The sequence below is a fragment of the Rhinopithecus roxellana genome, chromosome 2, assembly GCF_007565055.1.
Source record: "Rhinopithecus roxellana isolate Shanxi Qingling chromosome 2, ASM756505v1, whole genome shotgun sequence".
Lineage (NCBI taxonomy): Eukaryota > Metazoa > Chordata > Mammalia > Primates > Cercopithecidae > Rhinopithecus > Rhinopithecus roxellana.
The window spans coordinates 194716049-194788137 of record NC_044550.1 but is presented as its reverse complement, the minus strand read 5'-3'; positions in this window follow the sequence as shown (position 1 = coordinate 194788137).

Genomic DNA, 72089 nt, shown 5'->3' with positions numbered 1-72089 from the left:
AAATCCTTGTTCTGTATCACCAAAGTCGCAAGTATCTTTCCTGTGAAACTCTCAGTGTTCTGTCAATAAATTCTACATCTGGGTGGTCTTAGTTTCTTTTCCTTGAAACAACAGACCCTTAACTAAACTTTTCTTAACTAATCTTTTCTACTCCTGTTGCTCAAAGATAGTTACTGAAAGAGTAACCAAATAATAGATAGCAACTTTAAAACCAAACAAAACAGACACGTAGCAAGTTTACAAGACTCTTATATATAACACATTTGTATCCAGTTAGGTAGAGGAAGTAGAATGCTAAGAGAATATTTGGGTTATGTTCCTCGTTCTGTCACTTATCAGCTAAATGGCTTTAAGTAATAATTTAAATACATTTAAATATGTTAATACATTTTCTTCTATACACTGATGAAAACTCTCATTCATATTACTGAGTGCTATGGTTTTGGCTATGTCCCCACCTCAAGTAGGCCACTGGGGCTTACTTGAGGGTGGAGGTTGAGAGGAGAGTGTAAAGGAAAAAACTACCTATTAAGAACTAAGCTTTTTACCTGAGTGACGAAAGAATCTGTACATCAAATCCCCGTGGCACACAACTTACCAATATAACAAACATGCACATGTATCCCTGAACCTAAAATAAAAGTTAGAAAAAATGCCTTGGGAAGGCCTATGATTGGCAGCCTTGGAAGGGCCTTTGATTGGCAGCCTTAGAAAGGCCTTTGATTGGCAGCCTTTGGCAGCCCATGAATCCTGGGCCCATCATTTTTGGACTCAGGTGGATTTAGGATTCTGAGGGAGGAGTTGCTATATCTAGAAAAATAAAGGAGAGGGTGATGTTTTCCGGGAAAACAATAGATTTCTGTTTAGGAACAGTATCCAAAATATTTAACAGCTGGTAATTCGTGGGCATCAGTCAATCAGAACAGAGGTGTGATGAAACTGCTGGAGAAAATTTTGGAGGCTCCCTCCTGGACAGACTCATTAGTTGCAGGCTGACTCCATTCCTTTCCTCAGGTTTTATTAAAATATCAATTTCCCCCCAGTCCTTCTTTGACCACCCTTGTCTCCATAGTAACCTACATATAATATACTTAAACAATTAAATGTTATTATATGTGTATTCCAACCAGAATGTATCTTCATGGGGTCAAATATTTGGGTCTTTAATGCTGTGTCTTTGAAATCCAGATGAGTACAATCAATGATAGACAATCAATGATAGACAATCAATAAATACTTATTAAATGGGTTGATTATATTCTTTGTTTAGAATATTGTTGAAATTATTCTCCTTTATTACTATTGGCCTCTCACAAGAAAAGGACGTTATACAGATGGCTTCATTCATGAAAGTCAGAATTAGGTATTAAGAAAATATCTAATTTCCATAGAAAGTTGGAAAACATAGCATAAGCTAAGCGATTTACTTCTGTGTGGAGAAATTTGTGATCTTTGTAAATTAAAATAAAAGTTTAAATAAGGTTGTATTCTGAAATTCAGAGATATATATTATATATATATATCATATATTTTTGCATTAGTCAAGGTTCTCTAGAGGAGCAAAACTAACCGGACATACGTATATATGAAGAGGAGTTTATTAAGGAGAATTGACTTACATGATCACAAGGTGAAGTCCCACAATAGGCCATCTGCAAGCTGAGGAGCAAGGAAGCCAGTAGTGGCTCAGTGCAAGTCCCAAAACCTCAAAAGTAGAGAAGCTGACAGTGCAGCCTTCAGCCTGTGGCCAAAGGCCCAAGAGCCACTGATGTAAGTCCAAGAGTCCAAAAGCTGAGAAACTTGGAGTCTGATGTTCAAGGGCAGGAAGCATCCAGAATGGGAGAAGGATGAAGGCCACAAGACTCAGCAGGTCAGCTTCTCCCACCTTCTTATGCCTGCTTTATTCTAGTTGCACTGGCAGCTGATTAGATGGTGCACATCCACACTGAGGGTGGGTCTGCCTCTGCCAGTCCACTGACTCAAATGTTAATCTCCTTTGGCAACACCCTCATTGGCACATCCAGGATCAATACTTGGCATTCTTCAATACAATCAAGTTGACACTTAATATTAACCATCACCATATTATATATATAAAAAACATATTTATATATTTTATATATCATATATAACATATTTATATATTGTACATATATTAATATGTTTTATATATCATACATTAACATATTTTATATATCATACATTAATATATTTTATATATCATATATTAATATATTTTATATATCATATGTTAATATATTTTATGTGTCATATATTATATATTTTATGTTATATAAAATATATAGCATATAAAATAATATATTTTATATCACATATATGTATGCTTCTCCCTTTGTCTTTATGTCAGAATTCTAATCTATTACAGGAATCTCCATTAAATGCAAGCAAAACCACCTTCATGCTTGCATCAAATGGGATAATGATTTTGATTATAGTCTCATATCAAATGGGATAAAATGACATGGACACATGTGGAATGGTTTTAAGGAGCGGAGAGGTTAATAGGCAAGTAAGAAGGAAGAAGCTCCCCTGTACAGAGGGAGCAGGCATCCAAAGTTGAGAGAGGAAACCCTGTGTGCAGCGAAAAACTGGCTGCTTATATAAGGAGACTGGAGGAGGTAGTGTCTGATTTGCATAGGGCTCAGGGGACTGGTTTGACCAGGTGTAACCATTCATGTAACCTGCCCTTCCCACCCTAACCTTTTAATATGTAAATGCAGGGAGCTAAGATGCTCTCTACACACTTGGGGAAATGTGGGAGCAGCCATGTTGCCAGGCACATGTGAAGGCAAGGACAAGAGGAGGAGGGTGGGAATCATCATGTTTGGGTGGACCCAGTTTCTAATGGCTTGCATTTGCATGTCAAAGATTGCCAGCTCTAAGAGCTGGGGCTTTCCTGCTAGACAGGAAACATTTCTGGAGCTGCTTCAAAAGAAAAGTTACCAAGGACACTTTTTACTCTCTGTCTAAAATAATTTCTTAATAACTCCTATAACACTTGCTGCCTAATAGTCTAGAACCGTATTCAGGATCTGACGCCTTTTGGCTGAATCCTTAACACACAACTAGTTCTTAATTATGGGAGTCAGCTACGTTAAAACAAAACATAACAAAAACTTTCCTGGAGTGAACCTTTTGTGTACATTGCTACTGAGTCTTCCATCTAAACCGAAATTTCCTTACTTCTAATCTGCCTTATATGGCTATTGACAGATTTGGGTCTTTTCCAAATGCCACACTCAAGTACAACTGCATGAACTGAAGTTTTAAAAAGCTATGCAATTTAACTCAAGGGACAATTGTTAAGCCTACTGTTATTATAAACAACATAAAGAAAGTCAAAAATGACCAGGTATAAATCTAGTAAGAAAATCATAAAATGGGCATGGTAATATATAATATATACATAGTAAAATACGTTTAAAACATAGTTTGAAAATAAGAAAGTAACAGCAAAATGCAAAATGAGCAAAAGGCATGACTGAAGATTCTCCTGAAAACAAAATAGGAATGTTAGCTCCTAAATTCATAAAATGAAAATTAGCATTACTTACAAAATTAAAAAGAATAGCAAATTAAAACTACATTAAAAAATTCATATCAAGTCATCAAAATAAGCTTAATAATATTTTGTTTTCAGTGGTGGTAAAACCCTATCTCAAATTTAATTTTTGGATATTGTCAATATATTTTCTTTAGCAGGCCATTTGAAAATATCAAACTTATAAAGGCAAATCTATTTTGAACAAGAAATTTCAATTATAGAATATATTTTATGAAATTACTCATGTGTCTACACATATAAATACCTGTGAATATGGGGATATTGACTATAGTATTGTTTGATTTCAAAGGTGGGGAACAACGAAAATGGACAGACCTGCTATTTTAAAACATAGTATATAATATGTATTAATCAAAAATTATAAGATACACTACAGAAATACATGTTAAGATATGTGGTTAAGTAAAAAAAATAAGATTAACAACTGTGTGATTTGTCTTTTATGTAAATAAATCAAAATGATGTATGCATATATGTTTACATATAATTACATTATCACTGGGGAGATAAATTGGTAAGAAATATGGACCAGGATAAGGATAAGATGTACTTTTCATTGAAAACATTTTTTTTTTTTTTTTTTTTTGAGACAGAGTCTCGCTCTGTCGCCCAGGCTGGAGTGCAGTGGCCGGATCTCAGCTCACTGCAAGCTCCGCCTCCCGGGTTCACGCCATTCTCCTGCCTCAGCCTCCCGAGTAGCTGGGACTACAGGCACCCGCCACCTCGCCCGGCTAGTTTTTTGTATTTTTTAGTAGAGACGGGATTTCACTGTATTAGCCAGGATGGTCTCGATCTCCTGACCTCGTGATCCGCCCGTCTCGGCCTCCCAAAGTGCTGGGATTACAGACTTGAGCCACCGCGCCCGGCCTGAAAACATTTTTATACTTTTTGACTTTATAGAAAAAATATGAGCATAGAATGTGTATTCAAATAAATAAAATTTACAAATTTTATTTAAATCAATATACCAATTAAAAATTAGTTTAAAAATTTCTTTTATTTTCTTTTTGAGACGGAGTTTTGTTTTACTCTTATTGCCAAAGCTGGAGTGCAATGGCGCGATCTCTGCTCACTGCAACCTCCACCTCCCGGGTTTAAGCTGTTCTCCTGCCTCAGTCTCCGGAGTAGCTGGGATTACAGGCGTGCGTCACCACAACCAGCTAATTTTGTATGTTTACTAGAGATGGGGTTTCACCCTATTGGTCAAGCTGGTCTCAAACTCCTAACCTCAGGTGATCCGCCTGCCTCAGCCTCCCAAAGTGCTGGGATTACAGGCGTGAGTCACCATGCCCAACCTAAAAATATCTTCTTTTGGGTGAGTAGAGAGCACAGGCTTTGGAGTCAGAAACACTTGTATTAAATTTCTGGCTTCAAACTAATTTATAAACTATATTGATGTGGCTAATGTTCTCAGTCTTTATGAGTTCATTTTTAGCTGAATATTGTGTCAACAAAACTATTTCTGAATTTTTGAGAGGGTTTTATTGATAAGGCAGATAATTAGTCTAGCCTTCTCTCTCTCTCTCTCTCTCTCTCTCTCTCCTTCCTTCCTTCCTTCCTTCCTTCCTTCCTTCCTTCCTTCCTTCCTTCCTTCCTTCCTTCCTTCCTTCCTTCCTTCCTTCTTCTTTCTTTCTTTCCTTTCTTTCTTTCTTTCTTTCTTTCTTTCTTTCTTTCTTTCTTTCTTTCTTTCTTTCTTTCTTTCTTTCTTTCTTTCTTTCTTTCTTTCTTTCTTTCTTTCTTTTTTCCTTCTTTCCTTCTTTTTCTTTCTTTCTTTTAAATAAAAAACAACCACACCCTTTTCATTCCATAATAATACGATCTTCTACTGGGAGACCTGTTAAATCAGCGATAGGTTTGGAAATTGGAGATTTATTTTGTCTCTGGAAAAATAAAGTTCTTATGTCCTTAATACGCTTTGCATTTTCTTCTAATAAGTAAAATTATTCACATCAATAATAACAGTATAATTTGATATTTCCACATTAAAAAAATAAGAACATCATTTAATTTTTGTTGTAGCATTTAATTTTTACCCATCTTCTAATTTACAGAAAGATTGTATAAGAATTCAAAGAACTCCCATATACACGTTACCTAGACTGACCAAATGTTCACATTTGCCCAACACATTTTTCTCTTTTCATGTATACACACACACACACATACACACACACACACACACACGAGTTTTATGTATACATGTATTTTTTTCTAAAAATTTTGAGAGCAAGTTGAAGATATTCCACCTATTTACCCTTTAAATCCTTTGTGTATATTTCCTCAGAATTAGGACATTGTTTTATATATTGTAATTATAGCATTTTGAAAAGCAGAAAATTTTACATTTACACAATGATATTACCTAATCTACAACTGAAATTCAAATTTCATTAACTGTGCAAATAGCTATTTTTATAATAACTTCTATAGCATTTTTCCTGCAGTTCCAAGATCCAATTCAAGATCCTACTTTGCATTACCTTTTCCAGTTTGGAATGGTTTTTCCCTTCCCTCCCCTCCCCTCCCCTACCCTACTCTCCTCTCCCCTCTCCTCTCCCCTCCCCTCCCCTTCCCTGCCTTCTTTCTTCCTGCTTTCTTTCCTTTTATTACCTTGACATATTTGAGGGGTGCATGTTATTTATTTTTTTGAGTATTCCTCAACTTAAGTTTGTCTGAAATTATAATTTATTTATAATGAGTCTGAAATACGACACACTTGATATATTGTTATTTTTAGTCTATCATTACCAGAAAATATGTGGTGTCAATTTGGCCAAATAGCAGATGTTAACTTTTTAAAATTTTATTATCGTGGTGTCTGGCACATTTCTCCACCATAAAGTTATTTTTTTCATTTTACTGAATATTTTATTTTTGTGAAGATACCTTGAGACATTGTAAATATCTTGTTTCTGATTGTCCTTTAAGAAATTAGGTTTAGAATCCATTAATGATTTTGTAGCTACATCATTCTATTGAGCACATCTGTAAGATATGACTCCTCCTCTTTGTCATTTGTTTATTATTTCTTTTATATATATTTCTACCCACTTTTAGTAATTTTCCCTTTGAAATTTTAATGTATTTCATTTAAAAGATTTTTTTAGTCGTTTCCTTGAATTTACAGTGTATACTTACATCTAATGGCAAGTCCTCTTTCAAATAACACTATACCACTCCACAAGTAGTACAAGTGCCCATAATAAAGTATCCCCAGTTACTTCTACCCATCCTTTATAACATTGTTGTCTTTTATTTTATTTATTCATAGGCTGTAATCACTGAAGGCATTGCTGCTATTATTATTTGGAACTAAGTATTATCTGTCTCAAGAATAATGAAATATTTTATTTTGCCTTTATTCTTCTCTAAGGCTCATTTTGTTATGTAAATCCCAGTTTCTAATCTATACTGTTTTTCTTCTTTATGAAAAATCATTTTATTTCTTGCATGAGAAGTCTACTGACAACAAAATTCCCTTAACAACTGTTCACCTGAGAATGTTTTTCTCTTTCACCACAAAGTGATTGTATCATGTTATACCCCATCAACAAGTTGCTACAGCATTCTCACTATCATTTGGTCTTAGGAATCATTTTAGTTTTACCATTCTAGTGGATGTGTAGTGGCACATTCTTGTGATTTGAATGTGTACTTCCATGATGAATAGTGATATTGGGCAATTTTTAATATACTAATTGATCATTCAAAAAATTTCTACTTGAAATGACTTTCATTTTAAAAAAATTTTAAACTGACACAATATAATCATACATATTTATGGGATGCATAGTGACATTTCAATACATGTAATGCATAAATATCAGGTAAGTATAATTATCATACCTGTCTTCTCAACCTTATTTTTTTTTTGTATTGAGAACATTCAATATACTCTTTCTATTAATAGCTATTTGAAACTATATATTACATATATATTTATATATTAGTAATATATTGTTGTTAACAATAGTAATCCTATATTGGTATAAAACACTGGAGTATATTCATTGTATTTAGCTGAAATTTCATATCTTTTAATAAATCTTTTCCTATCCACCTCCAACCTTGCTTCTTGCTACTCTTTCCAGCTTCTAGTATTCTCTGTTCTACTTTGTACTTCTATGAGATCGACTTATTTTAGCTTTCACGCATAAGTGACAACATGCAATCCTTAACTTTCTGTTCCTGGCTTATTTCTTTATTGGGATGTTTGTATTTTAATTATTAATTGTAAACACTTGTGTGTGTATATGTGTGTGTGTTTGATCAATATACAAATCTTTTCTCAGCTATTTTCTCCTAGTCTAATTGGTTAATTTCATAATTTTCTTAACATTGTCATTTGACAAAGCTTCATTGATCATACGTTTTTCTTGAATGGTTATTTATTTATGTGTTCTCTTTAAAATATTTGCCTACGGCCTAGCGCGGTGGCTCAAGCCTGTAATCCCAGCACTTTGGGAGGCCGAGATGGGCGGATCACGAGGTCAGGAGATCGAGACCATCCTGGCTAACATGGTGAAACCCCGTCTCTACTAAAAATACAAAAAACTAGCCGGGCGAGGTGGCGGCGCCTGTAGTCCCAGCTACTCGGGACGCTGGGGCAGGAGAATGGCATGAACCCGGGAGGCGGAGCTTGCAGTGAGCTGAGATCCAGCCACTGCACTGCGGCCCCGGCGACAGAGTGAGACTCCGTCTCAAAAAAATAAAAAAAAAAATATTTGCCTAATCTCAAAATATAAAAATGTACTCATTTTCTTCTAGAAATGTTATCAGTTCTTTTATGTATAGTTTTATGAACCATCACAAAATATTGGTTTATTTTTGTTGTGAGGTATGAGAAGTTCATTTTTTAGTAATTAGATATACAGTTGTTTCAGTGTAATTTCTTGAAAGACTTATGTTGTTTAATTGCTTTGAAGTCTCTGTCGAAAGTCAATATGCCTTGTAAATCTGGGTCTGTTTCTGAATTCTTTATTTTTTCTATTGATCTGTTTAACTTATTATCATGCCAACATAGTGATAATTACCTTAGGTGGGTAGTTTATGGAAAGCCTTGAAGTGAGTTTTTTGTTGTTGCTCTTTGCCCAGTCTCACTCTTTCCGCAGGCTGGAGTGCAGTGGCTCTATCTCGGCTCACGGTAACCTCTGCCTCCTGGGTTCAAGCGATTTTCCTGTAACAGCCTCCTGAGTAGCTGGGATTACAGGTGTGTGCCACCACGCCTGTCTAATTTCTGTATTTTTAGTGGAGACAGCATTTCACCATGTTGGCCAGGCTGGTCTCGAACTCCTGTCCTCAAGTGATCCGCCTGCCTCAGCCTCCCAAAGTGCTGGGATTAAGGTGTGACCCACTGCACCTGGCTGGAAGTGAGATATTTTAAGTCTTCCAAATTTAATTTTCAAGATTGTTTGGCTATTGTAGATCTTTTACATTTCCATACATGTGTTAGAATGAATTGCAGAAAAACTTGTCATTTTCCATAAAAAATTCTTCTAACAAAATTGAAACTTTTAACAAACTTGAGATTTCTAACATGGGAATACATTTATTTATCCACTTATTAAAGTATTTATTACCTTTTCTTGGTAATCTCTTGTAGTTTTCAATGTATAGGAATGTGTTTTGAATTATTTGACAGATGAATTTTTGCCATTTATTTTTTCATGTTATTGAGAATTGGATTTTTAAATTTCATTTTTCAATATTTTTACTGTCATATTTAAGTGTAATTGAATTTTATATAAGATGACAAATCTTTCAACCTTGCTGATTTTTAAAATTATTATTTAAAAAAATTTAGAGCAGTTTTAGGTAAACAGTAAAATTAAGAGGAAGGTATAGAGATTTCCCCTATATCTCCCCCCCACACACATGCACATGCATAGCCTTTCTCATTATCAGCATCCCCCAAGGGGATGGGGTGAAATGTGTTACCAGAGTCGTACATTTTTACCATTGGTTAACCTACACTGACACATTATTATCACCGAAAGTCTGTGGTTCACACGAGCATTCACTCTTGGTGTTTGTTGGACATTCTGTGGGTTTGGACAATGTATAATGACTTTTATCCATCATTTTGTATCATACAAAGTATTTTCACTACCCCACGGATTCTTTGTACTTTGCCTATTTATCCTCCACCTTCTAACCCTTGGCCTGACAGTTTTAATGTCTCTATTGATTTTTTTTCCCCAAAATTCATATATTTGGAATCACACAATGTATCACCTATTCAGATTGTCTACTTTCACTTAGTATTAGAAATGTAAGTTGCCCCTGTGGCTTCCATAACTTGATAGGTCATTTATTTTTAGCACTGAATAATATTCTATTATCTGAATGTTTCATAGTTTATCTGTTCACCTACTGAAGGACATCTTGTTGCTTCTAAATTTGGGTGATTATAAATAAAGCTGCTTTAAACATCTATGTTCAGGTTTGTTGTTTGGACATAAGTTTTCATTTTATTCCAATAAATACCAAGGAGTGCACTTGATGGATCTTATGGTAACAACATGTTTAGTTTTGTAAAAAGCTGCCAATCTGTCTTCCAAAGTGGCTGTACCATTTTGTGTTTCCCTCACTAGTGAATGAGATCCTGATGCTCTGTATCGTCACCAATGTTGCGGTGGTCCGTGTTCCAGATTTTGGCTGTTCAAGGCCTCATTTCAAAGCTTTCCATAAACTACACACCTAAGGTAAACATCACTGTGTTAGCATGGCAATAAGTTAAATAGATCAATAGAAAAAATAAATAATATAGTGCAGTGGTATCTCCTTGTTATTTCAATTTGCATTTCCCTGATTTCACATAATGTGGAACATCTTCCATGTTGAACACTTGAATCATTAATTCTATAATTGTAGATATTTTAGAATTTTCTATGTAAACAATCTTGTGTCTGTAAATAGTCGTTTTACATATTTCTTTCTAACTTTTACGTTTTTAATTTTAGTATTAGTTTCTCTAGTTTTTATGTATTTTTCATATTTCTTGATTTATTTTATTTATTTTTTGGGCTAGGACTTCCAAACAATGTTAAATAGAAGTAGAAAGAGCAGGTGATCATGACTTCCCCCCAAATTAAAGGGAAAACTATTAATATTGTATCAATATGGTTGATGTTCCTCATAGATTGTCACACCCATCCTTCTGATTGTGGACAATGTATACCATATTCACAGTTACTGAGTGTTTTATTATGGAATGGATGTTGAATTACATCTATTGAAATGATCATATATGAGTTTTCTCTTTATTTTGTTAATATGGTGAAACACTGTGGGGAAAAGAAAGAGAGATCAGCCTGTTACTGTGTCTATATAGAAAGAAGTAGACATAAGAGACTCCATTTTGTTCTGTATTTGAGATGCTGTTAATCTGTGACCCTACCCCCAACCTGGTCCTTGCAAGAGACATGTGCTGTGGTAATCAAGGTTTAATGGATTTTGGGCTGTGCAGGATGTGAAATCTGGGCATCTTGAAAAAAGATCAGGATAACAGCAGTGTTCAGGGAACAAGGGAGGTAACCTTGAACTGGCCGCCGGTGAGCTGGATGGAACAGAGCCATATTTCTTCTCTTTTACATGCAAATAGGAGAAATATCGCTGAATTCTTTTTCTCAGCAAGGAATATCCCTGAGAAAGAGAATGCGCTCTGAGGGTAGGCCTATAAAGGACCCCCTTGGAAGCATGCCACCTTTCACGGTTGAAGCCGAAGGGATGAAATAAGCCCCAGTCTCCTGTAGTGCTCCCAGGCTTATTAGGATGAGGAAATTCCCACCTAATAAATTTTGGTCAGTCAGGTTGTCTGCTCTCAAACCCTGTTTCCTGATGAGATGTTATCAATAACAATGTGTGCCCAAAATTTCATTAGCAATTTTAATTTTAATTTTAACACCATCGTGTGATCTCATCCTGCCTCCACTTGCTTTGTGATATTTTATTACTTTGTGAAGTATGTAATCTCGGTGTCATGATGACAATGGTGGTTTTGTTGAAAAGAAAAGGGGGAAATGTAGGGAAAAGAAAGAGAGATCAGCCTGTTACTGTGTCTATATAGAAGGAAGCAGACATAAGAGACTCCATTTCGTTCTGTATTTGAGATGCTGTTAATCTGTGACCCTACCCCCAACCTTGTCCTTGCAAGAGACATGTGCTGTGGTGACTTAAGGTTTAAAGGATTTTGGGCTGTGCAGGATGTGCTTTGTTAAACAAGTACCTGAAGGCAGCTTGCTGGTTAAAAAGTCATCACCATTCTCTTAATCTCAACTACCCAGGGACACGTACACAGCCAAAGGTCGCAGGGACCTCTGCCTAGGAAAGCTAGGTATTGTCCAAGGTTTCTTCTCATGTGATAGTCTGGAACAATGCTGCTAAAAGGTTTATGGAGATGTTTGCGTATGCATATCAAGGCACAACATTTTCCTTTGAACTTATTCATGTCACAGAGATCTTTATCCATATATCTTACTGCTAATTTTCACCTACAATGATACTATTATCCTGCCACTTCCTTTTCTTTAAGATGGTAAAGATAATTATCAATAAATACTGAGGGAACTCAGAGACCGGTGCCGGCGTGGGTCCTCTGTAAGCTGAGTGCTGGTTCCCTGGGCCCACTTTTTCTTTCTCTATACTTTGTCTCTGTGTCTCATTTCTTTTCTCAAGTCTCACGTTCCATGTAACGAGAAATGCCCACAGGTGTGGAGGGGTAGGCCACCCCTTCAAAACACATTGATACATTTTTAAATATTAAGACAGCCTTGTATTACTGGGGTAAGTCTTATTTTGGCAAGATAATTCTGTTTCATTTTGCATATTGCTGCATTTGATTCACTAACATTTTATAATTGATTTTTGTGTATATGTTCATTAGGGCTATTGCTGTAATTTTTCCAGCAATATTAGCTGTAATATTAGAATTTTACTCACTTTATAAGTAATGCTTGTTTGGATGAACAGAGGCAAGATGGCGCACTTCCGGGTTCTTCATCCCCCCAACTTTTCCCGCGCGCGCGAAAATCCAGCCAGCAACCCGGGAATGTGCAGACCAACTAGGCATGCGCCAGGTGATGTCAATCTGAAGAGACCAAGATTTACCTGGTCGCACCTGTGGAACGCCCCCTGACACGCCCGTGCCCCGCCTATTGCCCTCCCACTCCTAGAAAAGCCGCTCCGGAGGCACGCCACGCGCGGCCTTCCTCAGTCCTCCACTCCTGTCGGGATGTCAGGACTGTGGGAACTCCGTCCGAGAGCTGTACGGGTGACTCTGGGGGCCCCTTTTGTCAGGGGGCCAACAGACCTCTCCCTACCCACCTTCTTCCCTTGAAGCTAGGTGACCAAAATAAACTTGCAGTTTTGCTCCTACCCTTGCCTAGTCGCTGGTTCTTTTGTACCCGCTCTGGTGGTCTTAGAAAAACAAAACAATGCTATAATGTGTTATTATTTACATGCTTAATAAAATTCACAAGTAGATCATATAGGCCTAAACTTTCCTTGTGGAAAAATATCTTCTCATATTTTTGTTATTTTCTTGGTTACATTATATGAGCTGTATCTTTTTCCTGGTTTCTTAAGTTGAAATCTTCAATCTTCAGTAATTGATTTTAAGCATTTTGTTTGTTTGTTTTTGTGACAGAATCTTTCTCTATTGCCTTAGCAGGAGTTAAGTGATATAAGCATGGCTCACTGCAGCCTCCACCTTGTGAGTTCAGAAGATCTTCCTGTCTCAGACTCTCATGTAGCTGGGACTATATGTGCACACCACCATACCTGGCTATGTTTTTAAAATTTTTGCAGATATGGGATCTCACTTTGTGGCACAGGCTGGTCTCAAATTCCTGACCTCAAGTAATCCTCCTACATCAGCCTCCCCAAAGTGCTGGGATTACAGGTGTGAGCCATAGCTCCCAGGCAACTTTTTTTTTTTTTTTTTCCTAAATTAAGCATTTGTATTGGTTTCCTATGACTGCCATCAGGCAGCTTAAAGCAACAGGAATATATCTCTCGCATTTCTGGAGTCTAGAGTCTGAAATCAAGGTGTTGACAGGGCCATATACTCTCTAAAGCTTCTAGGAGAGAATCCATCATGTCTCTTCCAGCTTCTGGTAGCCTCAAGCATTTGTTGATTTGTGACAGAATAATTCTAATCTCTGCCTGTCTTCACAAGCCCCACTCTGTGTCTCTCCTCTCTTGTAAGGATGTCAGTCATACTGAATTAAAAGTCTACACTACAACTGGAAGGTTAAGCAGTTTACAAAGAACAAATTTTCATATTGTTATCAGAAAAAGAAGACCATTTATTTAAGTAAATAAGACAATTCTGTGGTGATTTCCCTCTGGGAATAGAAAGTAATGTAGCATGAAAAATAAATTATTGATTTTTGTTTGTGGTTTACAAAAGCAATGTAGAGCAGAAGATTACTCTGTAGGTCAGATGCATTGGCTCATGCCTATGAATCCTAACACTTTGGGAGGCTGAGGTGGAAGGATCACTTAAGCCCTGGAATTTGAGACCAGCCTGGGCACTATCTTTGCAAATAATTTTTTAAAAATTAACTGGGCACGCTATCACTCACCTGTGGTCTCAGCTACTCGGGAGGCTGAGATGGGAGGATTGTTTGAGCCTGAGAGTTTGAGGCTGTAGCAGGCCTTGATGGAACCACTGTACTCCGGCCTGGGTGACAGGACAAAACCGTATCTCAAAACAAAAACAAAAACAGTTGCTCTGTAAACAATACTCTATTACTTTTTAGAAAAGACAGTCATGGTTTCAAGCAATATGTATATATACATCAAACATTCATGTATCACAAATAAAGACTCTAGATAAAAATGTTACCATGGTCATTTTACAAATGATAAAATTAATTAAAAATGTAAACATTCTTGCTAAAATCTAGTACAGTAGCTTAGAACTAAGATGCTTTTGCTGGAGTTCAATAGGTGAAAACATTATGCATTAGTTGCATTAATTGATCAGGCTGATTATCAATTTGATACAGTATTTAATTTTGATAGCTAATAAATTGAAATAAAAGCTATATTAATTTTAAAAATCAATTTACTTCATTAAAGAGAAAGAAGATGAATACCAAAAAATAAAATGTGATTATCTTTAAGAAATGAAATTTTGTGGGATTTAAACAGTTTTTTTTCCAAATGTTTTACTTGTTTCTCCTTATATTTATTCTAGTAAGAATGTCTTGTCTACATTTTTGAAGTAAATGTCAATTAAGGGATGACATCTTCATTACCAGCAATTAGTGAAAATAAGTTATTGATGTAATTAGCATTTCCTACATCTTGATTCCATTGGTCACAATATATTTTACTGCAGGCTGTGGAATTATATCATGGAATTTGATTTTTATTGTCTCTGTATTCAGTGCCAAGTAACTGAATAATTTTACTGTGATCAAAGCATGTAAATCGATATCTTAATAACATCAAATAACCATCATTGACTTATACTGAAATCATGGTTAAAATTAAATGTGTAGTCATAAATTAATGATAGACTGTTTCACATATATGAGGTATGAAAAGTATTTATAATAAAACGCAATAGAAAATATACTTTACTAAACATATTCAACAAAAATTGGCATTTGCGATATTCTAACCTCATACGTAAAATAGAGTCTATGTGGAAATTCCTGGCAGTGTATAAACCAGCTTGATACTGAGGAAAGCAAAAATACTACTTGTTCATTTTAAACCTCTAGACATACATCTTTGTTGCTGGAAAGTGGTGTTGGATGAAAGATTAAGTAGGTGTGTATTCCCTTAGGATTCTGTCACAAAGCTGACATTTCTTTGTAGACCCCACACACCATGTAAAGATATAGATTTAATAAACAAACCATTTTTGATCTCAGCAAGGAACTTAGCAAGGATTTTGAAAGTCAAACACACAGGAGCCATGCTTAACTGTGGCGGTAAAAGTAACATCTGCCTGAGAGGTTTAAACAACAGACTTTTCAAATCACTTTTAAAGCCACAGTAGGAGATGTGACAACCATAAGCAATACCTCAACCAGACGAGGAACATGAAAGCTGGAAGAAGTCAATTACGTTCAAATACTAAAATAATCCCCATTAAAGGGAAACGAGAAATAAGTTGAAGTTCCTGTTTCGTTCTGTCTACCTAAGCCTTTATGTACCCTTTCAAGTCTTCATTAATGAATGTAAACTGACTTTAAAGAAAGAAAATAATTGAATGCTACCACTGATAAATGGTTAACTTCACACATTTCAGTTAGATTAGTCGTTTATTTCAAAGTCAAAATTTATTTCCTAATTCAGTCCTTTTATGTAGGATTTATAGGACATCAAGTGACATGTAATAATTACTACTCTACTGGACAATAAAGGTGTAAAAAGAAATATTGTGATGAACTAACAAATATCTGAAAAAGCAAGGTAAAAATATAACCGAAAGTACGTAAAGTCTTTGAAGTTCATTTAAATTTGTTTCATCTTTTCTACTGTACCTGCAAACAAAGAAATACTTGTGAACATTTCATATGTCTTTTAACTTCATCTGTTGTGGTGCACTAAACCTGTGACTAGATATTTCACTTGGTAAAATACTGCAAGTGGAGCTTAGGACACGAAGTAAACTCCAAAGAAGAAAATGTTACTATGAACCTTCTCTTGTACCCATCAGTAAAAAGGAAGAAAGTAACGTTTTTATATTGGCATAAATAAATTACGTGTTCAGATGTCAGAAAACTATACACAGCATGGCTTTTCTGCTGTACGGAGTGAAAATAATGACAAAAGCAATGACTTGAAAAGGCAGGAAACAGTTTTCTCCTATAAATAAAGAATATAGTAGGTACATGCTTCCCCTTTATACTGTTTCCTCAGAAAATATTTAATGATAACTCAGGCACTCACCATGGTATCTCACTAAATCTTAATTTTAAAATGACCTATGTGATGACATAGTTACTAAATGTCAAAAATGTTCTGTATGAAAAGTTCAACTATGAGAATACAGTTAAAATATAATTAGCCATTTTCTGTAATAAATGATAATTTCTGTTTGATTTCTTTATGCAATGATCATCAACCAATTGAGGAAAATTTCCTAAACACTGATACCCCCACACACACACATAAAATTTCACCAAAAATAGTCACGAATTCTTCCAAGAAGTGTTTTAAAGTGTTCCTCTCTGTTAATATACAATTGCTGAAGATATGCACTCTTCCACCTGCATGAATACAATGACCTTAATTCATCTGCATTTAGTTGAGGCTTGTATTAATGCAAAACATTCTTCTGAATATTATGAACATTTACTAAAAATTATTGCTTTAGGCCGAAGGACCAATTAAGGTCAAGGAACACAATGAATAAGTGATTATTTGACGGCTAGGACTGGAATAAGTTTTAGGATACCAAATTCTTCAATATTTCTGCTATATCACAAATAATAATATATCTACTATAATAAAAATATCTCAATTAAAAATATATATTATATTTCTATATGAAGATTTCCAAAATAATTACTAGATTGAGAGATCAATAAAATTATACTTTATCATTTTTCTATGTTTTTTATGAATGTATAAATAGATGGTTAGACTAAGTCAGTTAATTGATTTAGACATTTATGAATCCCTAAGGAATATATGTAATTAATTTGTTCCTGGAGAAAAATCAACCAAAAATTTATAATATTATAAAATTTCTGTTCATACAAATATGTCTACTTATAGAACCTTGCTTTTTCAGATCTTCATTAGTTCATAATGTTTCTTTTTACATCCTTATTATCCAAGTCAATACTAATGATTACATGTCATTTGATGTTCCCCATAAATCCTACATAAATTTCTACTTATAAGAATTTATGAGTGATCCTTCATAAGAATTTTTAAAATGTTAAAATTTTTGGCTGTATATAAAATCAGAATCATTTTGTAACTATCAAGTACTCAATCATAATGCTTTTCATATTTAACAGACAGCTCTTCCTTATTATTATAATTTCTGATTAAAAAAATTCTGATATGATGGAGCAGAATACTCATTTGCTTTTATGTTCTTTGAACTTGTTTTGGATTTCCTTAGATTAAGTTAATGTCTTTCAGGAAAGGTGGATATGTTTTTATACATATGTCTCCTTCTAAAGATGGCAATATTTTACAAAACAGGATTGATATAAAACTGTCAATTAGGTAAAAAGATGAGGAAAATGCCAGACCTTTCAAATCATCTCTTGATTGTAAATACACCCTGCTCACTTTTAAAATCACTAAAAACTCATAAGGAAGATTTATATGAAAGACACCTTTCTCTGGAATAGAAAACATAAACATAAAGCAATCATTATCCTTGCTTCTACTACTCTGAAAATTTCTGAAGTTATTTAAAGCATATCTAACTGTCTGAGAATGCAGGAAACATAACAGGATTCTAGGTACCTTCAACTACATCCAGTGATGTCAGATTTGGCAACAGATAACACCTGCATTTTTCCAGAATACAAATATATTCATACATTTTTCTTTCTGTTTTTATTCTTTATATCTGGAATATCTGTAGATCTGAAGTCTTGATGATTTCTAATTGTAACAGACATGTCATTATAATTATCCTGGTTTTCATTACATACGGAGGATTGTCTCAAAAATGCAGTATCTTATCAGATTCTAAGAAAAGCATCAACAGAATAATATCAGTAATTCAGATAAAAATGAAAGGATCTAAAAAACTGTTACTGGATAACTTTTTCTAAATAGCCATCTGCATCGCTATTTACATAACAGACAATCATAGAAACCTGTAAAGAATAACTGTTTATTATCAATTCAGGCTTATGAATAACCCCTTTAAGACTGTAAGTATGAAGGATCATATATCTGACCTTTAATTTTAAAAATAAATAATATTTTTGTTTTCTTTATGAAAATTTATTGGCATAAATATTTACTTTTTATGTGTCTTTATTAACACTATTTAAACCTTTTATGAACACTACTAAACCCTTATATATGATAATTGGTTATCTGACAATCAGAAACAGTAGTAGAATTAAAATTAGTATTTTTCAAATACAAGTATCAATGTTTTATTTTATTCAAAAGAATTTCCATATAAAAATTCAATATATAAAACACCAAACATTTACTAATATATCTTAGAAATTAGAAACAATATTCATTTCATCCACACTTAATATTTAGCACCTTGTCTAGTCCTTAACTATATGAGGACCTTACAGTTTCTTGAAAATTAAATTAAATTGGAAGTGTGAATTTATATTCTGAACCACACTCATTGTGACAGAGGTGAGAATAGAGCACAGTGTACACATAAAGGAGAGTCACTTGTTTTAATCCACAGATGTATAAAAGTTCTAAGAAGTGGAATTATAAAGGAGAATCACTTGTTTTAATCCATAAGCTTACAGAAGTTCTAGGAATTGGAATTTCATTGAGTTTTGAAATGAACAAAATTTTTAAGGTTGAGTGAGTGTTATGTAAAAGATATGTCAAATAACAAATAGGTGATGAGTATTTTTAATATTTTATCACAATGTTGTCTGTGATGGTCAAAGCAATACACTATTGGTTGTCAGGTGATCACAATAATGTTTACATAATTATTATTTTGTTGCACTTGTATAGACCTCTGATGTATTATGATAAAGGAATGTGGAAAGAAGAGCTAACCATTAGGAGGGATCACATTAAATACAATAAAAATAAATTTGAACGAAATAATTGAAAATCAGAAAACCTAAAATAATGAATAAAATTGTATAGCATACATCATTTTTATTCAAGTCACTGCCCAAAGATAAATAAATTTGTTGAGCCATGAAAGATAAACATATTTGTATACAGTAATAAAAGAAAACTAGGGTTTAAAGCAGTAGAAGCCTTAAGGGCTTTGGAGAAGAGTCAAAACTGATGATGCAAGGAAACTTCAACTTCACGTATAATATGGTTTGGCTCTGTGTCTCCACTGAACTCTCATGTCAAATTATAATTCCTGGTGTTGGAGGAGGGACCTAGTGGAAGGTGATTGGATCATGTGGGCAGATTTCCCCCTTGCTGTTCTTGTGATAATGAGTGTGTTCTCTAAGATATGGTTGTTTAAAAGTGTACAGAATCTCCCCCTTTTTTCTCTGTCTCCCTCTCCTGCTTTACCTTGGTGAGAAGTCCTTGCTTCCACTTCACCTTCCACCATAATTGTAAGTTTTCTCCCAGACATACTTCCTCTACAGCCTGTGGAACTGTGAGTCAATTAAACCTCTTTTCTTCATAACCCAGTCTCAGGTGGCTTTTTATAGCAGTGCAAAAATGAACTGCTAATAAGTAGGGGAGTTTTGCCATAAAGATACTTGAAAATGTGAAAGCAGCTTCAAAACTGGGTGAGCTTCAAAACTGTTGGAACAGTTTGGAGGACTCAGAATAAGGCAGAAAGGTCAGGAAAGGTTTGGAACTTCCTAGAGATGTATTGAATGGTTTCAACTAAAATGCTGATAGTGATATGGACAGAGAAGCCAGACTGATGAGATCTCAGATGGAGATGAGGAACTTATTGGGAACTGGAGTAAAGGTCAGGCTTGCTACGCTTTAGCAAAGAGACTGTGTTGTGCACCTGCTCTAGATAACTGTGAAACTTTGAACTTGAGAAAGATGATTTAAGGTATCTGGTGGAAGAAATTTCTAAGCAGCAAAGCATTCAAATTGGCCTGGCTGCTTCTAAACACATACACTCATATGTGTTCACAAAAAAGATGGTCTGAAATTTGAACTCATATTTAAAAGGGAAGCACAGCATAAAAGTTTGGAATATTTGCAGCTCAGCCATGTAGTAGAAAAGAAAAAAAACAAAAACAAAACATTTTCTTGGGAAGAATTCAAGGCTGCAGAAATCTGCATAAGTAAAGAAGAGCCGAATATTAGTAGCCAGAACAATGGGAAAAATGCATCCAGGGCATGTCAGAGACTTTTGAAGCAGCCTCTCCCATTACAGGCCTGGAAGTCTAGGCAAGAAAAATGGTTTTGTGGGCCGGGCCCAGACCTTAATGTTCTGCACAGCCTCAGGACATAGAACTCTGTATCCCAGACACTACAACTTCAGTCACGTTTAAAAGGGTCCAAGGTACAGCTAAGGGTCTTGCTTCAGAGGGTGCAAGCCACAAGCCTTAGTGGCTTCCATGTGATGTTGGGCCTGTGATTGTGAAGAGGGCAAGAGTTGAGGCTTAGGAGCCTCTGCCTAGATTTCAGTGGATGTATGGAAATGCCTGGATGTCCAGGCAGAAGTCTGATGCAGTGGCGGAGCCCTCATGGAGAACCTTTACTAGGACAACATGGCACAGAAATCTGGGGTTGGAGCCCCCACACAGAAACCTCACTGGAACACTGTCTAGTGGAGCTGTGAGAAGAGGGTCATCATACTCCAGACTCCAGAATGGTATATCCACCAACAGCTTGCATTGTGCACCTGGAGAAGCAGCACACTCAATGCCAGCCCATGAAAGCAGCCACTGGGGCTGTACCCTGAAGAGTTACAGGGTTGGAGCTACCCAAGGTCTTGGGAGCCCACCTCTTGCATCAGCATGCCCTGGATTTGAGACATGGAGTCAAAGAAAATTATTTTGGAACTTTAACATTTAACAACTGCCCGGCTGTATTTTAGACTAGCATGGGGCCTGTAGCCACTTTGTTTTGGCCAATTTCTCTCTTTTGGAATGAGAGCATTTACCCAATGCCTGTACTCCACTGTATCTTGGAACTAACTAACTTATTTTTACCTTACAGGGTCACGGGTGGAAGAGACTTATCTTGTCCCAGATGAGATTTTGGACTTGTACTTTGGAATTAATACTGAATGAGTTAAGAATTTGGAGCATTGTTAGAAAGGCATGATTATGTTTTGAAATGTGAGAAGAACATGAGATTTGGAGGGGCCGGGGCAGAATGATATGGTTTGGTTTTTGGCCAGGGGCAGAATGATATGGTTTGGTTTTTGTTCCCACCAAAATCTTATGTCAAGTTGTAATTCCCCAGCGTTGGAGGAGGGGCCTGCTGAGAGGTGACTGGACCATGGGGGCAGATTTCCCTTTTGTTTTTCTCATGATAATGAGTGAATTCTCTTGAGATATGGTTGTTTAAAAGTATGCAGAACCTCCAAGTTTGCTCTCTTTCTCTCCTGCTTTACCATGGCAAGGTGTGCTTGCTCTTCACATTTTGCCATGATTGTTGCCATAAGTTTCCTGAGGCCTCCTAGCCATGCTTCCTGTACAGTCTGTAGAACTGCCAGTCAATTACACTTCCTTTCTTTATATATTACCCAGTCTCAAATAGTTCTTTATAACAGCATGAGAACAGACTGATACAATATAATAACCCTTTTGTACTTGATGTATTTTCATATGAATTTAGAAGCAGTGTAGTAAATGCTACAGTAAATTTCATTATATAAAATTTTCACTGTAGTAAATATTACAGTAAATTTCATTACATATAATTTTCTTACTGTAGTAAATACTATAATTTTATTACATATAATTTTCAGACTTTTTCAAACAGTTTTATGTTTACAACAAAACTGAGCAGATGGTACAAAGATTTTCATATACTTCCTCCCCTACACATGCAGAGCCTCCCCTATTGTTCACCATTATCAGTGTCTACCACAAGGGTAGTACATTTGTTACCATTCAAGAACAACCTACTTCTACAACTCATCATCACCCATAGTCTACTGTTTACATTAGGATTCATTCCTGGTGTTGTACAATCTGTAAGTCTGTGTGAATTAATAATGACATGTATCCTTAATTATAGTATTATAAAGAGTAGTTTCATGTATAATTATTTCACATCTTTAATTTGAGTGTTTATTCTATAAACACATGAAAACTCTAGGTATATGTGTTTATTTGGTTTATATGTTCAATTTTGCTTTCTTATTTTGCCTCATGTTTTAATTTTGATTTCAGACTTTCTTTGATAAATTATTTTTTATAACTGCTGCTTTGATAGTCTAACTTTGCATATGATCATTTACAATCATTTCCATTTGCAAATATTCCAAAAAGCAAAGACTCTGAATTTATAAACTTTTGTTTTCTACTAAAAGTTGGTGAAAAATTGTAAATAGGGACTAAGAAAACAGCCACTCCAGGCAACCATACTCCATGCCAATACTTTAAATATGGTCCATGTGCAAAAACTTTGATTTATAATCTTATCCACCAAATAAAAGGTCAGCAAAATATAATATAATTCACTAAGAAAACTTGAGAGGACTTGGTATTTAATATTTTCAAATAATTAAATGACACTTCTTACATTTGAGTTATAAATACAAAAGTTAGCCACAGTTTTTAATAAAATAGAATATTTAACTTTTGTGTGCAACTTATTTTGAATGGTTTAAACATAAAACATAATCCTGAACATTTTATTTTCAAAACAGTATTATGCAACTAATGATAAACCCCACTTTGAAGTATATCTTAAAATGGTACAAAAATAAAGCAATCACCATTTATTTCCAAATTGATTACATGTATAGTATTGCTGACTATACCTAGAAAGATTAAGGGGAAAAAAAAATGGAAAAAATTTTTAAAGGAGCAACGAATCTGACCAATGAGGTAAAATGACTGAGAAAATAGTTTGTACTGATAATATATAAAAACAGCAAAAACTTGTCCACTAATTGTCGTAACGATAATAATGAAAATTCATATGAAATCATTTTCAAGCAATTTAAAAAGGAAAGAGAAATTCAATCCTCAGGAACTTTTAAAATAAATGTGTTTTATTTTGATTATTATATAGCTAATAAAACTACAAATATGTACAAAAATTATAACATATTAGCAAAATATAAATATCTATAATCTCTCAACTTACTAATGACTATTGGTATCATACTGGTATATTTATTACCAGTCTTTTTTCCTTTATTATGTTGATTGTACTACATTCTAATCTGTTGTAGTTATGTTCACTTAGGGACATTTATAGTTATCATGATTTTCTTACTGATATTCTCACAATGAGATAAAAAGATCAATGACAGCCTTTACATTTATGCCAAGCTAGGTTTAAAGGAAAGACGGGAATGCACCAAAAACTGAAATTACTGGCCAAGGATCAATGTTTTTGTGGGTTTGGAATTTAAAAATGAGATTTGAGAGCCAGGTTGTCAACATGACCAATTTAGGTAAAGCACAGTTAATGACACTGTTTTAAAACTTGGGACTACAACAGGATAAATGATGACCTCTTGCCTTCAAATCATGCACTGTTTAAATGTGAGCTGAACTTTAAAGAGTAATGCAAAGTGTGCAGGTGGACACAGAGATGATAAATGTGTAATCTGCTGCCCAAATTTTCCTCCCTAGCTTACCCTCACTCTCCTCTTTAGTATCAGTTGGCTCTGTTAAAAAATTATTTCAATTAAGAGAAAAGTAGTAAAAGTAGCAAAAACCCCTCACAGTTCCCATGAAGTCTTAAAGTGTGAAAAGAGACAGGATAAAACATAATAAACCAAAAACAGTTGAAGCTTTTCAATTAGATGAATTGCACTTGTACTTTTAAAAAAATAATTCCCCACAATCTCAACAGCAATATACAAATTATTTTAAAGAAACTAAAAAATAACTCATGATAAATGAAAGAAGAGATAATTACTCTTCACAAAAGGGAATACAAAGTGAGTAAGAAGAACTTGGAAAAAAATTACAGTAAAATTAAATCATTTCAAAAATTAAAGCCACATTAGAAGGAAAAATGAGTAAAATAAATTTTGTTGAAAACTGAGTTAGGTACAGATAAGCAAAGTCACATTTAATGAAATAGAAAACAATAGAGGAATAATGCATAAAGGTGATACATATAAAAGTCATAAGAGATCTGTTTTGTATAGTTATCATTTCTATAACAAAGAACAGTGTTGAAGAAAAATATTTACAGTAATTGTTTTCTCAAATCAAGAATGGAATATTTAAATCACAACGTACAGTGTGTACTAGGAAAATTACTACTAATTACTTCTCATACATTTTACTTTGGTAAATATTACGAACTTCAAGAAAACAACAACAAAGATCTCCAGTTGATATAAAGAGACACCTAACAGAGAGGGAGTCAGGCTGATTTCAGATTATCCAGAGCATCATTTCCTAAAAAAAGAAAGTATACTGATGTCTGCAAAGTTCTAGGAAAAAAGAAATACGATTTAAGGGTGTTATGTTTTCATGTAAGAATTCATAGATCACAGCTCAATAAATTAGTCTTGGAAAACTATTAAAACAAAAAGGCAAACTATATGCAAAAATATTCAGCCAAAGATGAGATTAATCAAAATGAAGAACTCCATAACAGAGAAAGAAGTAAAGGTTAAAAAAAAATGGTAAGCATGAAATCCCATTAATAAAACCTAAGAATAAATAATTGAGAGAAATATTAAAAAATTTAGAAATGTTACCACCCAGAGCAAGTTATATTTAAAGTTAAGATGGCAAATAGAGGTAGACTGAAATATGGGTGTTCAAATTTTCTCCTTTTATACTAAAAAGTTATTATTTATTAACTAACAAAAATAAATGTGGAATTATTAGTTTTAAGCATATTGTTTATAATTTTGAGGAATAGGAGCTATAATCAGTATACTTTCTAAAGCTGGATATAAAAAAATTTAACAATATAGCTCCTAGAAATAGATAGAAAATAAATAATGACAAAATATAAAATGAAACTTATGGCAAATTTAGAAAAATTCATATTAAATTTATTAATATTAAATTTTTAAAAGGCAAAGTTAAATACCTAGTGCCAAATGAATAGATGCAAAGATGTGTGATAAATCTAAAATAGTTAAAATGTTAATTGTACAATCTTTGTGATAGATATATGGGTAGTCAATGTAAACTTTTAAAAACTTTTCCATTTGTTTGAAAACATTCATAGTAAAATGCTGAAAAAGTCTTCATTCAATAAGCTAAAATAAAATCTAACTGCATGAAATGCATAAACATTCAAGGAAAATATAGACAATCTAGAGGAAACCATGAAGAATCAATGAAAAAACTAAGACCATGGATGGTACAAAAACAATTTCAAAGTCAGTATGAGACATCTGCTCTGGTTCCAGTACACATCCCACCTTATTCTTATCACATGAAAGTTCCTTTGTGAATCTAGGAAAGATGAATACATGACAAATTGATGAAACTTTGTCTCTAGAGACTCCAATCTTTTTAAATATGTATTCTTTTGGGAAAAGCTATACAATTGAAAAGAAAGATTTTTTTCTCTATGTTAGGAAGAGAAGTGAGTGAGAGAAACAGTTTCTGGGGCCATAAGTAGGTCCAGACTGCTACATAGTAAAAAGATAAATTTTGAGATAGTAAAAAGACCTCTCAGACTGGGGAGATAAATTGTGGTTAGCATCTTCTTCACCAACGCAGGACTTGAGTAAAACTTTTCTCGCCTTGGAAAATAAAGAAAACCCAGATTATGCCTAAGAGCATTCCTCAGTCAGCCCATCTGTAAACAGCACCTCCAGTTATGTGAGACTTAATTGCTTCTAATTGTGATTCCTAGAAAGTAAAAAGAGTAAGTACAATTGTAAAATTGTTGAAGAACCACGAGACTGAATAGTTAAGCAATTTTGAGAAAGAAGAACAAAGTTAGAAGCCTCCTATTCAAATTATATTACAAAATTACAGTCATCAAATGATATTGTACTGGCATAAAAGGAGACATTAAAAAAAGGGAACAGAATAGAAAGTCCAGAAATTAACCCAGGCATATATAGTTAAGTAATCTTTGGTAATGTGACAAGAATACATAAGGATGAAAGGAAGATCTTTTCAATAAATGGTGATGGGAAAACTGAAGTTTTACAAACAAAAATAACGAAATTAGATCCTCTTCTTACACAATAACAAAAAACTAAAAATTGTTTCAAAGACTTAATTGTAAGACCTGGAATTGTAAATCTTCTAGAAGAAAACATAGGAGAAAAGTTCTATGACAGTGTTCTTGGCAATGACTTTTTGGATCTGATACTGTATTAGGCTATTTTTGCACTGCTATCCAGAAATACCTGAGACTGGGTAATTCATAAAGAAAAGAGGTTTAATTTGGCTCATGGTCCTGTAAGCTATACAGGAAGTGTGGTACCAGCCTCTGCTTCTAATGAAGCTTACAATTATGGTGAATGATGAAAGGGGAACAAGCATCTCACATGGTGAGAGCAGGAGCAAGAGAGAAGTGGGAGTTGCCACTCAAATCTCATGTCCTTCTTACATTGAAAAATATAATCATACCCTGCTAATAGTCCCCCAAAGTATTAATTTATTTAAGCATCAAGTCCCAAATCTTCAGTCTCATCTCAGACTCATCTCCTTCTACCCATGAGTCTGTAAAATCTAAACAAGTTATTTATTCCCAAGATAAAATAGATATGCAGACATTGGGTAAACATTACTGCTCCAAAAGGGAAAAATTGGACAAAAGAAAGGAGCAATAGAACCCACACAACTCTAGAACCCAGCAGGGCAGTCACTAAATCTTAAAGCTCCAAAATAATCTCCTTTGACTCCATGTTCCACCTTCAGGACACAGTGGTGCAAGCAGTAGGCTCCCAAACACTTGAGCTGTTCCATCACTGTGGCTTTGCAAGGTTCAGCTCTTGCAGCTACTCTCATGGGTTGGAGTTGAGTTCCGGTGCCTTTTTCATGCTCAGGAGGCAAGCTACCAGTGGACCTACCATTCTCAAGTCTGGAGGATGGTGGCTCCATTTCCACAACTCCACTAGGCAGTGCCCTCGTGGGGATTCTGTGTGGGGGCTCCAACCCCACATTTTCCCTCCACACTAGCCTAGTAGAAATTCTCTGTGAGGGTTCTGCCCCTGCAGCAGTCTCCATCTGGGTACCCCGGCTTTCTCGTACACCCTCTGAAATCTAAGGGGAAGTTGCCAAGCCTCTTTCACTCTTGCATTCCATGCCCCTGCAAACTTAACACCACATGGACACCACCAAGGATCATGGTGGCTGTACTCTCCAAGAGTGGGCCAAGCAATTTCCGGGATCCTTTGAACTAAGCCTGAAGCTGGAGCAGCTGGGATGCAGGGAACAGACCCTGAGGCTGTGCATGGCAGTGGGGCCCTGGGCCTGGTCCACAAAACCATTATTTTCCCCTAATTCTCTAGGCCTGTGATGGGATGGACTATATTAAAGATCTCTAAAATGCCTTTGAGGCCTTTTTCCCATTGTCTTGAATTTTAGCACTTGATTTTCTTTTAGCCATGCTAATCTCACTTGCAAGTCATTCCTCCACAGCCTGCGTGGTTTGTCTTGCTGCCAGATGGTCAGATGGCAAATTTTCCAAATTTTTATACTGCTTCTCTTTTAAGTTCCAGCTTTAAGTCCCATAGCTGCTCATAGGTTGTTAGAAGCAGACAGGTCACTTCTTGAACACTTTGCTGCTTAGAAATCTCTTCCCCAGATACCCTGTCATCACCCTTAAGTTCAGATATCTAAGATCCCTAGGACATGAAAATAATGCAGCCAAGCTTTTTTGCTGGGGTTTAACAGGGGTGACCCTCACTCCAGTTCCCAATAACTTCCTCATTTCCATCTGAGACTTTATTGGTCTGATGTTCACTGTTCATATTTCTACAAATATTTTGCTCACAGCCATTTAACCCATCTCTAAGAAATTCCAAAACTTCCCTTATCTTCCTGTCTTCTTTGGAGCCTTCCAAACTCTGCCAACCTCTGCCTATTACCAAGTTCCAAAGATTCTTCAGCACCTTCATACCAAGAGTGGGACAGTGTTGTCCCATACTCCTTGTATGAATTTTCTATGTGAGGCTATGTTTGCATTTCTGTAAAGAAATACCTGAGACTAAGTAACTTATTAAAAAGTTTATTTTGGCTCACTGTTCTGCAGGCTATGCAGGAAGTATGATGCCACCATCTGATTCTTATGAGGGCCTTACGAAAATTACAATCATGGCAGAAGATGAAGGGGGAGCAGGCATCTAATATGGCAATAGCAGGAGCAAGAGAGAGAGGAGGGATGTGCCACACACTTTTAAATAACCAGATCTCACAAAAACTCACTCATTATTATTAAGACAGAACCAAGCCATTCATGAAGGATCCTCCCCTATGACCCAGAAACTTTCCACTAGGCCCCACTTCCAACATCAGCTGGTATATTTCAACTTGAGATTTGGAGGGGACAAACATCCAAACTATATCAGGTACCAAAAGCAAAGGCAACAAAAGCAAATTAAACAATGAGACTATACCAAACTAAACAGTTTCTGCACAGCAACTAAAAAAGGAAAATAAATCAACAAAATGAAAAGGAAACCCACAAAACTGGAGATGTTTGAAAATCACAAATTTAATAAGGGATTAATATTCAAACTATACAAGGAACTCATATAAAGCAGTAGCAAAAATAAACGAACAAACAAACTAGTAATGTTAAGGAATAATGGGCAAAGGATGGGGATAGACATTTTTTCAAAGAAGACATGCAGATAGGCAATATATATTTGAAAATCTGCTCAACATCACTAATCATCAGGAAAACTCAAATCAAAATCAAAATGAGACACCATCTCATACCAGTTAGGATCATTATTATCAAAAAGTGAAAACATAAAAAGTGTTAGTGAAGATATGGAGGAAAAAAGAAACCCTTATGCATTGTTGGTGGGAATATAAATTGGTACAGTTGACATAGGATTTTTCTTGGCTTCTTTTCCAGGCTCACAGCAGGAGGCATCCTGCCTACTTGACCCACTGGGCCACATCTGGCTTATGCTTTGGTACAAATCCCATGGCCACAGTGACTGTGCACTCAGCCCTTGGCAGGAGGCGGTATGTGAGTGAGTGAGTGTGGAGTCCAGCCACCATTCCAAATGCTGGCAGGGACAGGTTCCATGCAGGGTGTTCAGCTGAACCAATCATGTCACCCTGAGGGAAATGTGGTCCCCAGTCAGGAGTGTCCATGACCTCAAAGCCCCAGAACGGATGTTACAATGTGCTAATTAGCTCTTTTAGTCTGTCTGCCCACAGCCCAACAGACAGCAGCATGTTAGCAGCTTAATCAACCCCTTGCCCCACTCTGGGCTACAGCTCTATGGCTGACTCAGCTCTGCTGCTGCTTCCCATCAAGTGGGGCAGCTGCCTTACAATGATGGAGGGCAGAGGGTCACAGTATTATAGCTTTCTGAGTACCCGCACTCAAGAAGATCTTTTCCCACATCCAAGAAGAACGAGGTCATGCTCACAATTGATGGGTGATGAGGACAGAGAATTTTATTGAGTGACAAAACAGCTCCAGTGGAGAGGGGACAGGAAGATGGTCTCTCACCTGAAGTCGGGTATCTCTTCAGTGTGGCTGAATCTGGGGCTTTTATAGGCACAGGATCAGGGAGGGCAGGCCATAGGTAGTATTGAAAACGGCAACATTTTTTTGGTTTGGTTTGTTTTTTGTTTTTTCTTTGAAACAGAGTCTCACCCTGTGGTCCAGGCTGGATGGCGCGATCTCAGCTCACTGCAACCTCCACTTCCTGAGTTCAAGCAATTCTCCTGCCTCAGCCTTCCATGAAGCTGGGACTACAGGCATGCACCACTATGCCCAGCAAATTTTTGTATTTTTAGTAGAGATGGGTAGCAGCTTTCATCTGGAACCAGCTATCCAGTCTTTCAGACTTCAGATTGCTCTTGGCTTAAAGGATGAGTTTCACTGGGGACCCACCCCTATGTGCCTAGGTATTTGTCAGTCTCCTGCTGCTATCACAAATATATAGACAACGGTATGGAGGTTCTTCAAAAAGTTAAAAATAGAACTGCCATATGAACCAGCAATTTCACTTTGGCATAAATATCCATACGAATTGAAACGAAGACTTCAAAGAGATGACTGCACACCCATGTTCATTGCATCATTATTCATGACATTTAATACATAGAAACAACTTAAGAGTCCATCAGTGGGTAAATGGAGAAAGAAAATGTGGTATATCTACAAAATGAAATATTATTCAGCCTTAAAAAAGAAGGAAATATTGCCATTTGCAACAACACAGATGAAACTGAACGACATTTTGCTAAAAGAAATAAGCCAGACAGAGAAATGTAAATATTGTATTATCTCACTCATATGTGGACTATAAAATGTTGAACTTACAGAACAGAGAGTAGGAGGGTGATTACCAGGGATGGGGGAAATGGAGAGATGTTGGTTGAAGGTTAAAAACTAGTGTTTATTATTAGTGTTTATTATTAGTCTGGAGACCTAATGTGTAGCATGGTGATTATAGTTAATAATAATATATTGTATATTTGAAATTTGCTGAGAGTAATTTTAGGTATACATACCACACATGCAAAAGAAGATAATGATGTGATGAAGATATTCATTAGCTTGATAGTGCCAATCATTTCACAGAGTATACAAATATTAAAACATCTCATTGTACACTTTTAATATATATAATTTTTATTTGTAAATTGCAATTATCAATTTTATTTGTCAGTTTCTCAGTAAACCTGGGAAAAAAAGGATACAGTTGATAGGCAGAAGCTATTAATTATCAAGCCACCAGCAATGAACTTGATAGGTTTCATTTTTATGATAGAAAAAACATGTCAGCATGATATCAGCCTGATGGCATAATTTTGTCTATATTCCATGTAACAAATAATTGAGTTTTCTCTAATTAAATATATATTATTCTTGACACTAAATTTGATTCAATTATATTTTATATTATGTAGATGAGACCACTTTCAATAACTTTTTTATTAGATGGCATAGATTATGTCAAAATTATTTATCATTGTTTGCATAAACAGCTGATCATGTTTAAATAATGAAAGCAATCTTTTTACATTAGTGTCAAGTAAATGGACAAATAATTAGATTTACTCTGTATGACTCCATTCATTGGAATTCAGTAAATAATTTAATTATATTATTTATTGTAAGTAGAAGTAAAATCTTCCACAGATTTCTAGAATAATCCAGTATTTTTTTATTTATACCATATTTTCGTTTGTGTCTCCATTAATTTTTATAGTTTTAAGTAATCTGTTTATGTTTATTAAAATGTCATATCTCATTGTATTTGGCATTTGCATTTATATATCTGTTTGCTTGAGTTATCATTAATAATTAACATAGTCCTTAAAGTGGGAACTATAGATCTATTTGGAATCCAGATCTGGTGATCCCTACTGCATGGCAGTTCTCACTAGATAGCAAAGCCTTTTCCTTCAGACAGAAACCTAGCTACCTCACCCAACACAACAGGCTGCCTATTTGAGGAAGACCTGAAAAATGTTTACAGGTTCTTTCCAACATCTCTGCAAGATATCTTCCAGTGACTAATCAAGAAATAAAGGCAGTTTTCATTATTCTATAATGGCACATTATTTGGGTTGCCTTTCAGCAAACCATTAGTCTAAATTACTTTTAGTGAATTCCACAGTTTACTGATGGTGGGAAGCAATGGAGTGTATAGCAAGAATTGCCAGAAGGCTCTTTTTCCTAATAGAACTTTCTTTGTTGTTGTTATTGTTTTAGTTTCAACAGCATCTTGGAAATGAGTCCATTTACACAAGCAGTAAATAATGCAAGATGAATGACAAGATGAATGATAATTTCAGCATATAAAATGCACCAGAAGAACTTAGATATTGCCATGTACTTTTAACAGGCTGGAATTTTTTTTTTTTTAGAATGAGTGACATGAAGTACTGAAGACAGAGAGAAGGCTGGTGAAGAGGCACCATTTTCCCTTTCATTGTAATGTTAAATAAAGAAAGCATTGAAAAATACCTGTGGGCAATGCTTTTGACCAATGACGAGAGAGAATGAAACATCTGTCTTGAGCTTTCATAACAACCTGTGATGGTCAAAGAGACAGCTGGAACAACTTCATAACCCTTTTTAAAGACATATCATGGCAGAGAAAGACTCTTTAAAAAGATCCCAGAATATTTTTTGTAGGATTTGGAGAAAATGGTCAGCAGTTTTGTTACTCTTTGATTAATGACCTCAAATGAACAAAATAAAGGTCAAGTATAATATCAGAGAATATTCCAAGAGAAAAGTATCTCCAGATCTAATTGCTGATAGGAGTGAAGTAGTTTATTAGCAATAAACTGGTAGTTCTGGCAGATCTATAGTAGTTATTGGGTAATAGGATCTTGTTGTTAGCTTAACAGACCAAGAATGTTCATATTATGTGAGATACACGTCACATTAGACTAAGAAAGACTAACAACAATTAAATGTGCAAGATTTTGACAGATACACAGTTTGAAATTTACAATGATAAACACAAGTTTTGAGTAGACTAAGCCTATTGATCTAATATGATAGCCACTAGCTAAATGTGCCCACTGAGCACTTAAAATCCATCTACTATATGGTCAGATGTGTTATAGCAAAATTATACGTAAAAAATAGACTTTGAATTTCAGATATTTAGTACCAGAAAACATGAAACTATATTATTAATTTTTATTTATTATAAATAAACATACTGTTATATAGATTGATATGATATGAATGAGTTATTAATTATAACTATTTTCTTTCCTTTTATTAAATATCATACACAGACAATGTAAAATCACACATATGGCTTACATTATGTTTCTACTGACAGTGCTGGATTAGAGGATTTTATCCATTTGACAAGTGGAGACCCTCTGTATATAGTTAACTAAGTTCCTTGGTGATTTCATTCAGGGCAATGTAAGTTATGTAATTTGAGGGCAACTATACAACTTATAATTACATACATAATTATATTACATATAAATATAGGACAATATGAATTATATAATTCAAGTGTTTACTGGCTTTAGGCTAAGTTGATCTAATGCACCTATTTCTGTATTAAGAATATACTTGTCAAATAGACCAAGTGAGTGAATTCACTGATTAGATGACCCTTTCCTAGAATTTGCTGAATAAACACCTCCAGATTTTATTACAGTAACCATTTTTTCTCTACCTTTCTGTGTTGAACATTCTTTTCTGCCAAATTATTCCTTCCTTCACTATCTGGGTCAAAATATCATATGCCTTGTAATCCCAGCACTTTGGGAGGCCGAGGCGGGTGGATCACCAGGTCAGGAGATCGAGACCACGGTGAAACCCCGTATCTACTAAAAATACAAAAAATTAGTCGGGCGCGGTGGCGGGCGCCTGTAGTCCCAGCTACGCAGGAGGATGAGGCAGGAGAATGGCGTGAATCCGGGAGGTAGAGCTTGCAGTGAGCCGAGATCGCGCCACTGCCCTCCAGCCTGGGCGACAGAGTGAGACTCCACCTCAAAAACAAAAAACAAAAAACAAAAACAAAAACAATTCATATGCCTAAGGATGCTAGTAGTGACTAATAAGCAGATGATTAAAATAAATGACGAGCCCCATGTGGAAATTACTGTGAACTGGGGAGTTTACAACACTAGAGAGTTTCTGCCCAAAAACACATTGATGAAGATATATAGGTGCTATATTTGTTAAATGAATACATAGTGGATGAAAGTATATATATATAGTAGGAAATATGTGTTAGTTAATTCCCCAATACCACCCCCGCGCCACAGATAGAGACCACAACACTAGAGATGAAATGGAAAGCACTGGCAAAAAGAGGACTGAGTGAAAAAGAGACCCACGGATTGAAGTATTTGTTCCCAACCTTCATAACCTTCCGTCCTCCATGGAAGGAGGTCTCTAACTATGACCACAGGTCACACTAGACAGGCCTTCTCCCATGGCTGCAACTTTTTCTAGGTTGAAATAGAATGAACATGCATTTTAAGTTGCCTAGGAAACATCCTGGCTAATGCCCCTAACATATCAGGTAAAAAGCTGTTATTTTGAATGTCACCTTTCAGTCTCAAGCGTGTCTCCACTCTATAACAAATTATATGGTCTGCCTAAGTATCCCTTCATAGAGGGAATTTCTACACCTCCATGTTTATGTATTTTCTCTTGCCCTTAATTTCAAGGCTAAGGACACAATAATATATTGCCCTTCCTTCTTGTAACAGTGAAGGCAATTCTTCCCAGAGAACACCAGGCTCAAATCAAGGAAATTCTTCACTGTCAGTTCAAGGGAGGTGGCTGGAATTTCAGCCCTGTGAGATTCTATTATTCTTATTAACCCATGACTGCTTAGTACTTCTCATTATTTTCATTTCTGAATGAAAGATTTTGTTATGATTATCCTCTCCTGTTGCTGAATATGCATTTATTAGAGAGAGAGAGAGAGATGTTGAGGGAGGGGGGAATCAGATAACATACATTTTAGTTAAGAAGTCACTAATTCATAAGGAGCCTCACTTATCTGGAATTAATGGGGACAGATTCCAGACCTTGAGCCAGAGATATTATCTGGCTGCAGTATGGGGTTGTCTTCCTTGGAGATAGAGTCCTTGTATCTATGTATGGGAGGAAGAATGAATATAGATGAATGATCGAAGATATGACTATGGCAGACTACTAGTTACACAGGTCAAATTATTAGCCGGCAGCCATATACCCTTGCAATTAGATATAACTATGTGCTATTTTTACCCACAGAATATGAGCAGAAGTGTTATCTACTATTTTTTGGATCTAAGTTTCAATACTACACGCATGTTCAGCCATAATCTTTCTTCTTTCTGCCCTTTGGAACATAGATCCTGGCAGAAATACAGTGATAGAAATTTGACCATTTAAAAAAATAAGACCTTATGAGATGTTCCCATAAAATGGAAGAAGCTGGTGCCCTTTAATCATCTATTGGCGTAGAGTTATCACACCACTTAGGCTGAAAACATTGACTATCAGAGAGAAGTAAACTTTTCTTCTTTAAATTACTCAGGGAGCTACTTTTTTACATAACAAATACATGAATGAAATATTAAGATTTTCCATTATCATCAGTATGAATTGTAGACTAGAGACAGCTGGACAATATAGTTAGTGGCAGTTTTTATATGTATAGATTTTTAAATTTTTATGATTGTGAGTCACAACAATGTTTTCTCAACTGATACCAATGTGGGTGTTTTTCCTGTCTAAATACAAATATTAAAGAACATTTTGCATACGAGCATTGTGTTAATCACATTGTTTATGATTATGACTATAAAAATTTCTTACTATTACTCAGTATACAAAGTTAAATTGAATTACTGCTGAGTGAAAAATTCTGTAAGTCAAATATTTACTTTTTTAAATAAAATGAAACAGTTTTTTATCTTTAGTCCTTCTGAAATTAGTTACTGAATTGGATAGATAACTTAAAATTAATATAAATGTTTTATTTATAATGTAAATATGTGTTTGAAAGTAAACATAATTTTTAAATAAAAATGGTGAAAAGAACACCTGCAAACTTATAACCTCCCTACACATCACAAAGGTAGAACAGTCCAGCCAGGTAGGTCAAGAGGGTATAAATTCAAAGGCTGTTTGCTTCCTCATCCTGTTGTTTGGTCTGTGTGTGCTGCTGGCCAAATAAATTAACTTCCCTGGAATATCTTAAAATGAGAAAAATATTGAAGTATTTCATGGAGTTGTCATGAGAATTTAAAGATAAATCGTATGAGAAAGAAAAGGAAAATGTAAGTATTACAGAAATATAAACTAACCAGGTGGAAAAAAAAATACTTGAATAATTATACATTCAGTGAGCACAGTTAACAATTGCCCAAAATATTTAAACAATTCATAAATTTGAATCTTTGACTTTTGCATTATACTTATTTCTATTTCATTTCACCTTGTACATACCCATCTGAATGGGGACATTTAGATTGATGTAAAGAGTTATGACTGTTTTGTTTTTAATCATTCTTCGATTAGCAGGGAGTAGATGAATATTATAAAGGAGTTATTGTTTATTTATTATTTACATTCAGTAGAATTTAGTAGCTTCAAGTTCTCTAAAATTACTCTTTAAGGGCTCAGGATACAGAATTGTGGATTCTTTAAAAACAGATTGAAGAGAGATCTAGGCTCGTAAAGTCAATTTTGTCATTTAGGATTTTGTAAACTTGGACAAGTTTCTTAATCTCTCTAGGGCTCAGTTACTCAAACTGGTTTTTGAAATATTAAGTCAGTGTATAGCTATGAATCAGACTTAGCACCAGACTTAGCAGAATGCATAAAGCTTTCATAATATTCAGCTACTAATTACCAATACTACCTTAAAAAGTGGTAATATAAATAACTATGCAATCAATGCTCAATATATATTACTTACTACTTTTCTTTTTTAAAAATAAAACAAATAACTTGTATAAAAATGTTGTTTCATTTATGTATACCATCGTAATTTTATTTCTTACAATGTAGTTACTCTAAGATGTACTGTTAAAGAAATGAGTAACATTTTTATTGTAAATAAAGTTGTTGTATTATTAGAAGAAATATGTCAAATTGCAAAGATTAAGTTTTTCCATTGCACTTTAATTACATTAAATGATTTTAATTTATGATAATTATTTATGTTATTTTTTACCAGCTTTCAATTTAAACCATATAATATTATTAAATATCTGTGCATGCAGAGCTTTTACTTTAAAGATGGAATATACTTGTATAGTTTTGCTCCTGCTAGTTTTTTAGCTCTTTCCTCATAAGAAATGCATGTAACCTGTATTTGAAAAAAATTAATATTTTTGATTTATATAAAAATATTGCTTCTTACGTACCTTTACTATGCTTTCTTGAATACGACAGAATGCATTAATTTGTGAAGTGTTAATTTTAAAAAGAAAGAGAGGTTTGACAATTTTGCCTTGAGCTTGAGCTTTTAATTTTAAAAAGAAAGAGAGGTTTGACATTTTTGCCTTCAATTTCCAGATTGAATACTTTGCACTGAGTATCTTTTTAAAATTTAAAAAAAAATTTTTTTTTATTATACTTTAAGTTCTAGGGTACATGTGCACAACGTGCAGGTTTGTTACTTATGTATACACGTGCTATGTTGGCGTGCTGCACCCATAACTCGTCATTTACATTAGATACATCTCCTAATGCTATCCCTCCCTGCTCCCCCCACCCCACAACAGGCCCCAGTGTGTGATGTTTCCCTTCCTGTGTCCAAGTGTTCTCATTGTTCAATTCCCACCTATGAGTGAGAACATGCGGTGTTTGGTTTTCTGTTCTTGCGATAGTTTGCTGAGAATGATGGTTTCCAGCTGCATCCATGTCCCTACAAAGGACATGAACTCATCCTTTTTTATGGCTGCATAGTATTCCATGGTGTATATATGCCACATTTTCTTAATCCAGTCTATTATTGTTGGACATTTGGGTTGGTTCCAAGTCTTTGCTATTGTGAATAGTGCCACAATAAACACACGTGTGCATGTGTCTTTACAGTAGCATGATTTATAATCCTTCGGGTATATACCCAGTAATGGAATGGCTGGGTCAAATGGTATTTCTAGTTCTAGATCCTTGAGGAATCGCCACACTGTCTTCCACAATGGTTGAATTAGTCTTTGGTCCGAATGTGAAAAGCATGAATAAATGAATAAATAAGTAAACTGAAATTCTGAATAATTTTATAGCTTTTATTAAAACTCAGCACTATAAAGTTTGCCTAACATATCTTATACCAGAGGATCTTTCTGTTACTTTACAGTCCTTGAGCTGAATTTCTAGCAATGGTTTTCATTCTCTCTTCCATTCATGGCTCTGCTCTCCGCTGTGTTGGGGTATGGCATTGTTCATGGGGAAGAACCTTGCCTCTCCACGTTCATTTCATCCACAGAAGCTATGTGTTATATCTTTGGCATATTTAGTTTCTGAATAAAACTTTACTAAAAAAAGGTTGGGGAAAAAATGTAATTAAACACTTTTAACATTACCGATAACTGATTTTTTTGCTCTAATAATTACTCAATAGGCTTATTTTTGTCTCTTGAATGAATTATAAATTTGGTTAATAAAGAAACCATACTTTCTACTTTCATATGTATGTATATATATATATATATAGCTCTCTCTCTATATATAGCTGAGCATTCATATACGTATATGCAAATATACATCATATGTACGATGTGTGTGTTTATGTGCAAAAGGAAGCTGTTTCCAACTTTGTCTTCACCCAGAGACCCTGCTTACCACAGAATAGAATTATAGAAATTTCAATTAAGTTAAATTTTTAAAAGCTAGATGTGAGCTTGTAATTCTGACATAGATGGAAGAAATCTAGGAATGGTCTCTTAGAAACTTGAGAGATTATTGTGTTTTTATGTTTGAGAAAACTATAGCAGAGTCAGATATTAAAGAGTGTATTTGAGTTTCTCAAACTCAGAAACTCCCTAGAATTTTCATATTCACAGTTATGAGTTATTCAAAGTGTTTGTAAAGACAATCTCTCTCTTTTTAATGCTGTGGCTTCTGTGTTAGGATGGTGTGTAATAACTCAGACAACCATTTTTACTTTTTGCATCTAGTGCAATCAGATTTCTTATAACTTTCTAGAATAAATCTTAGAGCTTATTATTACACTGATTCCAAGAAGTTGGTGGTGACCAAAGTAGCATATGTAATAAATCTGGACTTCGTCAATGTGTCTCCAAAAGACTGAGTAGATTTTGGTTTCAAAATAGTCTTGGTCAACACCAAATGAAGGACAGTACATTAATTTTACAATTTATTAGCTCCATAAATTTCATCAGGTTACCTGACTGTTCTTTCCTCACTTCTTCATCTGTAAAGTAGAAATAATACCAGACTCAGAGTGGTTATGAAATTCAGAAAAGTTAGCATGTGTAAAGCACATAGTACTTGGCACATAATAAGTAATAATGTATGTCTCAGTTAAAGAATTAATCATTGGGAAGTTCCCCCAAAATACTTTTTTGTTGTTGTTTATAACTTTTATTCAATACATAGCCACATTCCACATCCTAAGGAGCTGATTTTTTCGAACCTTTCACCTCCAGCTCGTTCACCCATCTCCCCCGACAACATCAGATTAAAAATATACTTTTAACTTTTTCTTGTGGCAACTCAATCTGTACTCTCTTCACACAGTCAACAAGTATATATAATTAAAGCTTTTGTTATGTTTTAAGGAAAGGATCTTCCAGTTTTTGCCCACTTATTCAAATAAACATATAGTTTATATAAAAGACAAGAAAATATTATATCTAAGTAATAAAAAGACATGACCCCCTTCATAGGTAGTGCTATGCAGTGACCCTCAAATAAAAAGCAAAACAACTTTAAGGACACCAACTACATCAAATTATCCATAAAAATCAAACTTTAGATATCCTTTCCTTTTCTAGAAGGTGGAAAGTTAAGATAGAATTCTGTATGTTTGGTAGTAAAATCTTTCCACCAGTTCTGCATTCTGAAATGATTTTTCAAGCCTGTGCAACAATTTTTGAAACATGTAAACACTAGTAGACATTCATAACCAAATCTGAATATAATTGATATAATCCCTTATGGCTGATTTTCCAGTATAAATTAATTACAGATTAAATTAATTATTCTTACATGGTAATTATTGTATTACCTAATAATTGTTTTATGTAAGCTGCTAAAAGTTTGAGATATTGAACTTATCTAAATTAGGGCTTAAAAAATTAAAAATCCTAGGCCGGGCGCGGTGGCTCAAGCCTCTAATCCCAGCACTTTGGGAGGCCGAGACGGGCGGATCACGAGGTCAGGAGATCAAGACCATCCTGGCTAACACGGTGAAACCCCGTCTCTACTAAAAATACAAAAAACTAGCCAAGCGAGGTGGCGGGCGTCTGTAGTCCCAGCTACTCGGGAGGCTGAGGCAGGGGAATGGCGTAAACCTGGGAGGCGGAGCTTGCAGTGAGCTGAGATCCGGCCACTGCACTCCAGCCTGGGCGACAGAGCGAGACTCTGTCTCAAAAAAACAAAAAAACAAAAAACAAAACAAAAAAAATTAAAAATCCTAAGGTCATTGGAGCCCAAACCAAGTTTACTTTTTCTCCCATATGACAGTAGATTAGCAGGCTATTGTTCTGGAGACTGATTCTCAATCATGCTGAGCCAGAATGGTTTGAATTGGTTCCATTTATTTCAGCCTGTCAAGAATCTTGGCTAAAAATCAACTGTGACTTTGATTTCAGATCAGTCAAGTAATTACTCATCAGGCAATATACAATTTAGGCATTTATACTTATTTTGTGATTCATTTTCCAAAGCACCCCTAAAATAACAATTCCCATTTTTCTTTAGCCTGAATTTATCCCTTTTATGTATTCTACTTACTACAATTACTAAGAAGTGCTTTTTTACATATCTGCTCATCTAGACTCCACCATTCTGGAATGTCCTCTGGACATCATTAAAACCAGATGTTTTTAAATGTCATCATGCATATACTGAAATGATTATAAAATGAGAATTTTTTTTCCAGACGGTTTCTGTTCAGACAAGAATGCCAGTTTCCATTGGTTTGGAGGACACTTATTTCTAATAGCATAAAGTTGGGTATGATTCAAAATATAGATTTTTTTTTAGCATCAGGCACAGTCCAACATTGCCTTTAAAGTGCTTTTTAAAATAGCACAAATTTTATTATAATTCATGTGTTTTTGTGCATATAATGATAATTTTGGTGTTTCATTTTTATTTAATATAGTATTATAATTTTCTCTTGATTTACACATCCGGAGAGTGAACCAAGAAAAACGGTACATTTTAACTCATTGGAATGAAGGCTTGTTATTTTCTTTGTCTGTTATATTTTAGAAATTAACATAGTTTGACCACTGCAATATGCCTAAAAGGAATTTAGTGAAACTGCTCTCTACTTATTTGCTCAACCTTATCATACTCAATGGAATATTATGTACTATTTAAATGTTTATAGATTCTCACTGTTGGCCACTTAGGGAAGTAACTAGCTTTGATTTCTCTCTGGTACACATGCACTATGAGTTGTTGACTGGTTTTCATACATCCCACATGTAGTTACAGACCATGAAAAGAGAATGATGTATAAAATACAATTTTAAAAATAATTTTAAATGATTAACAGATATAGCTACCAGTCATTCTTTTTATGGAATATCCAAGGAAAGTTAGTCTAAAAATTAGACCATTTTTACCTTTGATGGGAAAAAAGAAACAGATTTTCCTTCTTAAAAGAAGAATGTAAGATTCAAATTTAAACTAGCAATGAAGAATGATGCCAAGTATTACTTTGCATAGTTGGTCTGTAATGTTGTATTAAATGATTAAGATATGAATTATCTAACTTTTTTGATTTTACTTTAATGTATAAGCAGTTGCAATATAAATAAAACTACTGAGTTATATTAATTTTTGAAAATTCTGTATCAATGATATTAATAAAGAAGAAAAAAGGACAGCTGAAAAATTTAGATCAAAATATTTATTTGATATATTTTGAAAATAACTTAAAACATTCTTATACTCTAAATAAAATTTTATTATAGTAAAAGGATTAAAATATTTATTTTATAAATAATATGATAAAATTAGTTTATTTGACTACTTAGAAATTATCATTGTTATCATTTTCTAATTGGTTACTTGTAGACATATTATAATTTCTCAAAAAGTAAAAACTAAAAGCCATATAAAATTTGTTTTTAAATGTATTATTTGATTCTTTTTTAGTTGCTATATTTTGATAAGAAATAAAAATAAAAGTTTAATTGTTTACATATTTAAGGAAAGTATACATAATTCAGATAAAGTTGAAGAGCTTTAGACAAAAATCATTCTGAAAATTACCACTAAGATAAGCTTTAATTGTTAAACTGCCCATGTTGCTTACTTGGATACTGTCCTATAATTATTTTCAGATTTTAGGAAAAAAAATCATGTGAGTAGTTGGTATGAATTTGGAAATGATATGGGTAAAAGTGTCCTTGTTGCTTTTATTGAAATATTTTATAATTTTAAACAAGCAGTAAACATCTTATTTTCCCCTACTACTGTCTTTGCTAACTTCTGTTTATGTGCCTTTCCTTGAAATTAGTCAGCATATGCACATATTATAGGCAGCTATTGTTCAGGAAAGCCTACATTCAAACGTGACAATCTGTTCTTCAACAATTGGAACATACTTATCTAATATGGTGTGATACAAAAGGCTGGGATAACCAATGACTACATCAACAGATTTACATTTAAAATTACTAGGCATTGTGAATATTAAGATGATATTTAAGATCAATGATGATATATTCTTATTCTTAAATTCAAGCAGTGGAATAGAACTATAGTATGCTTGATAAGAAAGAAGTGTGCTTTCAAATAAAGAAAGATACATTTCAACCATTGTCTTAGCCCGTTTGTGCTGCTGTAACAGAATACCATGGACTGGACACTTTATAAACAATAGAAATATATTTCTCACAGTTCTGGAGGTTGGGAGTCTAAGATCAAGGTGACAGAACATTTGGTGTCTGATGAGAGGCCAGTCTTTCCTGCAAGATGACACCCGTGGCTGTGTCTTCTGGAGGAGAGGAATGCTGCATCCTAACAAGGCCGAAGGCTGAAGGGGTGGAAGTGAAATAAAGGGTCCAATTCTCTCTGTCAAACCCTTTTATAAAGGCACTTAATCCCATTTATGAGGTCAGAGCCCTCATGACTTAACACTTCCCAATAGGCCTCACCAATTAATAACATCGTACTGGCCATTGAATGTTCACACATGAATTTTGGAAGGGACAAATTCAAACCATCGCAACCACACTGTTTTCTTGTCAGACTCTGCCAACAGAAATATTTTGATTTTTGATTATCACCATTGCAAACTAGATTAATTACAAGAAAGTGGGTAGAGTTGCAAAGGAGCTGAAAACCTTTATAGATTAAAAAAAACTGAAGAAACAGTCTCCTTTTCACTTTAATGGGAACACCTATGAAGAGAATTTTGACAGTTCCAAATACTTTTAGGAGTTGTTGCCTTGAAAAGTATAATCAGACTTTCTAATGCTCCAATATTGTTAGAACATACACTAATATATTTTAGAAAAATTGATTTTCTAATCGTGACAAGGATTAAACAATGGAAGAAACAGTTTTAAGAAGATTGACCAACATCTTTGAAGGGTGGAGATGCTTACACTCTAGGTGACTACAGGCATAAACTACCTGGAAGACCAATCCTCAGAAATGTTTGAGAGGGAATTACTAACATATCTGAGAGAAAGTGATGAAAACAATACTATTCATCTTAACTAATATTTTAGGACATCTGTAATTCATAAATTAACTCACGGCAAAAATACAACATTATTGTTTTTCAGATTCTTTCTACTTTTAAAATTTCAGCATGAAGTCATTAGTGTTATTAACAGGGCATCTGTAATGCTGGGAAAGTAGGGCAAAAAGTAGAATGCATTTTCAAAAGACAATGCACAGAAAAGTTGAACAGACTCTTCCCGATGAAGTCCTCCCAAGAGAAAAATCATGTTTTCCTTTCTATTTCCTGGCATTGATGGATCGTTTATAGCAGAAAGTGCTTTGGCAAATGGCTCTTTTTGGGGAGTTTTGAGTAGATTTATTTTGGTATTGACTACAACACTGCTTATTTTATATGCTTGAATTATATGATTCCTGGCAGTGAAAATAGCACATTACGCTTTTGCATTCATTTGACTTGAGACCCAATATCAGAAGTGAGTTAATATCAGAAGTTAAAATATACTTGCAGTATCTTTTAATGAATTTTAATCAAAAACCTTTTAAAAATAATATAAGACATTTTATGTGGGCAGATCTCAGAATCTAAACCTATACCAGTGGAGACTGTATTTGAATTTTATTTCAATCTTAAAGTATCAGCTTGAATGAAGTTAATATTTTCTGGATAACTAAAAACAAAACATGTTTGTATGTTTAATTAAAACCTTCAAACAAGGGTCAAAGAAACGTAATTTTCTCTGGATTTAGCAACATTAATATGCTGGCTTATGTTTTAAACTCTAGAGATGTTATTGCAGAGCTTTCTATGTTTATGCAAATGTGTTTTTAAAAGATATTTAAGAAAATTTGTGAGAAATTATTTGTTAAAGTTGTACTGAAAATGTGATATAAGTTACAGACACTACAGTAGATTCTAATGCCTCATTTTTTTTACAAATGGTTTTAATTAAATACATAATGTTCCTCATTTCATGTCATTAAGTATAGTTCACAGTCTACATAATATAAAAAGTACAGCTGAGTTATTTGTTTATATTTTGGTTTGCAAGAATACTTTTCATACTATACAGTATTTTAGTAATACATTTAAAGAAAAAACATTCAAATATTTTTCAAATATTGCAGACACAAAATGATGCCTACATTTTATGATAAGCAGTTTAAAAAGACAAAAATAAATTATAAGTGAATCAATTACTATGAGTAACAGTAAAATGATGGGTTGTTAATATACTTGCAGTATCTTTTAATGAATTTTAATCAAAAACCTTTTAAAAATAATATAAGACATTTTATGTGGGCAGATCTTAGAATCTAAACCTATACCAGTGGAGACTGTATTTGAATTTTATTTCAATCTTAAAGTATCAGCTTGAATGAAGACATTTAAATAACTATATTTTTTAGCGTTTGTGGTAAAAAGCTGCAGTGCCTCATTAAAGTAAGCATTGAAGTTTACTGGATCTTATCTTAAGTATCCTTCACCATTGTGTAGCAGTGAATATGTCATCTAGTTAACATTAGCCTTTATGGTTATAGAACTCTGAATGGTTCCACCCCCTTTTTTTCCTTTGGATTCCTCATGCCTCCTTTTCAGTCATGTTTGAAAGTTAATGTAGTCCACAAATACCTTTCTTCTTGACTGTGTGGAAATGTATTTGATATGTAGGCAGGGTGCTTAACCCTAGAACTTTTCAGGTAATTGCTCTCATCAGCCATCTTACTTACTGATACGATGATGTTGAACAATGTACCTGATTTAGTGCTTATATACAATTTCTAAACATACAGAAAGAATTTTCTATAATCATCTGAACTTACTTTAGTATATTTTGGATAAGTCTGCCAAGAAATAAATAAATTACCAATATTCCATGGAAGTGAAAGTGTTGAAATCCTTTACGGATCCTAAGATGAGTTAAAACCATATTAGATGGTAAAATTCTTGACACAATGGTATTTGTTCTGGCTATTATAACCAATATTGGAATAACTACTCAAATAGCTATATAGATTTTTCTTTAATATCTGGTATCTCCAAGAAACGTCAAAATGATTACAAATTGCTATAGTAACTACTATGACCTTAAGGTGAAAGAAGAAAATGAATATAGAAAACACTGAGGCTTCAAACTGCCCAACAGTCCCAATAAGTTAATTTCCAAAGTCTCATTGAACTTTATTTCATCAAATCATACTACCTACTTCTGATTTTGAAATGTGGTTTTATTTCTACTCCAAAGAGACAGACATAATCTTTTCCACTCAAGAATTATTAGAGAATAAAGAGATTATGATTATAATTTTGCATAAAAATAAAGCCAACTTCATGGAGAATTTTGATTTGGGAATGATTTTTTTTTTTCTCAACGGTTTGGTCTACCTTGTATTCTAATTCATGTATTATATTGATTTGAATAGAAACCCAAGACTTTGAAATTATTTTCTAAACAAAAGGCAAAGTTTCTGTTTTCACTTATGTGTTCCAGGGGACTAAAGGGGTAACTAGATGAATTAACTAATAAAACTGATAGCAAGAAAGAGCTTGTTGGCCTAGTTAAAGCAACATCTTACATATTTGAAACACGCTAACCTATTTTTAAATTGTTTTGGGAAGTGAGACAATACTCAAGAGGATTTGAGTGTGGGCAATGGTACAATGAAAACCATTTTGTATTCTGACGAGTCTAAGGACAAATTCTTAACCACTGAATTAACTTTTAAGTGCTGATAAATCTGAATTTTTAAGTGTTTAAAATGAGTATATTGACCCCTATAATTGCCTGTGTTAAAATGTACATTACTGGCCAGGCATGGTGGCTCATGCCTGTAATCCCAGCACTTTGGGAGGTCGAGGCAGGTGGATCACCTAAGGTTAGGAGTTCAAGACCAGCCTGACCAACATGTTGAAATCCGTCTCTACGAAAAATACAAAATTACCCTGGTGTGGTGGTGCATGTCTGTAATCCCAGCTAGTTGGGAGGCTGAGGCAGGAGAATCCCTTGAATCCTGGAGGCAGAGGTTGCAGTGAGCCGAGATCACGCCATTGCATTACAGCCTGGGCAACAAGAGTGAAACTCCATCTAAAAAAAAAATATGCATTATGAATTAAATTCATTAGTTGATAATATTGTTTAACATGTCAAAGTCATTTTTTTTTTTTTTTTGACTGAATGAATAGTACTATATATTTGACAAAAGTTCGGGTCAACTGATTTTGTATGTCTGCATTTGAGTGCTGAACAAGATACCTTGTAAACAGATGTTGGTGATAATTAATCTTATGGAAATCTTTTGACTAGAATAAATATAAGTACAATTTTGCAGTTGTTGGCTAATTAGTTTTGAAAGCACAAAATAAAAAATACATATAAACAGTTTACCATTTGTAAACCTGGCTCAAATGTTCATAAACTTAAGGAAGGCAGACATGAACAGGTTCAGAACTTAAAATGATAGAGTAATAGAAAACAAACTCATGAATATGCAACTATGCTTTGGAAAAAGTTACTGGAACATCATTCTTTAAATTACATCATTGCCTGGGAGCCACATGGGCTCTAAGCCAGCACCTAGTTGTCCTGCTTGTGACTGCCAAGTGAACCACAGTCCACATCAGTCAACAAGTTATGTACTTATCTTGTATTGATATTGTCTTCTGATTTATTTCTTTCTCTACCTTCAATAGCCTCTTTTCTTCTTTTGAGGCTAGGATAGAAAGTAACTACTTTAATATATACATCATTTTAAAATTTCACCTAGAATATTAATGTGACAATTAATAGTCAAGTGTTTTTACTGTCATTTTTTCATGATACATGGGCTCCTACAGATATAGAAGAATTGAGGCTGTTAAAACATAAGTGGAGAAATTCAGTGAATGTAAATGAGGGAAAATACAGCAAGTATGTTGAATAATAGTACGACAATATAGATTTACCATCTAACTATTACACCTACCTGAGACTGCCCTAGATAATCCCTTTAAGCCCAGATGAAGCCTTACAGAGTTCTTGAGATAAGAATCATTTTTATCTAAACTAGTGTTCAAACTGAGGACTATTCAGACAAGGGAGACTGTTAACCTTCTGGTTCCTTATTTCTAAACTTTGGAAGCTGAATGATACTGTTTCTTAATTCTAACATTTATATTAGGTTGGTGGAAAAGTAATCACAGCTTATGCCATTAAAAGTAATGGCAAAAAGTAATATATTAAGTGTAAAAATGTGTCACACATTTCTTTAGAAAATAGAGCATAATGGTGAACTAAACCAATTTATTGCCCTCACGTGGCATGAACTCTGTTAGTGGTGACAAAATAAATGAAAAAAAAATGTAATATAATGCCCATAAGTATTATTTTTATGAAGAAATTTTGAAAAGATAAGATAGAGGGTGAATTCTCTTTTACATAGGAAAAGTAGATAATGATTCACTAAAAATATGATGCTTCAGCTCTCTCTGTAAAAATAGAATGTATTCACTGTCTTCTTTGTTTGAAGATTAATTAAGTGAGAAAGGCAGCACCCACCCAAAACCAATATCTAAAGGACTCAATTCTGGGATAATTCTCTTGGTGAAGACTTCTGAGAAGATTATTAGTTATTTAGGCTGATAATGGCCATATTCTTAATTATTCAAGGGAGCTTTAAAACCATTAGCAGACTCTCAAGGAGACAGCGCTTTCATCTGATTATAGCTTCTGAGCAATAACAAGCTTACAATTGCTCAACATTTTGTCCATCACCATGGGGCAGAAATCTTCTGGCAGCAAATGAACAGAAATTTGCTAGATTGGAAGCTGGTGAACACAGGTAGCACGCCCCAGGTTCATGCACTTAAAAGTTTTCTATGTATCCACCACATCCACACCCAGAAGCATCTCTGTCTGCTGATTATTGCCACATTACTCACTATTCAATTGATAGATTAGGTAAGTGCTTCTTAAACATTAGTAGACAAATCTCAACTAGGAATTTTTATTTGAAATATAGATTCTGATTCAGTAGGTCTAGGATAGGGCCTGAGATTCTGCATGTCTACTATGAGATGATACCTATACTATGAGTCCATGGACCATTCTTTAAGAAGGATCTAGGTAGTGTGGAGTAGAGGTGATTCAGAGTCTAGGAAATAAAGGAATGGGAAATAGAGCATGTATTTCAGGCTAGTGGACAGTTCTTGACAGCTGATGTAGAGAACGAAGCAGAGAGTTAGAAAAGATGAAACACAAAATGACTTCAGGGGTCAACTCAGGGAGAAGAGACAATATAAGTTATGAGTAAACAGTCAAACAATTATATATTTAAGCATGAAAAGTCAGAATTGCCTAAGTCACAGGGCTCTTAAATTCTAAGGAAAAATGAGATTCTAATATTCTAGGGGTTTTTAATTAGTTACCAGTATATTTACATACTGCCCCAGCTAAGTAAAAATACCAAAATGATATCAGGCCTTAATATACTTAGAGAGACAAATCGTTTTCTGGGAAACAGGAAATGAAAAGTCACAGAGATAGCCAATGTTTTTCAAATATTGAATAAAATACATGTTCATTGGTGTATTATAAAGGAAAATTCAAAATATAACAGGAACCATATCACGAGAAGGAGCAAAAACATTAACATAGTTCTGGGGCAACACAGTGAATGTGCAAAACTCTACATTCCAGGAAATTGAACTGCTTTTGATTCTCTTTATTGATTTGGAATAATGCATTTACCGCATCAAGAACAATATAAGAAGTGCCAGAATCTGTGTAGATCTGATAAAAAAAATTCACCACAATATCTTGGATTCAGTTTACAATGGTAGCACTATAATAGTGTGATATAATCCACTGTGATTCATGTATATATTGTAGGATTCATAGTGGTAAAATTAAATGGAAATAAAATACAGAACCATCTCTACATCTTGTATGTCTTTGAATGTAACACCAATCTTGGCCATTTCACTATGAGATACAGTGCCTCTGGTTTACTAGCTGGAGTGTGTGTGTGTGTGTGTGTGTGTGTGTGTATGTGTGTGTGTGTGAGAGAGAGAGAGACAGAGAGAGAGAGAGAAAGGGAGAGAGAGGTTTCTGTTTTTCTTACTTGGCTTTTAAATCATTATGGTTGGCAGGGCATGGTGGCTCTTGCTTGTAATTCCAGCAATTTGGGAGGCCAAGGTGGGAGGATCCCTTGTGCCCAGGAGTTAGAGACTAGCCTGGGCAACATGGTAAAACACTGTCTCTACAAAAAATACAAAAACAATTAGTCAGGCGTGGTGGTGCACACCTGTAGTTCCAGATACTGGGGAGGCTGAAGTAAGAGTATCACTTGGAGCCCAGGATGTTGAGGCTGCAGTGACTAGTGATCGTGCCACTGCACTCCAGCCTAGGTGACAGAGCAAGACCTGGTCTCAATAAAAACAAACCAAAAAAAAAAAAAAAAAAAAAATCATGACTGTAACATATCATGGAAACAATATGAGAGTTCTATCTATAACCAATTATGTTAACACCAATCATGCACTCAGGAACTATGGAAATTAACCACAATGTGAGCGTGGGTCTGGTGGATCCACTGAATTCACTGCAAGATAAATGTAGTTCAGGGCTCCATTTATCACCAGACCACTGAATATCCCTACTGTAACAAAGAGGAGATAATGTTGCTTTGGCACCCTTGGCATTAAATGTCAGTTGAGATTATATGTCTAAGAGTCCTTAAAACATGTATATACCTTTTACTCCAGTGTACCATTACTAAGGTAAATGTCAGGGGAGCTTTGGCGAAAGGATAGGGAAAATATACATTTCATACTCCTGCTGTAGAATTTCAGAGTTCTTCCTCAAGTGGCCCTGATCTCCACTTCAGTGTAACCTCTGGATCTGAACACTGGCTTAGTTTAATAAAGTGAATGAGAGAGAGTAGAATTCATAACTGTCGCTGATTTCACTCTTCTACTTTCCAGATCTCAATTACTTTTTATTATGTTAGCCAAACATTAACATCATCTAGCTTTTTGAATATCATGACCATTGCCAGGGATGCTGAAAGATCAGTTTCCTAATTCCCATTTTTGCCTTGCTGTTCACTATGGTAATCATAAAACTTTGCATCTGGTGATTAAATGCTACCATTTGGCTTCTCATTTTTCAAAATCATAGCTCCCCTATTCACAGTAGGAACTCCAGATCAGTAACAATATCTCCTACCATTTATGTTGGACTGCAGTAGACAGCTACCAGTGAGCTTCTCAATGATTTCATTGCCCCGTTTCTTAACATTTTAGAGAAGGGATTGGCTTCTGTGTTCTCTTGGGAAACATAAACAGTTGGTGGCTATCTAGCCTTATATTATCAATCGACTGATATAATATCTAGCCTTATATTATCAATCTATTCACAAAGAACTATCTTTGTGAACCTTCTGTATTCTTCTTTAATATTTTGCCAAGGCATTTCAGCATTGCTCTCTCATTAACTCTAAGTCATCTATAAAGTGAAAGAAGTATTTCCCTAAAGGTACTAAGTTCAGGCATCTTTGTCATGATGTGAAGTACGGATTCATGACAAAATGCCACCATGTCTATAAACTCTTCCCTCTCTGACCTTAACATCTGTCTCTTACCTGACCCAGCACTCTAACATTTCACCTCCACATATGCTTTCCCAGTTACTGCTGGTATATATTCGCAGGCTTCTGTAACTCTTTCAGAAGTCACTTCTTTACTCAAATAGTATAAGACCTCTTTTATCTGCTCATGAGGAGAAATTAATATCGGCCACTACCTCCCCTTATTTCTTCTGACTCTAAAAGAAATAAGGGGAGGTAGTGGCCGATATTAATGAGGACAAACATCATATGTGATGGTTCTGCCCTGTTTAAGGAAATGGGAAGCTGCTCTCCATTAGCAAAGGACAGGGGAATCTGGGGAATCAGGTTGTTCAAGCACATTCATTCAAACGGTACCATTTCAGCTCTCAGGGTCTCTCTTTCCCTACATGGTCTCTGACTTTAACATAACAGCTTGCTGAGACTGTGAATTAATTTTTCTTTGTAAATCTTTCACTGTTCTCGTCAGTCTTACCCCAGAGTTTCAGCCCAATCTGCCCTCTGATTATGAGATAATAATATCTTTAAATGCTGCCATGGAGACTCTAGTTTTCACAGAGTGTCCTGAATAGAAGTTAGCTGACCTGCGTTTATCTTTCTCTTTCTCTTTCTTAATCATTCCTACAGGACGTAACACAAGCCAAACAACTCCATAATTACTATAATTACTTCTCCTCAATAATATTCAAGAGCTTATTCTCTTGCATAAAACATTGCATCTCTCTGTATATCAGTCCAATTCACCATAGGTGACAATCTAAACATTATTGTGACACGAGAAGTATTTGAATCCTGCATAGCACTGGCATATAATACTCATTGATAAATGACTGATAAGTAGTCCAATTCCAGAATTCTATTCTCAGGCTAGGACCTCTGGGCACACTCCGTATGCCAAATGACTTAAGGTGGGCTATGCTAAAAGCAGAGCCTGAAGTCAGTATCTGAGGAAGTTGCTTTGGAAGGTAAATCCGGGAAGCAATGGAAGGGAGTGGGAGAATGAAACACAGGAGGGAAGGAAGTCATAATGGGTGTGATCATAGGTGGGTTATGCTTGTGGGTAACTGGAGCTTAATCCCACTGGAGACCTCTGTAGGAATATTCCTCAGAATTGTGCCAGCACTTGTCCCTAGCGGACTGAGCTTTGCTCCAGATTGAGCCAAGCACCTTTTATAGCCAGGAAGCAGCCTAATGCAGAGAAACACGGGAAGACTTCCATAAGTATGGGAATTATCTTGGCTTCCTCCAAGTAAGCAGAGATTATGTGAGTGAGACATGGGCAGAGCCTGCTTCAGTGATTTAGCACTTGCTTTTGCTTGTCTAATCCCAGTTTCTTTAGTTGTAAATTATGAAAAATAATAGGAATTGCCTCATTAAGATAGTAAACCAGTTCTTGAGATATTTCAAGTGGAGTGCTTTACAAGATGTCTTGGACATAGAATGTATCTTATAAAATGCTAGCTATTACTCTTTTACATCGTTCCTCCTTGCATTTCCTACACAGTGTACAAACATCCCGAATATGACCCTGAAATCCCACTACATGTCTTTCCTCATTTCAGTGTGTAACTCTTACCTGTGATTTAAAGTCCACCCAAATGCTCTTTTCTCCATAAAGATTTCTATTTTCTAAAGAGTTTGGTTTTTCCTTAACTTTGAAGTATTACTACTGTTTCATCTGTTGCTTTTGCACTCCTATGTATTATGGTCATTTGGAAGTATATATACACATATACATATATATATATATATATATATATATATATATATATAATATACATGCATTATATATAATGCTTTAGATTTTAAAACCTTTGAAGGCCAACTTTTCTATCATTTGTGTATCTCCTATTGTACACAGCTTAATGCTTACTAACTAAATTAAATCTGTCTTTCTGATTCAACATAGTGCATCATATATGACAAATCGTGGCCCTGTTCACAGTATTGCAGTTTTAAGTATAAGAATTGAACACTTTTGATGAAATTTTATGGATGCCAGTGGTAGATGGATGAACTATTGGGTATAAATGAATGGAAATGAAATTGTAAATGTAATATTTATGCAGATACATTTAGGAATAGTTCAAAAGTTGATTATAAATTCAGAAAGGAAAGAAAAATAATACAAGATTATTATTGTAATTATTGCTCATTGAAGGTGCTGAAGGGCTCAAGGAGGAAAAGTTATGGACTTGGAGAGATTATTTTAAATAAGTTTAAGAAGCTTTGGATCTCCTTGATTGTATGTGCGAGCAAATGAAAAAACTTCCTAAATGACTCAATTGACTGAGGTAAGGGGTTTTAGAAGGAAAATCAGTGTGGGTTAGGGGAGATGAGAAGCAGATCATTACATTTTGAATTGAGGTGAAGGTGGTTGCCCAAGCTATGTCATAAACAGATGTTTATAAAAATTCTTGACTTTATTCCAAAGAGCTCTTGGTTCCCTCCCATCTTATTTCCACAGTCATTATGCAAGTTCAGCTCTAAATTGCATCCCACATATTCCTGAAATCATCTCCTACAAGGCTTTCCTAATCCTGGTTTCTTTCCTTTTTGGTACATTTTTAACTACCTTCCAAAATGACTCCTGTTTAGTATTTATTTTGTTAAATGATTTATTACCTCCAAATCTCCTAAAGCTTCATGAAATAAAATGGCCTCTATTTGGTTTTCTGGGTTTTGTCTCATTATTCCATTTTAAAAATATATTTTTAAGACTTCCAAACTCTTCCTTCTTTCTCCTGTCTTCTGCTATACTTTTTCCTTTCTCCTTTTACTGCATTACAAAGCCTATTCTCTTCTATTTTCTTAGTCCTGTCATCTGGTCATAAAGCAGCTACAGAATTAGCATGGGAACTTCCCATGTTGACTCTGGAGTCCCCCTGCCTGACTTGCAGTCCTAATTGCACCATTTAATATCTGTGTAATCATGGGCAGCTAATTACCGTTTCTGATTCAGTTGTTTCAATTATGAAATGAGGCTGCTAAAAACACCCACTCAGGGTTTTTGAAAGTATTAGGTGAGATAGAACATATTAAGCATGTGGCAAATAGTAAACAGTAAGGGCTAATAGTTAATTTATTATCACTAACTACATTGTTATTCTTCTCTGAACCATTCTATTATAAAAACTGTATGCAATTGCATTTTTTTGTTGATGAGTGCTTAATGTGCATTGCTGTTATATTCCCAACTATATTATAGAATCTGGAGTACAGAATTCATAGTTTGTACTTCTATTTCTATTTCAGCTAAATGCATAAGAAGTGCTAGACAAATGACAATAGGGTTTATAAATGTTGAACCTGAAAATTGGACTGGGAATCATAAACCAATATGATTTTTCAAGAAATATTATATAAAATAACTAATGGAAGTAAGTAGAAAATTATAAAAGCCATTACAATAAGATCAACCTAAAAATTTTGGTTTTGTTGTTAACATGTCACATTTGTCGTCTTTGGAATAGTACAGATGGAGGAAAAGCCATATTTAATGATCTTGGTAAAAAGAAATGCAACAGCATTTTTATATCCTCTGAGCAATGGTCCTTTGATTTTCTTCTTTCCCATTACACCATTTCCAAGAAGGGAAAATATGAAGATGACTCTATTGGGAAGGTAAACCAAATACAAGTCAGGAAAAGTGGGGCCAAGTTAATTATGTCTCAATTCTCTATGTATAATTTAAACCTTCCACCTCCAATTCACATTCAAGAATGTGGAATATGAGCTAAAGGCTATGAAGCATTATACATGCAATCATAAATTTTCACATTTTGTAATGGAAAACTTGCTTTTACACATGCTTTTTAAAACATAATTAGAATGTTCATATCTTTAATAGGCAAACCAATGACATTTCAGGAAAATGTCAATATGTGTTGTATACAAATGAGAGATGATTTGAATTTTTTTTTAAATTTGTATTTTTAAAAAATCTTTGTGGGTACCTAGTAGGTATATATGTTTATGAGGCATGTGAAATGTTTTGATACAGGCACGCAATGTGAAAGATGCACATCATGGAGAATGAGGTGTCTACCCCCTCAAGCATTTATCTTTTCAGTTGCAAAAAAACTCCAATTACATTCCTTAAGTTATTTTAAAATATGCAATTAAATTATTATTGACTATAATGATTCTATTGTGCTATCAGATAGTGTGTCTTATTTATTCTTTCTATGTTTTTTGTACCCGTTAAACATCTCCACCTCCTTCCTAACCTACAGCCTTTGGTAAGCATCCCTCTACTTTTCCCAGCCTCAGGTAACTATCCTTCTACTCTCTATGCCCATGAGTTCAATTGTTTTGATTTTTAAATCCCACTAATAAGTGAAAACATGCAATGTTTGTTTTTCTGTTCCTGGTTTATGTCACTTAACACAATGATTACCGGTTCCATCCATGTTGTTGCAAATGATTGGATCTCATTCTTTTTTATGGCTGAATAGCACTTCAATGTCTATATGTACCACATTTTCTTTATCCATTAATCAGTTTCCGGGCACTTAGGTTACTTCCAAATTTTAGCAATTGTACACAGTGCTGCAACAAACATAGGAGTGCAGATATGTCTTCCATATACTGATTTCCTTTCTTTGGGGTGTATACCCAGCAGTAGGATTGCTGGATCATATGATAGCTAAATTTTAGTTTTCTGAGGAACCTCCAAACTGTTCTCCACAGTAGTTGTACTAATTTAAATTCTCACCAACCGTATACAAGGGTTCCTTTTTCTCCACATGCTTGCCAGCATTGCTATTGACTGTCTTTTGGATATAAGCCATTTTAACTGGGGTGAGATGATACCTCATTATAGTTTTGATTTGCATTTCTCTGATGATCACTGATGTTGAGCACTTTTGCCTATGCATGTTTGCTATTTGTTTTCTTTTGAGAAATGTCTATTCACATTTTTTGCCCATTTTTTGATCAGATTATTATTATTTTTTCTATAGAGTTGTTTGAGTTCCTTATATATTCTTGTTATTAATCACTTGTCAGAGAGGTAGTTAGCAAATATTTTCTCCCATTCTGTGGATTGTCTCTTCCCTTCATTGATTGTATTCTTTGCTGTGCAGAATCTTTTTAACTTGATGAAAACCTATTTGTCTATTTTTGATTTGGTGGCCTGTGTTTGTGCAGTATTGTTTAAGAAATCTTCGCTCAGACAGATGTCCTGGAGATTTACCCTTATGTTTTCTTCTAGAAGTTTTACAGTTTTAGGTCTTAGATTTAAGTCTTTAATCCATTTGATTTAATTTTTGTATATGGCCAGAAATAGTGTTCTCATTTAATTCTTTTGTGTACGATGTATTCAGTTTTTACAGCATCATTTATTGAAGAGACTATTTTTTTCCCAGTATATGTTCTTGGCACTTGGTCAAAAATAAATGTACTGTAGTTGTGTGTATTTGTTTCTGGGTTCTTTATTCTGTTCCACTGGTCTATGTGTCTGTTTTTATGCCAGCATCATAATGTTTTGGATACTATAGCTCTATAGTGTAATATTATGCTAGTACCATGATGTTTTGGATACTATAGCTCTATAGTAGAGTGTACTATAGATCTATATAGAATAAATAAAGTATATGTAGTATAATATAGTGGAGTATAGTATAACTTTATAGTATAAGTCAGGTAATGTGATTCCTCCAGTTTTGTTATTTTTGCTTAGAATAGCTTTGGCTATTCTGAGTCTTGTGTGATTACACTTAAATTTTAGGGTGATGTTTTGTATTTCTGTGAAGAATATCACTGGTATTTTGATAGAGATTGTGTTTAATCTGTATATTGCTTTTGGTAGTATGAACATTCTAATAATACTGATTCTTCAAATCCATGAGTATGAAATGTTTTTCCATTTTTTGTGTTCTCTTCAATTTCCTTCATCAATATATTATAGTTTTCATTAGAGAGATCTTTCACTAATTTGGTTAACTTAATTCCTAGGTATTTAATTTTATGTGTGGCTATCGTAAATGGGATTACTTTTAAAATTTCTTTTTTTCTTGTTCATGATTGGCATGTGGAAATGCTACTGATTTTTTATTTTGATTTTTTTTATCCTGTAACCTTAGTGAATCTGTTTATCAGCTCTAATAGTTTTCTTTCTTTCTTTTTTTTCTGAGACATAGTCTTACTCTGTTGCCCAGGCTGGAGTACAGTAGCGTGATCTTGGCTCACTGCAACCTCCGCTTCTCATGTTCAAGCAATTCTCCTGCCTCAGCCTCTTGAGTAGCAGGGATTACAGGCATGTGCCACCTCACCTGGCTAATTTTTGTATTTTCAGTAGAGATGGGGTTTCAGCATGTTGGTTAGGCTGGTCTCAAATTCCTGACCTCGTGATCTGCCTGCCTTAGCCTCCAAAAATGCTGGGATTACAGGTGTGAGCCACTATGCCCGGCAGTTCTAATACTTTCCTTGTGGAAGCTTGAGGTTTTTTTTTTTTTTTTTTTTTTTTTTTGCTGTTGTTGTTGTTTTTAATATGAGGTTATAGCTTCAACAAACAAGAATAATTTGATGTATTCTTTTCCAATTTACATCTTTCTTTTACCTGATTGCTCTAGCTAGTACTTCTAGTACTATCTTGAAAAAGAGTGGTGACAGTGGGCATCCTTGTAGTTTTCCAGATTGTAGCAGACAGGCTTTCGGTTTTTCTTCATTCAATATGATACTAGTTGTGTCTTTCATACATGGTTTTTATTATGTTGAGATTTGTTCCTTCCATACCCAGTTTTTGAGGGTTTATTTTTAAACTTGAAGGAATGTTAATTATCAAATGCTTTCTTAGCATCAATTGAAATGATTATATGGTGTTTATCTTTAATTCTGTTAATATGATGTATCACATTAACTGATTTGCATATGTTGAACTATCCTTGTATTATAGGGATAAATCCCAATTGGTCATGATGAATGATCTTTCTAATATATTGTTGAATTGCGTTTGCTAGTATTTTGTTAAGGATTTCTGCATGAAAGCTCGTCAGAGATATGGCCTATAGTTTTCTTTTTTTTAATGTGTCTTTGTCTGGTTTTGGTATCAGGGTAATACTGGTCTTGTAGAATGAATTTGTAAGCATTTTTCCTTTCTCTATATTTTGGAATAGATTGAGTAAGCTTGATATTAGTTCTTCTTCAAATGTCTGGTAAAATTCAGCAGTGAAGCCATCAGATTCCAGGCTTTTCTTTACTAGAAGACTTTTTGTTATGTCTTTGATCTTCTTACTTTAAATTGGTCTGTTTAGGTTTTCAATTTCTTTGTAATTCAATATCGGTATGTTGTATGTATCTAGAAATTTATCAATTTTTCTAGACTTTAAATTTATTGGCATATAGTTGCTTAGAGTAGGCATTAATGATTTTTTGAATTTCTGTAGTAACACCTGTAATGTCTATTTTTCCATTTCTAGTTTTATTTATTTGGATCTTACCTCTTTTCTTCTTAGCCTGGTTACAGGTTTATCAATTTTGTTTAACTTTACAAAAAACCAAGCAAAACAAAACAAAATAAAAACATTTTTTTCTTTGACCTTTTGTATTTTTTTATTTCAATTTCATTTATTTGTACTCTGATATTTATTATTTACTTTCTTCTAATAATTGTGGGTTTAGTTTACTCTTGCTTTCCTAAATTGTTTATTTGAAGTTTCCTCTTCTTTGATGTAGGCAACTTATAGCTATAAAATTCCCTGTCAATACTGCCTTTGCTGTATCTTATAGGTTTTGGTATGTTGTGTTTCCATCACCATTTGTTTCAAGATGGTTTTCAATTTCCTTCTTAGTTTCTTCACTGATCCCCTGGTCATCAAGAGCATATTGTTTATTTTTAGGTATTTGTATAGTTTCCAAAATTCTTCTTGTTATTACTTTCAAGTTTTATTCCATTGTGGTCACAGAAGATGCTTGAAACTGTTTCAATTTTTTGAATGTTTTAAGACTTGTTTTGTGATCCCACATATGGTCTATTTTTGAGAATGATCCATGTGCTGAGGAAAATAATGTTTATTCTGTAGCTTTTGGATGGAATGATCTACACATATCCATTAGATCCATTTGGTCTATAGTGTAGATTAAATCTGATATTTCTTTGTTGATTTTCTGTGTGAAATATCTGTCCAATGATGAAAGTGGGATGTAGAAGTCTCCAGCAATTATTGTATTAGGGCCTATTTCTCTCTTTAACTCTAATAATATTTTATTTATATATCTGGGTGCTCCCCTGTTGGGTGCATATATATTTAAAACTGCTATATCCTCTTTCTGAATTGGCACCTTTATTACTACATAGTGACCTTTGTCTCCTCTTAGAGTTTTTTTTTTTTTTTCTTGAAATCTATTTTGTCTGATATAAGCACGGCTATCATTCCTCTTTTTTGGTTTCTATTGGCATGGAGTACCTTTTTCCATCCCTTTATTTTCAGTCTATATGGGTCTACATGTGTGAAGCATGTTTCTTGTAGGCAACAGATCAATGGGTCTTGTTTTCCATGCATTCTGCCAGTCTATGTCTTTTGATTGGAGAGTTCAGTTCATTCACATTCAATGCTATTATGGATAAGTAAGAATTTACTCCTGATATTTTGTTGTTTGTTTTCTGGTTGTTTTGTGGTCTTCTCTTCCTTCTTTCTTTTATTTCTGTCTTCCTCTGGTGAAGATAATATTTTCTGGTGATATAATTTCATTTCTTGCTTTTCATTTTTTGTGTATCCATTCTATGTTTTTTTTGTTTGTTTGAGGTTACCATGGGGCTCGCAAGTATTCTTTTAATTTATTATTTTAGTCTGGTAACAATGTAACACTATTTTCATAAACAAATAAGCAAAAAGAAAATTAATAAAAACTCCCTTTGAAGACATACGTGTGGCCAACAAGCATATGATAAAAAGCTCAATAACATTGATTATTAGAGAAATGTAAATCAAAACCACAATGAGATACCATCTTGCACCAGTCAGAATGGCTATTCTTAAAAAGTCAAAAAATAACAGAGACTGGCAAGGTTGTGGAGAAAAGATAATATTTATTCACTGTTGGTGGGAGTGCAAATTAATCCAACCATTGTTGAAAACAGTATTGTGATTCCTCAGAGCTAAAAGCAGAAATACCATTTGACTCAGCAATCTCATTACTAGGTATATACTCAGAGGAATATAAATCATTCTACCATTAAGGCACGTGCATAAAAATATTCATTGCAGCACTACTTGCAATAACAAAGACATTGAATCAACCTAAATGCTCATCAATGACAGGCTGAATGAAGAAAATGTGGTATATATGCACCATGAAATACTAAAAAAGAATGAGATCATGTCTTTTGCAGGAATATGGATTGTGCTGGAGGCTATTTTCCTTAGCAAACTAAGTCAGGAACAGAAAATCAAATACTACATGTTCTCACTTGTAAGTGAGAACTAAATAATAAGAAATAAACACAAAGAAGGAAACAACAGACACTGTGGTCTACTTGAGGGTGAAGGATAGGAGGAAGGGGAGGAACTATTGGGTACTGAGTTTAATACCTGGGTGAGGAAATAATCTGTACAACAGACCCCCATGACACATGTTTACCTATGTAACAAACCTACACATGTACCCACAAACCTACACATGTACCCACAAACCTAAAATAAAGATTTAAAAAAAAAAGCGAACATGATCATTGGAAATAGAAGACAAACACAGATGCTGTATTATTTAAAAACAAAACCTTAAATATATGAAAATAATCATAAGTTTCCATATAATATCATTCAGTATAGTGATAGTTTAGCTAGGTTTCAAGATCACATCTATGTAAAAAATAATTTGTACATGAAAATACTGGTAAAATGTGACCATGATAAGAATGTGATTGTTCAACTGAAGAACTTTTATGGTAAATCACTAGGGCTATCAGTCAAATATTTTTTGGCTCTTCCCATGGGGGCAGGGGGGAAACTTTATACCATCACTACCCTCACTTTTTAACTTTTAATCTTATCTATTCATATCTCTTTGTATTGAATATGTCTTGAAAAGTTGTTGTAGTTATTATTTTTATTGGTTTATTGTTTAGCCATCCTACTGAAGATCAGAGCAGTTTAAACACCACAGTTACAGTGTTAAAATAGCCTGTGTTTTTCTATGCAGTTACTATTACTAGTAAGTTTTGTACCTTCAGGTGATTATTTATTGTTCACTAATTTTATTTTCTTTCTGTTTTAAGTACCCCTTTAGCATTTCTTGTAGGACATGCTTGATACTGAAATCCCTCAGGTTTTGTTTGCCTGGAAAAGTCTTTATTTCTCTTTCATGTATGAGGGATATATTTGCTGGATATACTATTCTAGGGTAAAAGTCTTTTTTTTTCTTTCAGCATTTTATATGTGTCATGCCACTTTCTCCTGCCCCATAAGGTATCCACTGAAAAGTTCGATGCTAGATGTATTAGAACTTCATTGTATGATATTTGTTTCTTTTCTCCTGCTGCTTTTAGGATTGATTCTTTATCCTTGACCTTTGGAAGTTTGATTATTAAATGCCTTAAGGTAGTTTTATTTGGGTTAAATCAGCTTGTTGTTCCATAAGCTTCTTTTACTTGGATATTGATATTTTTCTCTAGGTTTGTAAAGTTCTTTGTTTTTAACCCTTTGAATAAACTTTCTACTCCTATTTCCTTCTTTATATCCTTTTTAAGGCCAACAACTCTTAGATCTGCCTCTTTAGAGCTATTTTCTACATCTTGTACGTGTGCTTCTTTGCTTTATATTCTTTTTTCTTTCGTCTTCTCTGACTGCATATTTTTAAATAGCATATCTTCAAGCTCACTAATTCTGTCTTCTATTTGGTCCATTCTACAATTAAAGGACTCTGATGTATTTTTTGGTATGCCAGTTGCATTTTTCAGCTCCAGAATTTTTGCTTAATTCTTTTAAGTTACTTCAATCTCTTTGTTAAATGTATCTGACAGAATTCTTAAAGCCTTCTCTGTGTCATCTTGAATTTCTCTGAGTTTCTTCAATATAGCTATTTTGAATTCCCTATCTGAAAGGTCACATATCTCTGTTTCTCTAGGACTGGTCCTTGGTTTCTTATTTTGTTCATTTGGTGAGGTCATGTTTTCCTGGATGGTGGTGATCCTTATACATGTTCTTCAGTGTCTGGGCATTAAAGAGATACTTATTGTAGTCTTTATTTTGGAGGCTTTTTGTAGCTGTCCTTTTTGGGATGGCTTTCCAGACATTTACAAGGACTTGGTTGTTGTGATATAAGCTGTTTCTGTTTTGTGGAGTACCCCAAGCCAAGTGATGCTGTGGTTCTTGCAGACACGTAGAGGTACCATCTTGATGGTCTTGGACAAGATCCAGGAGAATTCTCTGGATTATCAGACAGAGACTTTTGTTCTCTTCCTTGTTCTCCCAAACATACAGAGTCTGTGTATGACTCCTTTCCGAACCCAGCTAAACCTAGATTTGGAATAGCACAAGCACCCTTGTGCCACCACCATTATGAATGTCTTGGGTCAGAAGACCTGAAGTCAGCACAGTGCTGGGTCTTGCCCAAAGCCTGCTGTAAACATTCCCTGAATACTGCCTTTGTTTGCTCAAGACCCTGGGGCTCTACAATCAGCAGGTGACAAAGCCAGCCAGGCCTGTTTTTGTCCCTTTAGGGCGATGAGGTCCTCAGGCCCTGCATGGGTTCTTAAGTTCCATCTGGGATTCAGGAACCGGAATTTAAAAAAACCTTAGAAACCTACCCAGCATTCTATTGTGTTGTGGCTGAGCTGACACTCACACTACAAGACTCAGTCCTTCCCACTCTTTCCTTCCCTTTCCAAAGGCAGAGGATCTTCACCCTCTAGCCACTGCCACCTCTGGCTAGGAAGGGCACTGCCTGGCTACCATCGATGTCCCTTTAAGGTCCAAGATCTCTTAAATCAGCTTGTAGTGAATGCTGCTCAGCCTGGGACTCACCCTTCAGGGCAATGGGCGTCTGTCTGCCCTAGGCCAGGTGCAGAAATGCTGTCCAAGATTCAAGTCCTAAAATCAGTGACCCAAAGAGCCCACTTGGTGCTCTAGCCTCCTGTGCCAGTGTTGGTACCTAAGGTACAAGACAAAGTCCCCTTTAATTTTCTCTATGCTTTTTTCAAACAGAAGAAGTTTTGACCTGTAGACACCATAGCTGGTAATGTTCTGAGTCACACCTGAAGCTAGCAAATCTCAGAGGCTTCCCAAGGCCCTCAATGTAGTACCTGGGTATCACTGCTGGTTATTCAGGGCTCAAGTGCTCTTCACTTAGCAGGTGATGAATGCTGGCAGGACTGGGTCCTTTCCTTCAAGACAACAGCTTCCCTGCTGTTCCAGGGTGTGTCTAGAAATGTCATCTGGAAGCCAGACTCTAGAACAGAGGCTTCACAACTTTGACTCATGCCCTATTCTGCTATGGCTGAGTTGATATCCAAAATGCAAGACAAAGTCCTCCTCACTCTTCCCTTTCCTCAAGCCAAAGGAAGGGGTCTCTTTTGGAGCCACAAGCTGGGAGGCATGATGCTAGTACTCCCTTGGCTGCCCTGACTGATGTCTCAGTATGTCACGTGCCCCTCCAGTCCACTGTCCCTGGGCCTAGTTCACCACTAGGACTTGCCTATGAGTTGTAGTCCTTATGGCTTGGACTGCCTTTCAAGTTTACTTAAAGACCAAGAGCACTTTGGCCCTTGGTGGCAAGGTTTCTGAGCACTCAATTTCAGACAGCTGGGATCAGCAATTCTCCTCTGGCTATGGCTGGTTTAAATGCCCCATCTATGGGTAGAGTCAGCTGAGTTTGGTTCCGGTTTCCTTTCTGCTGTAGCAGGACAGCACTGAGTTCAATGCCGCACAGTTGCTGTGTTGTCCTTCTCCCAGTGCCCAGAGGCACTCTCAGCACAATCCATCTGCCGCCAGGGTAATGGAAAGGTGGTGTCAGTGATTCAGAACAGTTTTTTCTGTCTCTTCAGTGTCTCTGTCAGCAATATGAAGCTAAAACCAGGTACTGTGAATGCTCACCTGATTTTTGGTTCTCATGAAGGAGTTTTATCTGTGTAGATAGTTGCTAACTTGGGATCCTTTCAGGGGGAATAATTGGTGGAGTTTTGTCTTCCACCATCTTTCTCTGCCTCCCAGTCTGTGTTGAATTATTAACGGTGAAAATATTGTGACCATATATAGGTGATTATATCTAACAGCATCACTACATTTGTGGACTTATTCAACCTTGGACCCTTTAGATATATTGGAAAAGCATATTATTTGTAAAAAAAAAAAAAAAAAAAAAAAAAAAAAAAAAAAAAAACGCTAAAGCTAAATTAAGACTTGCTATGAAATATTTTAATTCTCAAATAAATTTTCTTAAATCTGCTTTTCCAATCCAGAGGAGTGTACTTAGCTATCATTTATTGACAATTTATTATGTACCAAGTGTTTTACATAGGCTAACACATTTAATTATGGAATTAATTAATGAAACAGGTATTGTCCTCCTTATTTTGAAGATAAGGAATAAGAGAGGAAATAAGCAACTTCTGCAAGTATACACACAGCTCTCAAATGATAGGACCTGGATTTAAACCAAAAATTTATTTAAATTAAAAAAAAAATACCCCTAATGTTGAATTGCACAAAACCCCAAAGACATCAGTAATTGGCACTGTGAGTTTAAGCTGTTTATTCAAATACTATTTTTTGTGTGTTTGTTTGTTTCATTGTTGATTGTTTTTGGTCCTTATCCTATAAAGACAATATAACATAATTTCCAGACCCAAATTTGGAGCCACACTGCCTGTATCTGAACATCAGATCTTGTGTTTGTTTTCTGCATGAACTTGCATAAAATATGTCAGTTCCCTGTGCCTCAATTTTGCTATTTATAAAACTGAGATAATATGCTACCTTATGGGGTTGTATGAGGATTAAAATATTAAATATTTTAAAAATACTTAAAAGAGTTTTCAGAACATCTTAAGAACTCTAAAAGTGTAGGCTATTATTGGTTATGAAGTGCAAAGAATGATGACTATTTTCAATTATTTCAGGGAATTGTGAAGACAAATAAATGGGTTAGTGGCCATTAATGTATATATGTAATGGAAAGTGTCTTATGACTTAATATATTATTATATCAGTTATTTGCATATATATACCAATGGAAAGAAATATAAATTGATGAGATATGCATTTAAGTATAGAGATGGATATAAATACTAAGCTGAGAATGCTTAATATTACTCTTATAAGAAATATTCATCAAAATTTTAAAAATGACTGGCTTCAAGTATGTCATGTTGGATAATACAGAAATCCTTTACTGGCTTTGGAAAGTAAATTGTAAAAACAAATTACATTATTAAAAATTTTGATACAAAATCAGGACTAAAGATAAAATGTTGAGACATTCACATATGTTTCACCTAATACTTCTTTCTGTTCCTTCTTAAAGTTTTTTAGGATATTTTTACTTCTAACACACATTTAAGATTTTATTTGTACATGTATGTATTGTTGTATATATACAAACTCCTCTATTCACACATCACTTCAACCATCTAATGGTTTGTGGGGATGAGTCACATGGCACATACTTGAAAATAATTCCTTTTAACAAGAGCTATAGGGTGTTTTATGGCTTGCAATGTAGGCAGTGACTCCAGTTGTATGTGGTGCTTCACATTGACTGGGATGCAAACAGATAAAGTATGTTTACACTTCCCCAAAGCAAATTATTTGAATTCATGGCCATCTGTCTGAAAGGTAAGAACACGTCTAGCTTACAAACACACACTTAATCTGTGTTTATTGTTAAATTTATGAGTGGATAGTTACAGTCTAATCAATCTGAAATCCAAAATGTTAGCCATGAATTCAAAAGACAGCGGCAGAGTGAGGAGGGTGCTGGAGGGGAGAAATAAATTGGAGACTGCCTAATGCAGAATTTCTTATACCTGGATCTTTGGTGTCTGTGACCACCAACAGTGTTTCCTCCACTGAAGCAGTCTGGCTTAAATGTGTCTGGTGTGCGTTTTACCTGACCTGAGAGGTCTGGTAAAGAGATTTATCTGGTAAATGACACAGAGACTGCCAGATTCAACATAAGACTCTTTAAGTATGCAGCAGCATATGTTGCCAGTGGTAGGTTATTTTATTTCTTTTTCTTTTAGCCCTTTCTTTTGAGGATGTTCCAAGAATATTGATTACCTGCATTAAAAATGTGTACTCTCCATGGACAATTTTATTGCTTCCCTCCCAGTAGTAATTATATGTTTAATGCAGATTATTATAATAAATATATACAGTAGAGTTGTAGGTTTAAATAAAATTAATTTTCTCAATGAATCAATCACTTGTTACTTTACAATGAGTTGTTGGCATTTTTACTTAAAATAATGGTAATAATAAGAAAAATAAACCTAACACCTTTTGATGAAGAGGTATGGGTATAGTGCATAAATTTACATTATGGAACACATACTATGTGCCAGACAATTTGCTTCTGACTTTATATATTCATTTTAAAATTCATCTTCTCTACCATCTTGAAAAATGAGAAAAATAAAATTGTGAGAGTTAGACATTCTTGATTAAAAGTCTGTCTAATGTAAAATAAGTCAGTGCAATTTTTGTTTTGATTTTTTATAATAAGTATCTTATTTTAGAGAAATTTTAGATTTACAGAAACTTTGTGAAGGCAGTGCAAGGACTTTCCCAATACTCCACATCCAATTTCCCCTATTCACATGTAAAATGCATGTGGTAGCTTCATCACAATTAATTAATTATTCCTGTTCTGTTATTATGAATTAAAGTCCATTCTTTACTTAGATTTATTCATTTTTACATAATGCCACTTTTTTTTTCTGTTCTAGAATCCTATCCAGAATACCACAATACATTCAGTCATCATGTCTCCTTAGGCACCCCTAGATGGTGACAGTTTCTAAGATCTTCAAGTTCGTAATGACCTTGGTTTTTTCGAGAAAGTATCGATCACGTATTTTGTAGAATGCTCATCACAGCAGTTTGTGAGATGTTTCTTCATGATTAGATTGGGGTTTTGGGTTTTGTGGAGGAAGAACAAAGACATGAAGTGCCTTTTCATGACATCGTATCGAGGGTACATACTATGAACAAAACTTATCACTGCTGAGGGTAACCTTCATCATCTGACTGAGCTAGCTTTGTCACGTTTCTCCGTTGCAAAGTCATTCTTCTTCTCACGTTTTCATACTGTATTCATTGGACGAAAGTCACTATGTACAGCTTGCATTTAAGGGATGGGGAGTTATCATTAATATCCTTGAAGGATATGATGGTTAATTTTATGAGTCAACTTGGCTGGTCCAGATAGTTGGTCAAATATTATTCTGGATGTTTCTGTGAAAGTGATTTTTAGATGAGATTAACATTTAAATTAGTGGTCTTTGAGTGAAGCATTATTACCTTCCACAATGCAGGTGGAACTTATCCAATCAGTATGAAAGCCTTAACAGCAAAAGATTGACCTTTCCTGAGCCAAAAGGAATTCTGCCAGCAGACTCAAAATGCAGCTCTTCCATGAGTCCTCAAACCACCAGCCTACCCTGCAGATTTTGGATTTATCAAGGCCTCCATAATCTCATGAACCAATTTCTTAAAATCTCTCTCTCTGTCATATGTGTGTGTGTGTATGTACACATATGTGTGTATATATGTACACATACATATATGTATATACATGTATAGATACATATACATATGTATAGACATGTATACATATAGACATATGCATATATTCATATATGCATATATACGTATATGGGTGTACATCTATGTATGCATATATGTATATATGCTTGTGTGTGTGTATACATATACACATATACATATACACACACACACACATACACACATTTTATTGGTTTGCTTCTCTGAAGAACCATGACTAAAACAAGAAGGTACTATCTACATAAGTTATTTGGAATTCTTCTTCAAAGAAGATTTGTCTATTCTCTCCATTCATTTATTCAACAACTTTTTAAGGTCAGTTTGCACTCATAGATATTTATTTTATACTTTAAGTTAAAATCTAATAGTACCTTATTTTGTTGTGAAATGTGAATTATCTACACTTACCCAGTTTGAAGCCCAGAGAAATTCAGATAATGAATTTCCCTAATGTCTGTACCATTCCAAACTTGATACACTTGAAACCACACTGCTAAGAAAAAAAAAATGTATATGTTTATTAGCTAACCTGGGTTAGAGTTGCATGTAATTTGATGATAGTTATTCAGGAGGAAGTTGGGTATAAATCAGTAAGAAGTTGGGCATAATTCTGATATGAGGGGTCAGGAGGAGAAGGGTATTTGAGGAAAATGTTTTTACTACCCTGATGAGGAAATCTTTGGAACAGGAAGAAAGACTGCAGTTGAAGACACCATCTGTGTGTATTACAGTTACACAAGGACGTAGTATTGTAAAGATGGACCATAAGAATGTCTTAAAATAACAAAGCTGGAGGCATCTGTCAAAGGTCTAATATCCAGTGTCTATAAGGGACTTAAACAAGTTCATAAGAGGAAAACAAACAACCCCATTAAAAAGTGGCAAAGGACATGAGCTGACACTTTTCAAAAGAAGACATTCATGCAGCCAACAAGCATATGGAAAAAAGCTCAACATCACTGATCGTTAGAGAAATGCAAATCAAAACCACAGTGAGATACCATCTCGCACCAGTCAGAATGGCTATTCTTAAAAAGTCAAAAAATAACAGATGTTGGCAAGGTTGTAGAGAAAAGGGAACACTCATACACTGTTGGTGGGAGTGTAAATTAGTTCAACCACTGTGGACAGCAGTATGGTGATTCCTCCAAGAGCTAAAAGCAGAAATACCATTTGACTCAGTAATCCCATTATTGGGTATATACCCAGAGGAATATAAATCATTCTACCATAAAGACACATGCATGTGGATATTCATTGGAGCACTATTCACAATAGCAAAGACATGGAATCAACTTAAATGGCCATCAGTGACAGATTGGATAAAGAAAATGTGGTACATGGACACCATGGAATACTATGCAGCCGTAAAAAAATGAGATCATGTCTTTTATGGGAATGTGGATGGAGCTAGAGGCTATTATCCTTAGCAAACTAAGTCAGGAACAGAAAACCAAATATTACATGTTCTCACTTATAAGTGAGAACTAAATAATAAGAACTTATGAACACAAAGAAGGAAACAACAGACACTGAGGTCTACTTGAGGTGGGAGGTTGGAGGAGGGAGAGGAGCAGGAAAAATAACTATTGGGTACTGGGCTTAATACCTGGGTAATGAAATAATCTGTACAACAAACCCCTGTGGCACAAGTCTACCTATGTAAAACCTTCACATGTACCCCCAAACTTAAAATAAAAATTAAAAAAAAAAACATAAAAATAAACCATGAGCAGCTCTCAGGGCTGTTCTGCCTATGGAGTAGCCATTCTTTTGTTTCTTTACTTCTCTAATAAATTTGCTTTCACTTAAAACAACAACAAAACAAAGTAAAGTGTGAATCTGAGATAAATAGAATTGGAAGAACCTGATGAGAATTGTATGTACAAAGTATAAAAAATAATTTTAAAAGGATTCATTTTTAAAATCCCTAAAAGACTTAAAATAAGGTGGATATCTATCAAGTCAGACTAATTGTTTTGTGCATTCTCTATGCCTTTTAGCTTCTCAGCCAGCAGAGTATCATCGCCATTGTTAGCAATAACCCTACTGAGAACAGGACAGTTTCTCCAAGTCCCCCTCTGTCGAAGGATTATCTATATAATCCTGTATATATCAGTTCCCCAGAGCTGAATGTGCTTGATCTTAATAAGGTGTTTAATTGTCTATCCCTAAGTGACAATATGTTTCTTGAAGGGAAGGATAATTTTTGTTTCTCTCTGAATCTACTGCCTATAGTACAAAACATAACACAAACAAAAACTCTGTTTTGAAGAAATGGGTGCATGAAAGAATGACATTCAAATGCACAGTTTTAGAGATTCTACTTCAATACTGCTGGCTGTCAGTTGTAGTAATTATGTAGTATTTTCACAGTTGCATCCTTAGAAATCTAGTGCAAATATGAAACTAAATGTGGTGGGAAATAAACAATAAACAATAGAAATGGGATTCGTTTAAAAGAAGCCTGCATGCAAATTAAATAATGCTGATCTTTAGAATACTCCTTCTTAGTATTTCTATAAACTGCTTCTCTTAGTCTTAAAAATAGAATTTCTCTCTACTGACAATAATACATTACACAGAATAGATCTCATTTTGTCTCATAAATATGGTATTTGTTTGTACATACACGAAAATTAAAGTGAGAAAGATCTCCCTGCATATAATATGCAATTGCTTACAGAAGTGATGAGAAGTGGAGCCCTATGGACATATTAAGTGCTATGATGCTAGGGAAAGCATATGTACTATCCTTAATGACTCTAGATTAACACAATGCAAACTTTAATTTCTAAAAACACAGTAGGAAAATCGTGACATACAATTTCCATCATTCTTCCCCTTTTTGCTTTATTTCCACACATTTCCCAAATGAATGCTTGCCTATAGAACTGCCTGTCTTCTATACTGAATGAGAATTGGGCCAGAAAAGAGTTAGTCTGATATTTGTTAAATAAATGTCCTATACTTGAGCCAGCAGGAAGCGGAGATACTATAAATGGCTATATGCCATAAAAATGCCACAGGATTTTTCAACTTACCCTCTGAAAATTACTGCTGGAATCAAACAGTCAAAGAAACCCCATCTCATTAATACCTTGGGACATTTAGATGATTGTCTTGTTTCTATCTGGCCTGTTAACAACTGTGAGCTGGACATATTCAAACATTCTGTTTGTTGTTTTTTTTATGACTTCTTTTCTTAGATGAGCATAGAATATAAATGGGGAAAGCTAGCAATACACATTTTGTTCCAGAACAAAGGCATCACTTAGACAAGAAGAATTACATTTCATTTAAAAATCCACATTATTTACACTGGTTTTTTAAAAATTCAGTCATTATTATCAAACGTATTATTGATCTTTACCTTTGAGAAAAAATTTAGTGTTTGGTCATTAAATATTTTAGCAAATGTGAAAATGTTATTCAATAAGCATCTGGCCTAGTCATAAAATAAGCATCTGTCTTTTGTTTACAACATGGAATATTTGATTCATTTGAACCAGCTTCACAAGTTCAGATGTTTTTCTGTAATCTCTTTGGACCTACCTGACTTTCAGAGTTGGAATATAAATCAGGTGGGATTAGGCTTCATCACTTTACATACATTCTTCCCTGAGTGGGTTTTGGAATGTGTAAACATGGAATATAGGAACAATAATAAAAGTAGGGATGACAGATGAAAATAACATCACATGAATTGTTACTGATGAATATCGAATGTTTTTCTCAACTTTGTTTGTCTACCTTAAATCAAATTTTCCTTTAAAATGTAGCATTAATATGGAATCATGCATACCTTCCTCTTGTTAATGTAAAACAAAATATCATAATAAAATATTTCATCTGGATTACACATTATACTTTATGGGCCATAATGTCATCTGTTCCTTACAACAGCACTCTTTCTAGGCACAGCATGTGTTATTACACACACA